The sequence below is a fragment of the Lygodium microphyllum genome, chromosome 10, assembly GCF_053477565.2.
Source record: "Lygodium microphyllum isolate KBCC chromosome 10, Lygodium_microphyllum_v1.1.10, whole genome shotgun sequence".
Taxonomy (NCBI): domain Eukaryota; kingdom Viridiplantae; phylum Streptophyta; class Polypodiopsida; order Schizaeales; family Lygodiaceae; genus Lygodium; species Lygodium microphyllum.
The window spans coordinates 62,752,863-62,824,951 of NC_141144.1; the positions used below are offsets into that span (position 1 = coordinate 62,752,863).

At 41.8% G+C, this 72,089-nt stretch overlaps 1 protein-coding gene across 7 annotated transcripts; it reads left to right on the forward strand.

Annotated features, from left to right (window-relative positions):
- Positions 1 to 12,875: 12,875 nt before the first annotated feature.
- LOC148030079 (synaptonemal complex protein ZEP1-like) lies at positions 12,876 to 19,255 on the forward strand. Of its 7 annotated transcripts, XR_015692129.1 has the most exons (24): positions 12,876 to 13,349; positions 13,451 to 13,500; positions 13,598 to 13,805; positions 13,935 to 14,060; positions 14,153 to 14,251; positions 14,447 to 14,592; positions 14,677 to 14,986; positions 15,064 to 15,281; positions 15,479 to 15,727; positions 15,826 to 15,909; positions 16,005 to 16,133; positions 16,262 to 16,330; positions 16,436 to 16,546; positions 16,634 to 16,738; positions 16,827 to 16,937; positions 17,074 to 17,181; positions 17,272 to 17,352; positions 17,461 to 17,559; positions 17,707 to 17,784; positions 17,966 to 18,022; positions 18,196 to 18,285; positions 18,378 to 18,452; positions 18,598 to 18,756; positions 18,899 to 19,254. XR_015692129.1 is itself a non-coding variant. In XM_087686353.1 (23 exons), exons 1-23 carry the CDS (start codon positions 13,172 to 13,174, stop codon positions 18,691 to 18,693), a joined length of 2,877 nt encoding a protein of 958 aa, XP_087542479.1. In that variant the 5' UTR covers positions 12,876 to 13,171; the 3' UTR covers positions 18,694 to 19,255. The 7 variants fall into 7 exon arrangements, 6 of the variants coding, with proteins under 6 accessions (XP_087542479.1, XP_087542480.1, XP_087542481.1 ...); XM_087686353.1 differs by having other exon boundaries at positions 18,598 to 19,255; XM_087686354.1 differs by having other exon boundaries at positions 13,598 to 13,685; positions 18,598 to 19,255.
- The last annotated feature ends 52,834 nt before the right edge of the window (positions 19,256 to 72,089 follow it).

Consider the following 72,089-nt stretch of genomic DNA (forward strand, 5'->3'; position numbering starts at 1 on the left):
GTCTGCGGACAATCGGCCTGTGATACCTTCACATAAGAAGGTAATGGACAGCCAATAGGCTTTACGTCCTGCATGCGGAAGCGCTCAAGGACTTTATGAATGTACTCCCGCTGTGAGAGATACAAAAGTCCCTGATGCCTATCGCGCTTAATGCGCATCCCAAGTATATGTGAGGCCTGTCCCAAATCCTTCATCTCAAAGCTCTTCTTTAGCTGAGATTTAAGAGCATCTAGCTCATCATGAGCTTTTCTACTATCAGCATATCATCAACATAGAGTACCAAGATAAGCAAATTGCCATCACGGGCTTTCTTCGTGTAAAGACACGGATCCATAGCACTCCTGCTGTAGCCCTGTGACTGCATAAAGGCATCAAACTTATGATACCATTCCCTAGGTGCCTGCTTCAAGCCATACAAGCTCTTCTTCAACTTGCACACTAGGTGCTCCCTGCCAGGTTCTGCAAAGCCCTTAGGCTGATCCATATAGATCTCATCATGCAAGTCCCCATGTAGAAAAGCCGTCTTGACATCCATCTGATATAGATCTAAGTCAAGCTGTGCAACCAAAGCCAAGACTAAGCGCAGGGTGGTCATCTTAACCACAGGAGAGAAGACCTCATCAAAGTCCACACCATGTTCCTGCTTAAAACCCTTTGCTACCAATCTAGCCTTGTATGCCGGCTTGGGGTGTCCAGGGGTACTTTTCAGCTTGTACACCCACTTGCATGGCAAAGCCTTCTTGCCCTTAGGCAAGGCAACCAAATCCCAAGTCTCATTCTTATGCAGGGAGTCTATCTCAGACTACATAGCCCTCTCCCAGGAGTGACTGTCACCCCTGCGCATAGCCTCATCATAAGTGAAAGGCTCTCCTGCATCTGTAACCAAAACATAATGCATAGAGGGCTGAAATCTGTCAGGTGGACGTCTATCTCTAGCAGACCGTCTCACCGCAGGCTCTGCTGCCTGTCTAACTACCTGTCCAACATCCTGGCCCTGTGGAGGAACTGCTGCAGGCTGTACTACTGGCTGTGCTGGAGCTTTAGGCTCCTCCTGAAAGATCACTCTGCGGATCTCAACCACCTTCTCAGGCTGCCTGTGCATCTTGTCTTCATGGAAGACGACATCATGGCTGCGTACTATTTTCCGCGCCTGCGGATCCCATAGGCGATAGCCCATCTCTCCTGACTCACCATAGCCAAGGAATATGCATTTAATGCTCTTTGGATCCAATTTACTCCTCTTGTCCTTGGGCACATGGCAGAATGCCTCACATCCAAAGACATGAAGATGCGCATAAGAGGGTGGCTTGCCAGCCCAAACTTCCTCTGCAACCTGGAAATCCAATCCACTGGAAGGCGATCGGTTTATGACATGCACTGACGTACTAACTGCCTCAGCCCAAAAACTCGGGGGTAGGCCTGCATGGCTAAGCATAGAGCGCACACGCTCCTGAATAGTCCTGTTCATGCGCTCAGCCAAACCATTCTAGGGTGGGGTGTAAGGGGCGGTCAACTGACGCTTAATACCCCTGTCATCACAAAACTGCTCAAAAGCATGCGAGACATATTCTCCCCCATTATCTGTCCTAAGGCATTTCAGCCTATACCCAGTCTGGTTCTCAACAAGAGCAAGCCATCTCTAAAAAACTGCCAAGACATCGGACTTCTGCTTTATGGGATAAGCCCACACTTTCCTAGAAAAATCATCAATGAAGGTAACGAAGTACTTCGCGCCACCCATAGACATGCAAGGCATAGGGCCATAAACATCGGAATGCACCAATGCCAAGGGCTCACTCATGCGTGGCCTACCCGATTTCTTATGCGTAGACCTATTCTGCTTACCATAAAGACAATGATCACACGAGTCAAAACATGCATAATCCAAAGGCGGAAGATACTGCAAACCAGATAACATTTTCATTCCTTTCAAAGACATATGCCCCAAACGGGCATGCCAAAGTGATACATGTGGGATAGAGCCCACTGCCAAAACATGGTCTACAGAAGACCCAGATACAACAAGAGGATAGAGGCTGCCAGCCTTGGCGCCTCTAGTAAGCACAAGTCTGCCTTTGGTAATCTTCCAGGCAGAATCCCCAAAACAGACATGAAATCCTGCATCATCCAACTGTCCTGCAGACATAAGACTACGCGTAAGCGCAGGTACATGACGTACATCCCTGAGCAAAAAGGAACTGCCAGTGGAAAACTGCAACTGAATATCTCCACAGCCCACAATATCAAGAGACCTGTCATCTCCAAGTCTGACTGATCCAGATACAGTACGGTAAGAGTGAAACCACTCACGGTAAGGCGTCACATGGAAGGACGCACCTGAATCCAATAACCAGCACTGTGCATACATACTAGGTGTCTCAGTCAAGTGTGAAGCATCAGAAGAACTAGCTGCAAGTATAAACTCATCACCACCATCGGACTCTTCAGTCTGCGTGACATTAATTTCCTCAATCTTGACGTTGGACTTCGTAGGTACTATGCTGCGATCAGAGGACTTCTCCTGCACTTTATCTTTCCCCTTATCCTTGCGCTTCTCATTGCGCAACTCATGACACTGTGGTCTAATATGGCCCTTTTTCCCACAATGATGACAAGTGACATTTGCATTGCGTCCACGCGACTTACTACGCGACTTGCCACCACGAGATTTAGACCGACCCTTCTGCGAGTCACGGCCTCGGCCATTACCACGGTCATACCTGTCATTCCTGCCTCTAACTGTCAAAGCATGACTACCACGAGAGGCATCCAAGTTTTTGCGATTCACCTCTTCCTGAAGAAGAGCACTCTCAACATCTGCCAATTTTAGAGTAGCACTAGAGGCACAAAGAGCAGTGCGGAATACATCCCATGACTCATTCAGAGTTCCAAGCAAGAAAAGAGGAGTTACTTCCTCTCCAAAGGTGATATCCTGCGAAGTCAGGTTCTTCAGTATAGCATGGAACTGGCTCAAGTGAGGAGACATAGTCGCATTATCCTTCATGCGCAGATCCATAAGCTGCTTCAACCAGTACATCTGACTCGCTGGACTTTTCTTATCATAAAGATTCTTGATCTTATTCCATAGATCCCATGCACTCTGTGCTTCCTCAAATACATTATAATGTACCTGTTCAGTGAGAGACAATACAATCGTGGACTTGCATAGCTCATCAAGTTCAAGCCAGTCGTCATTGTCCATAGTTTCAGGCTGCTCCCCACTCAACCGAAGTGGCTTAATCTGAGATTTCTGCACCAAAACCTGCCATATTTGACTCTTCCAGTAAGAGTAGTTGGTACCATCCAACTTTGTAATGTTAAAGATGGCACTATCATGCGAAGATGACGCCATTATGCAGGCTGGAAATGCCCAAACAGTCCAAAACTGCTTGCTGTTTTACTGCAGAAACTGCCCAAAAATGACCAAAACGGGGTCCAAAGGGCGAGCAAAGTGTGCCAAAAGTGGCTGCCCACTTAGTACTAGGTGCGGTACACCAAATCACGATATTTCAGCATGAAAAGTACACCTCAGTCCACCAATAACTGCTTGCTGTAATAAATTGCAGGTATGCAGTCTAGAGAGCAAACTGTCCCAAAATAGGATCCAATGTCAAGCAAACAATGCTAGGTCCAAAGCCGGCATGAAATGGACATAAGCAAGGCCAATGACAGTGAAAAGAACATGAGCTCAACACCAAGCATGTCAAAATAACATCTGCCAGTGAAAGGCACACCCCCAGACACTCTAGGCAAAGTGTTCCTGTAACTGCCAAAACCTGACACAAATAGGTATCTGCTCAAAGAGAAAGATCCAAATATGAGACTCAGCTCATAAGCATCCTGTGAACCAAGAGTACATCAATGCATATCCATAAAGATCGGAGTATGATCCCAAAGTCTCAATGTGTATGTAGCTGCTCAAGACATAAACTGCTCCAAATACATGTAAGTGCTCCAATAGCATGCAACTATCAAAGGTCAAGAAAGCATGTAAAATGCTCCCACTGGCACAAAAGGCGTACAAAGCGAGCTCAGAAGCTCAAACAACCCAAGAGAAAGCACCAGTGATAAGTGACCCTGTCAATGCATCAAGCGCATCTGAGAGAGCATGACATACATGAAGCACCGGTCGTATTAACCATGAAGCAATACATAAGCCCAAATAAGCTCTCGGTCAACTCAATGACATCCAAATAGCAACCAAGATCAGTGATCAAGTAAGCCGAGAATGCTCAAATACATCCAAATCCAAGCTCCAAATGTCGGTATGGCATACACGAACCAAATAGCATATGTCACGAACCAAAGCATGTAATGCAAAAGCCTAACTGTCAAGCAGAGACATGAGGCATAGGCGGTCCACGAGCATGCCGAGTCGGTCCAAATGCCAGTGAAGACGGAGCTAATGCGAAGCTCAAAAGCATCCCATAATCTCATACATATGCTCCAAGTCGTCCCCAAATGTCAGAGATATCATGCCAAAGCTCAAAGCATACATCCGGTATCGGTAGGTAAGTGCCAAAGCATGTAAAGTACCTTCAGCCCACTGTTATTCCAGCATGTATTTACTGTTCTAAACAGTAGATTTCAGCCCCAAATTCAAGCCAAAATCATGGTCAAACCAAATGCATACATCCCCAATACATCCGGGTAGGAAGTAGACCGCATACGGGCATCAAACAAGGTAACCGGAGTAGAGTATAAGCATTAAATGCCAATGCCAAGTGTGGCTGCCCTGTTTCCAGCACTATATAACAGTAAATAACAGTCCCAAATCAACCAATATTTCAAGCCAAAATCATGGCATAATCATGTGCATACATTCCCAAGGCACTAGGCATCATGCAGACCGCATACGGGCATCAAATAGCACAACCGGAATGGAGTATAAGCAACAAATGCTAATGCCAATGGTGCTGCCCTGTTTTCAGCCTGTTATGACAGTTTATGACAGTCCCAAATCTGAAGAAATCAGCCCCGAAAGATCAAGACCAATACCCAAAGCTTGAATGACATCAATCATGAAGTCTATAGCCCTCTTGATCAAGGTAGAGAGCAAGAAGCAATGGCCAAGTGTGGAGCTGAAGTAGATGAGTGCTCACAGCCTGGAAAAAATGATGCAATCTACCCTGTTGGTGCTGAACTTGCTGTTGCTCCACATGGGCTGAAAAGGGGGTAATGGGGGGCTCAATGATGGCCCAAGGTAGGCACATACCAAGCCATGAAGGCCCAATGCAAAGGGGAGGGAAGATATGAGCTATGGAGCTGAAGAAGAGTGGCTGCCCTTTGTTCCTGCCCTGTTTCAATCTGAGAATACACTCAAATGCCTGCAAATGCTGAAGCAATACCTCAAGGGCAAGGCCCTCATGAAGCTCAAGAAGGCCAGGTTGGAGCTCGGGAAGCCGGGGAGAGTCGGGAGCTCAAGAGGTCGGCTATGGCTGCCGGGATGGAGACCCAATGCGTGAAGCGAGTCGATGCGAAGGTCGGGAAGCACCGAGTCGAGCTCGAGCAAGAGAATGCCAAGCTCTGATACCAGTTGAAAGGTGAGAAGGATCGAAGCTTGCACGCGAGCTATGGCGGGAGAGCAAGAGCAAGAAAGAGAGAGACAAGAAATGGGAACTCCAACAGTCACAATGTGTGACCGGGCCTTCCTTTATTCAAACTGTCACTAAAAGAATAAAGAATAAAGTGACGTGACGGGCGCCCGCCACCTGCAGTGTGCAGTGGCGGGTACTGTCAGTGTAGTAATACACGGGGCGGCACGGCGGAGGCGCCTTTACCCCCAACAATCTGGGGGTAAACCCTATAGTTCATCTTGAAGAGGGCTTTGTCCCCTCCGGTTTGAATAAAAAATCTCCCCAATTAGACTTACGGTGTGAAAGCTATGCCCATTTTTGTGCACTAGGGTCACTGTGGACAGGTTGCAGACCACTCTAGGATAGGCACTGTAAAACCCCTACAAAAAATTCTGATCATTTTTTGTCATAAAGATTAACATCTCATCTCGAAGAGGCCATTTTCCCCTCCAACTTGAGCCCAAAACCTTAGCAATCGGAGTTTCCTACTAAGAGTTACGCCCTTTTTACTGACAGCGGGTCTTGTGGATTCCATCCAGATGGTTGGCCAGAAAGGCAAAAGCAAGGCCCAAGAGGAACTCCAGAGGGAGATTAGAGACTCCCAGACCTCCATGAATGAGGAACCAAGCTCAGTGCAAGATTACCATGGTGACATACAGGAGGAAATGCTTGAAAGGGACCCATATGCCCTTCTTAATCACACTCTCTGTCAACATGAGCTCCGTCATGTGGAATGCCACAATGATATGGTCACCAACCATTGCCAGATGATGTCTAAGTTTGATGAAGTGATCGAGCACATGGCTATCTCAAACTCAAAGACCCAACAAACTTGGAACAACTCACTGCTCTTGTTGCTTAGTTAGCGACTGCTTTATCCCAAGAGAAGACCAATGTCTCTAGACATGAGTCTAGACGCCCTCCACATCAGGAACCGTCGCATGGACCACAGGGTATACTTGGCGCTAAGGGAATTTCCCCTTCTACTTATGAGATCGGGGAACCCTCTCATATGCATGATGAGCCCCTATTGAATTCCCCTATCCACCATGCCGGTAACATTCACTTGAGGCCTTCTCCCACCTTGGGTCGAATTTCACCCACTCTACCTAGGAGCCCCCATGCACCACATATGAATTAGTCCCATCAAGGACAATTTGGTACAAATAGCCAGCGTGGCAATCATGGACAACATGGCTATAATGGACAACATGGGCTAAATGCACCACAAGGGATGTATGGACAGCAGGGCATGTATGGCCACCACGGGATGCATGGACGGCAAGGATTTCATGGGCAGCATGGCCCCTATGATTTGCGTGACAAGGTCATCCTCACAAAGTACAATGGGAAATCCCCCTCACCATCAGACATGGAAGAATGGACATCCAAGTTGGAGTCCTACTTCAACATCTATCCCCGCACTGATGATCAGAAAATACTTTTTGCTTCTCTCCACTTGGAAGGTTTTGCCCACACTTGGTGGTGCTATATCAATCTAGAGAATCAACAGTTCATTGATTGGGAAGATTTCAAAATGCATATGGTCCAAGTTTTTGTGTCCCCTGTGGAAAAAGAACAGTTGGCAAGAATATGGTACACTCTTGACCAACGTAACCTCACTGTACGTGACTACACCAATCAATTCATGAACTTGACTATGTATGTAGAAAGCATCAGTGACGATGCTAAATTACACAAGTACATCTATGGGTTGGAACCGAGTCTATCGGTTGATGTCATGGCCCAAAAATCCACTACACTGTTTGATGCAATCGAACTGGCTGAGAGATATGCAAGAAAGTACCGTAAGAATGAGCATTTTCAGCAAGGTGTTGGACCTCCCCGCATCCCTTCACGAGATCAGCCCTATACAGAGGTGGTTTTCAAGGCTCTTCTATGCCTAATAACAGCCCCAAAGTACCCACTTACCCCGCCTTCCATGCTGAAAGAAAAATGGGCACTTTTGGGACAACATGGGGTTCTATTGCTGAAAATCAGTATGCTGAAAATAAATAGTTCACTGCATCACCTTCCCATGGATCCAGTAGTCAATGGTTCATCTCCCCAGATGTTGTCAAGGAACGGAAAGAAAAGGGCCTATGCTTTAAATGTGGAGATAAGTACATTGCTCATCATGCCTCCAAATGCCCGTACAAGACAGCTAAGGTCAAAGTTCATAGCATGTATGCCATGGAAGATTGGCACAATAATGAGGAGGATGACTTGGCCATTGACTAGGCTGAGCCCACGGAGGATGTTGATCATGAGTAGTTCTATGACCTGGAGGATGGGTTTCCCTTTGACCCGGGCGGTGCGCCCTCACAGATACTTGATTTAACATCCCACCCACCTCCCACTTCCCTTTGCTCGATCTCCTTGGATGCTTGGATGGGTTTGCATAGCCTAGTACCCTTCGCATTCAAGGCAGTATCAATGGGAAGCATGTTTTTATCCTTATGGATAGTGGAAGCACTCGCAATTTTGTCAATAAATCAGCCATTGACCGGTTGAAATGTATTCCTATGGCATTACACCACCCCTTGAAGGTCCAAGTAGCAAACGGAGAAGAAGAAATTAGCACACATGTATGTCCTGCAGTTCCCTTATGCTTGGCTGAAAATTATGTGGCACTGGTTGATCTGATTGCCCTAGATATGGGCCCCATTGATGTTGTCTTGGGCTGTGATTGGCTAAAACAATTGGGAAAAATTGCTATGGACTTCTCTCAGCTTTACATGGAGTTTATGATGCATGGATAGCCTATCCACCTAGAGGGAGTTCGAGATCATGCTGATTTTTAGCTCATTACAGCAAAGCAACTCAAACGGGAGTTTAAGAAATGCTCACAGATCTTTGTTTTGCAATTAAATAAGGATAATTCTGATAAGCTCTCCACAGTATCATATGATTCTACCTTGCAGGCCTTACTTGAGGAATACAATGGCTTATTTTAGATGCCTACATCCCTCCCTCCCAAGAGACAAGTGGACCACCCACTTGACCTAGAGCCCCATTCCAAGCCAGTGATGAACAAACCCCCCTATAGACTCTCCAAGTGTGAGCGTGAAGAGGTTACAAAGCAAATCAAGGAGTTGCTGGAGATGGGTTTCATTGAATCGAGTTCTTCCCCCTATGCATCCCCTGTCCTCTTAGTCAAAAAGAAAGATGGCTCCTTTCGCGTGTGTATTGAATACATAGATTTGAACAAAATTACAGTGAAGAACCGCTACCCCATCCCATGGATTGATGATTTGCTGGATGAGTTAAAAGGGGCATGCTTTTTCATAAGATTGACTTGCACTTTGGCTACCATCAAATTCGTATGCGGGCACAAGATGAGGTCAAAATGGCCTTCAGGACTGATCGTGGACTTTACCATTTTCTTGTGATGCCTTTTGGGTTGACTAACGCCCTTACCACCTTTCAAAGCCTCATGAACAAAATCCTATAGCCCTTTTTGTTCAAGTTCGTGCTTGTTTTCTTTGATGAAATCCTCATTTACAGCAAGTCATCTATGGAGCACTTGACACACATTCGGAGGGTGTTTGACATATTGAGAGAGCATCGACTCTTTGCTAAGGAGAGCCAATGTATATTCATGTAGACATCTGTGGAGTACTTGGGACACATTGTGAGCAAAAATAGTATATAGGCTGACCCCAAAAAGGTGCAATATGTTAAGGATTGGCCCACTCCTTTCACCACCACCTCCTTGCATGGCTTCCTTGGTCTCTCTTCATTCTACAGACGCTTCATTAAGCACTATGCCACCATTGCAGCACCTTTGACTGCTCGCTTAAAAAAAGAGTCATTCTTTTGGGATGCCACTGCAGATCATAGCTTCAAATAGTTAAAGGACACACTTACTTCAGCCCCCATCCTTGTTTGCCCTGACTTCTCTAAGCTCTTTACCATTCATTGTGATGCTAGTGGCTGGGGTATTGGTGCAGTATTGTTGGAAGAGCATGGTGTAATTGCATTTGAAAGCCGCAAGCTTGATGAGAAGGAGATGCAAATGAATGTATACGACCAAGAGATGTTGGCCATCCTCCATGCCATCAAGAAATGGGACCACTATTTGTATGGCAGCCGCTTCCAAGTGAAAAGCGATCACCCAATCCTCCAATACTTCTTGACTCAGTCTACTTTGACTCCTAAGCAAAGGCAATTGGTGGCAACCTTACATAACTATGACTTTGACATTTCACACACGTGGGGCAAGGATAATATTGTGGTTGATTCTCTCTCTCGAATGTGGCCATGCAAAGTGTCATCTATCTCATAATTGCACAGTGATTGGGTTGAAGAGCTCAAGGAGGCTTACTTGTTAGATGATCATTTCAGCCACATATTTCAGAAATTATAGCATGGGGTTATGGCTGAAAACTCCCAATGTTAGCTCAAGCATGGCCTTATTTGGTCCCATGGCAAGATTGTCATCCCACACACTTCCCCCTTCACGTAGAAGATCATGGAAGAAATGCATTCTTGCCCCATTGCCGGTCACTTGGGTGTTTTCAAAACATATGACAGGATTGCCAAGAGCTTTCATTGGAAAGGCTTATGGAGGGACGTCAAGGACTTTGCGACCAAATGTGTTCCATGCCAACAGCACAAGGATAGTACACTCAGGCCCGCTGGCCTCTTGCAGCCTCTCCCTATCCCTGAAGGGAAATGGACTCACATCACAATGGACTTTATCACTGGCCTTCGCGTGACTAAGAAAGGGTGGAACAATATCTATGTGGTAGTTGATCGCCTCACCAAAGCTGCCCACTTTATCCCCATTAAGGTCCAATATACTGCCTCTCAGGTGGCCACTCAGTTCATTACAATGTCACTTAGTAGTCTCACATGAATATTTTGATCTATTTGTAATCTAATCAAGTCCCATCAAGTTCATGAGTCCAACTTGAGCAATATGATGTACCACAAGCAAGACACAAAGGTCTATGGAATAGGCAAATGGACTAGATAAGAGAGAGAAAAGTACTAATGCTACTCATCCATAAAGCTATGCATGTTTGAAACCCAAAATCAAGATTCTCTCATTATTGTGTTCACAAACTTGAGAGCCATTACTTCTTTATCCTCTTCCTCTCCTTGCTTCATCTTATCATGTGCTTGACATTATAATGAGAGCTATACATGTTTTAGAGAGAGAAAGTTGCTTAACCAATAGAGGAGACACATTATAATGATAAAATTAAAGTTTTTCATGTTTTAATTTATTTGTTAAAATTGTTAACTTAAAGCATTTTAAATATATTTCGGGAAAAAATTGTTGAGGCAAAAAAGCAAGAGACTCTTGGATAATGACAAATGATGAATGGATAATGACATTTTTGGCTAGCCATAACACCTTTGTAGTCTCCCTATTGTTTTTCTCAAAATCCGTAAATAATGCATCAAAATGCTTTCCCTCCATTGGAGTATCCTTGTCCTACTCTTAAAGATCTTCAATACTTCAACACACAAAGAGAGAGAGAGGGAGAGGAGAGGGGAAAGAGACACAGAGAGGGTGAGCAAAATCTCTTGTTTGCTTGGGTTTATTTTGCACAAAGGTTTATGGACAAATGAGAGGGCCTTTGAATTGAACATAGAAAATGGCATTTGTCCAAGAAGTAAAACGTTATTGGAAGTTGTTTCCCACTTGTTCATTAATTCCAATGAACTTGCATGGAATCTCTTGCACAAACGTATCTACAAAGGGCACCAATATTAAATTTCTTGGAAAGAATTGCTTCTAGGGGAAGTTGATGGCACTTCCCCACTTATACATAATCGATTGAGAGGCATTTTTTTTGGAACATATGGAAAAATAGGAAAGACTTTGTGTTCAATAATCATAAATCTAATCTTCTGTCAAATCTAAGAGCCATGTCACATGCAAGCCAAATCGACTTGTGTGAATTCATGGAGTGAAATTTACACTCACGAGGCTAGGTTCATCAACTTGGACCCTAGAAAAAAGGGTACTCTGGCTAGTCAACTAAGTGCTTACTAAAGGGACCCATGTTGATGTGTTCAATGAACATTGGTAGCTCCTTCATTCTCAACCTTGAAATATATTCTCTCTCCTCTTTTTGTCTATTTTAGGCAGGGCTCTAATTGGAGATTTACTTTTTCAGGCCTTTGGACAAGAGAATGAATTTGAGGCAGAAGTAGAGAATGTTGAAAGGAAAAGAGTCAAATCGAGGACTCAAAATGCTCCACTGGAACTCAAAAGCACAGATGAGGAAAGCATGAAGTATCTCTTGGTGTTGAAAGCTCAACTCATTGCAAAAATGAAGCTATTTGATGCTTGTGCTCAGTGGGATAGTTACACTCTTGATACCAAAAGCTAGCTTTTGTAAATAAGAGATGCGCCCTGCGCAAGTCTATTAACGTGCATGGAGGAGGGATAATAACTTTGGTGTAGTAGCCTTGTGCAAGTCAATATTGAGGTGGGACCGTCATGGTAGAGGACAGCCACTACAATGATAAAGAATCATGCGTTACAATTGGAGCTCAAGAGAGGTGGGATTGTCATGGTAGAGGATAGATCTTGCAATTATAGAGAATCACTCGTTAAGAGAGAGAATGACTCAAGGAAGAGAGAGAATCTTGTGTTGTGAATGCTCTTCTGCCACATAATGTGGATTTTAATTGGTTTATAAAGTATCTCTAATTTTAGTTGTACTAGCTCAACCGATTGGAGTACCAAATTTTCCATAGTGCAAGTTATTGTTACCCATCCACACGTTGTTGACTTAAATTATGACAACATCGACAAGTCGAATCGACTTGCGCATGGGTTGGGTTTGAGCTTGTTCTTATAGGCTATTGACTTTCACTTTAATACAATTACCTTAAAAGGAAAAAGGTTTAAGTTCGGATTTAGATGGCATTGATGTACATTGATGCATGGTGTCAAATAGCACACGCTTGACTTTAGGGTAGAACCTTGGGTTGGTTACACATCGATGTCCAACCCTTGTTGAGAGTGTGGACATACAATTTTTGAAATTTGGCACAAACACGTACAGAAAACCTTTACACACCAATTTTTTTTGGTAAAAAAGTAAAAATTAATATATTTATAATTTTTTAAATTAATTATAAATATAAAAATATAACTTGAAAAAACCACTTATTCAAAAGCGAATTTTTTTAAACTTGTTTAATAGATAAACAACAAGTCATATCCTCTCTAATGTGTAAAAGATTTTTGATTGGTTGATACCTCCAAAGTGGCTTCCTCCATTTCCTAACCAACCCAAGCTTACATTTTCTAGTAATCTAGGTAGAGTTTGATTCTATGCGTTTCAACATCTCTCTTCATCCCGGTCCTGTCTTCATTCCCGGTTGAACGGTTCCATTCTCTTCCGGGGTATGGAGGCGACTGAGCTATGAAGCACCAGCATTCCTATTCCTGTCACTATTCCAGAAGACAAATGCATTTGTTTCGCATTTGCAAAGAGCTCGAAAGCTAACCTGCCTCTTCCATCGAGGCTGATCTTGCTTCGCGGGAGAACCAGTATCCAATTAAGAGAGCGCCTTACTCTCGAGGCTGAATATCTCGCGCATTCGCGAGAGAATCAGCATCCAAAATGCAGCCTTCCCTGCAGAAATCCGCATGCGCCATGAGATTTCTAGATAGCCAGAGACAGTCCGGTAGGCCTCCGCTTGGATTCAAAATGACTAATAGCCACTCTAGGTCGGAAACTCCGAGCAAGTCCACCGATTTCAAAGTAAGCGAAAGCTTGACTCAATTGAAGCTTACAGCAGGTAAACATTCTGACCTAGTACTAGTGTAGTATGACGATGTTTTATCTTTTTCTGGTCGTTTTTCGTTTCCTTGCATTGGATTACATATGTCTACCTTGCAGAGAAGATGATGCAGGAACAAGCTTGCGTCAAAGCCGACCTACAAGTTGCGGTAAGGGCATTTCCCCTTCATGTTGTTCGATAATGTTCTTTCACGTCTAAATTTGTATGTAGTCTGTCTTTATCCAACAATATCATGAGCATTACAGCATTCCAAGCTTGAGAAATCAGAAAGGGATGTCCGTGAGCTAGAGAGCAAGCTTCAAGAGACCAGGAATGAAAATGCTTTCCTGAAAGGTAAGCAGCAGGAAGCCCTTAAGCTATGGGGAGGCCTTGAATCCAAGTTCTCTTCAACCAAAACTTTCTGCGATCAACTGACTGAAAGTCTTCAGCAGCTCTCAGTGGAAGTGAAAGAAGGTTTTCCCGCGAGATCTTCACTTACCGCATCTTTGATGCTATGGTTACTACTAGAAAAGGCATTAAAGATTCTTCTTTAGGTGTTCTTAAGCCGAGTTCACATTTTACTAATTTTGAATCTGGATATAGCTGAGCAAGCCAGGCAAACGCTCGAAGAAAAGCTAGCTGAGAGGCTGAAATTTTATCAGGATACGAAGCTGCAGATTGACGACTTGTTGTTGAAAAAGGAGCACGCTGAAACGACCGCTGAGAATTGTATGGCTTAGATATTTTACCTCAGAAGGGTGTGACTTTCTAAGCACATTAGCCGTGTACCGCATGTATGAATGACACCGATAATTTATCAGGGAGGAAAGAGTACGTAGAACTGAAGCAACAGCACGAGCATTTGAATCTTACTCTGGCACAACATACGGAGAGAATCCACGCGCTAGAGCTTGAAAAAGGTCTCTTTATTGGAAGCTACATATTGCAAGATTGATAATGCCGTATTGAATGCTAGAGCTCAGCCAAGGTCTCTGTTTATGTGGAGTTCTGTGTGCTACAGTTTACGAAGTGCAATGTATTCTTTTTTTCCTTCTATTGATTGCTAGTGTTCTATCTTGTTGCAATACCGTCTGGCAACTTGTGTGCTCGTGCAGTGGAGATATTGCGGTCATCAGATGAATCTCTGCGTGAAGAACATGCCAGATTGGAAGCTGTTCAGAGGGATTTAGACCAGCTACAGTCCGAACTGTCAATGAAGGTTGAAGAGTTGACACTATTGCATGGGATGCACACTCAGTTGGTAATGACCCTAATCCAAGCGATTGGACAAGAAGTATATCAACTGATAAGACTGTACTGATTGACCGGAACTTGCTGCCCACAGGTTAAGATGAAAGATGAGGTCGACATTCAAACAGAAGATCTTAGAACTAAACTCGCCTTTGAGACAGAGAAGAACATTAACCTGAAGGATGAGATAGAACAGCTGATCACAAGAGTGAAGTTACTTGACGATGCAAATACTGTGGCTTCAGAAACCGTAAACAAACTCTTGGCGGAGATAGCAAGACTCACAGAATTGACTCGTGAGGAACGTCGCCTCAAGGAAGAAAAGTCTAAGGAGCTGGAAGTTCTTAGTTCCCAGCATGAAGAACTGGTCCATCTTAAAGATGCACAGAATGGACAGCTTGAAGGCAAATAGTTTTCATAGACTCGCAATCAATCCGCATTTGCTAATTGAATCTATCTAATTTGCATCTTTTTCTATTAGATTTGAGGGCAAAACTGCTGGATCTCAATCAACGGCATGAGGTGGCTTTTAAGGAAAGAGCAGAGGAAGTACGCTCACTACAGGAAGAAGTTGAAGTGGCCCAGCGTAAGTTTGAAGGGGTTTTAAATGAGAAACTTGAATTAATGAACCAAGCTCGGTGTCTGCAAGAGCACATTGCATCAATAACGAAGACAATGGAGGAGTTGACGACCAAACAGGTATGATCTTGGTCAAAATTTTTTTCTCGGTTGCATTTGGACAGCTAAAATGTCTTCATGGGCTTGCAAGTCTTCATTCAGTTTGTATGGAAGAAGGGGATCAATAGCCTTGCTTTTTTTTTTTTTTTGGCAGTGCGTTTCACCAATTATTTAAAATATGGTTATTAGTGCAGGAATTGAGGTTTTGTTCTTTGCAGGATCATCTGCTGACAGAAAACGTAAATCTGAAAGCTGAGATTGATACCACAAATGTTAATGCGAATCAAAAACTACAAGAAAAGGTTGATGAATTGGAAATGCTGAGAACTAGGCTCACGAAGACTGCTGAAGCTCTCAGTGCCCATGAAAGTGAAGTGTTCCAGCTCCGTCAAAGTTGTTTAGACAAAGAAAGAGCTTTAGATGAACTCCAGGAGCAGCATAAGTGTCTAAGAGACCAACATGAAGAGGTATTAAGGGCAAAATCTCAACCACTCTAAACACTGGGCAAATAAGTAATTTAGAAAATAATCCACTGACGAAACATGAGATGTAAATGCTGTTCCAGCTCCGTCAAAGTTTTTTAGGCAAAGAAACATCTTTAGATGAACTCCAGGAGGAGCATAAGTGCCTAAAAGACCAACATGCAGAGGTATTAAGGACAAAATCTCAACCAGGCTAAAGACTGGGCAAACAATTGATTTAGAACATAATCCACTGACGAAACATGAGATGTAAATACTGAAGGTTCTCAATCAAAAGATGTCTGCTGAAAGACATGGTCAAGAAGTTCGAAGGCAGGCAGAGATTGAGCTGGAAGCAAAGCAGATAGAGCTTAGTAAACACCTCAAAGAAATTTCTGAGAGAAATGATCAGGTATGCTCGAATGGCCTTTATACTTAGAGCATCTGCTTTTGTATTGTTTTCCTGAAGAAAACTGATAGATCTGGGCTGAATAACAGCATTCCACCTTGTATCAAGCTTTCTCCATATTATTTCTGCAGGAAATGATGGACATTAGAAGGAAGTATGAAGCTGAAACAAAGGAAGCTATCCTAATAGAAGAACAAAAGGTCTTCATAATATAGACTTAAAGTATCAGTCTTGTGCATACCATATTTTCTCGAAGAAACTGGCCGCTTTCAATTATCCACCCCAATTGTGCTGCTTTGTGCCAGGCAAAGTCAATGCTTGAGAAAATGCAGAAAGATTGCGAACTTCAAGTTGCTAAAGCCCAGAGAGACTCTCTTGAACAGAGGAAGGCCTGCGAGGAAGCCTTTCAAGCTCAAGTAATCTCGACGTGTTTGGAATGTGTAAATTCAAATAATGGCTGGGCCAATTGTACCGACACACGTCTCTATGGCTGTTTGCTGCAGTTAAAAGATGTGATCCAACTTCAGGAGAAAGAGAAAAGCTTGGCATTGGCTCAGCACAACGAAGAGGTGAAGAGAAACCGGGACTTCATTCAGCGATTAGAAAGTGTAAGCAGGCATTTGCCTCAGCTGAGCACATAGTTTGGTGTCTGCTCTGATGCCCACTTACTGTCGTTGTAACTTGCGATATGAGCAGGAGAAACGACAGTTGGCACAAGCATGGGAGTCCAAGATAGGAGAATTGAGAAAGAAGCACGAGGAAGAGATCAAGAAATGCAGTGCTGATAAGTCATTGCAATACTCCAAGGTACTGATTAAGCTGCATTCGGATTGAGAAAGAAAGCTTTTAACTTAAGTTATAAACCAGGAGCTTAGTTATAAAACAGAGGTAAGCTCAAACTCTTACACAATAGCCTATGGATGAACGCTATTTCCTAATCCAGGTCGAGGAACGAGCATCCTATCTAGAGCATCAAGTAACCAATTTAAAAGAGCAGCTCAAGGCAGAAAAGGTTAAGAGGGAAGAGGACTCGAAAGCTAGCAGAAAGAAAGTAAGCATTATATGTCAACGCACTTCTATCTACCTTATTTTGGCTATTTGAGGAAGGCCAATGATTTCATGTCGATTGTCTTTTTGTAAGTACGAAGATGCTGTTCGGAAGTTTGAAGCTGATCGTAAAATGCTTGACAATTCCAAAGTTGGGATTCAGACAGTTGATGAGGTAATGTTTGGTGGAAAAATGAACAGGCACTTGCAGGCAGGATAGAATGTTTTGAAACATTAAAAGATGGATTTTGAATTTCATTGTTTGTCGTGCACTGTATATCAGATGAAAAGAAAGGCACTGGTTTGGGAGGTAAAACACCCTTGCTCGGAGAAGAAGGACGCTAAAGTCATGACTGGTGGTGGCAGAGGGGGGGAGCTGCAGGTGAGCATCAGGTTTTAAGAAAGCAGCAGGATAAGTGGGTACTTGCCAGTCATTCCATAATCTATTACCAGTTGTGGGCTTTTTGGGTGCTACAGAATCGACCGGATCAAAGGTATCAGTTCTCATTTTGAACTCACATCTGTGCAGGAACCTGCTACTCCGGCGGCTAACCAGGTCTCGTGTCCCATTACGAAGGGTATTAACAATGATATTAGACAGACTGAGGTGATAGTCCATGTCACGGACATAATATGATAAGCAACTGTACCAGATTGTATTTTTGGGCTTATTTATTGGCCTTCATCAAATCCAATCTCCATGACAGAATTGAACTAAATTGAATTAGGTGTTTGGAATTTTGCTTTAAAGGGGTTTGAAAATTTATTGACTTGTCCTATAAACCCAGAGTGACCAAGAGAAAGGGAAATGCGAAAGTGTCAGCTTGCCAAGGCACAGTAAGACTGTAAGTAGAGACAAACATCTTTATGCTTAGCCAACACTTGTCCAGACTAGACTGTGGATGTAAAGAAGTTCGGATTCACATAGTTCCTAGAGTAAATTATTGAAAGTGAGCGACCGGATAGTACTTCTTCAGTCATGGTATATATCCCCTTCACATAGAAGTTTTTCCTGCAGATCACTCATCATGAATATGAGGTTGCAACAAGTGACGGTAAGAAGACAATTACAAGACGCAAAAGGACAAAGAGCACTGTAATGATTGAGGTATGGAGGAGCTCTAGTCACTTCTATCAATGCCCGCTCGAGCCTTGCTAGCAAATTATATGTCTGCATACGCCAACTTACGTGTTAAGCAGGGTCAGTCATCTCCGTTGGAAATGAAGAAGATAGGGAGTAGGAAGAGTGCCAGGGTTACATCTCAGCAGAGGAAGGTTAGTTTTTTGAGTTTTGGGAGACTTTTCCAACACGTCCATTTCCTATGTTGAGAACGTAAATTGAGTCTCTAGGATAGGCATACTAAAGCATGAAAATGGTCAGCTGGTTACTGATCATGCATGGAAGTTTAATTTTTTACAGGTTAAACCAAAGAAAGTGTATGGTTCTACAATTGGCGATCTATTTGCTGGCAAATCGTTGGATCCCTATGCTGATGATCCATATGCTTTTAATTGAAGTTACCATGCAACGCTACCCCATCTTTTCTTTTAAGACCATATAACGTTCTGACAAGCACAGGTGAAGACTGATTGTACTCGGAAGGGAGTTCTTAAGTTAGATAGACAGTTCAATTGGGAGCCAGTCTCATGTTTACACGAATCACATCGTTTAGGACTGATGAATGCTCACATAAGGAATTTATTGATCAAACGTAATGCAGATTTTCCTATGGGACTATCCTATACTTCTTCAGACTTCTTCTAAGTTGGAAGAAAGTGTGGTATTCTGATTGAAATGGGGCCAACAGTGTTACGCTCACACACGGACTGTATATGGCAAAATTTTGACACTAACACTAAGTATGCCTAGGGTTTACAAACTGGATACGGTTGAGTTTTGACACAAGTCATGATGAACAGCAAAAGAACCACAAAACGTTTGCATATACGAGTCTTGCTCCTCGAAGCTTGGTGGCTGTTGATCTCAGTCGAGGTCGTTCCTAGCTTGTGATGCGCTTAAGTTAGCGCTCCGTGGAAAATATGGTAACTTGTGGAGATTCTTATAGTCCTAGCCTTCTTGGGCACTTACTAATTAGTTCACTACTTAGCTCAAGTGCTATTACTTGGTTTAAGTGTTTTTGATAATAAATCGAGATTCAAATTCCAAATAAAAAGTATGAATCATTGTAGATATCATTGGTTGGTTTAAGAAGAGAGAATGCTTATAAAAAGTGTCAATGTTGAGCACTAATTGAATGACTCCTTGTCATAATTATTAATAGTTCAGGTAATTGGGTCTCTAATTCTTGATCTCTAAAGAAATTGGGTGATTGTCTTGCAAAAGTTCTTCGCATATATTTTCATATGTGTATTGATGATTTAAATAAAATGTAAAATTTACTTGACACAAAACAAGATTTGAGGAAGGAGTAGAGGATACACAACAAATATGAGAAGAATAGAGTGTTTTAATTTGAAACGAACTGATACAAAGATGACTTGGTTCAATCATATGTTTTCATTGTGAAGCTTAGATGGCGATTTAAATAGAAGATAGACAAAGAGCTCAAGGGTAGTTAGAAGAACTCGGACTAGGTGAAAGATAGATTGACAATGGCTTTAGAGGAGTTTTCCTTTTATAGCTTGGGAAGGTAGTGTGGTTAGCATGCTTGATTATATTATGAATCTTTTCTAGTCTGTCAGTGAATATTTCTTTTACCGTCAGGTGGGGGCATTGCCCTCGGATTCTCGTCAGGGGGTCACTAGCCTTCCCAAGTCTCCTCCCAGTCAGAGCGTGCTTTTGCGAAAGTGGCCCTTGGATCTCAAAATAGGGTTCTTGATAACTCCCACATCTCGTGACTCAATGCATTATGCCTCGAGTTGCTACTAGTATAACTACTCTATCTAAACCAAAGGTTAGATCCACAAAGGTTACATTTTTGCCATCCGGATCTTATTTGACATACAAGTTAGGACTCATTCAATGTTTGTGCTCACACACGACTTCTCATAATGGGAACTTTATAACTTAGAGCATCATGGATCATTGGTGGCATCTTACTAATATGGAGCATTGAGTACATCTAACACTTCCCTTAATGTCCACTCTCACAGGTGAATTATATTCTCAGCCTAATGTTGAGTCTTTGATGATGAATTCGAAGGAGATCCTTGTAAGAGTTTTGGTGAAGGTACTTGCTTTATTCTCCCTTGTTGGACAATAGATCAATTCTATTATCCCATCCTCGATTAAGTCATGCACATTGTGATATTGGATCTCAATGTGTTTAGTATACGTATAAAAACTTGGATTTTTGGCAATGGCAATTTTGATTGTCACATGTTAGCACTCTTGGATTTTCATCCTATACTTTCATATGCAATAGGCTTCTTAACCATACTACTTCATGTGCAGTAAATCAAGCTTCATTGTACTTTTCTTCGGTAGAGGATAATGCCACAGTTGGTTGCTTTCTACTACTGATCCAAGAGAAGATTCTTGGACTTAAAGAAAAACAATATCCAGAAACTGATTTCTTGGAATCACTTACCTATCCAATTTGAGTCAGTTTTTCTTAAGGGTACTTTCAAAATTGTATGTAATATTATAGTTGAGAGTTTTCTTTAAGTATTTGAGCACTCATTGTTGGAGGGGTTTTAGTCAAGAGGTTATATCCATTGGGAATCAGAGAGAGAATGAAGTAGAGAATATGAGATAGAAGAGAAGAAAAAGAATATGCATGAGATTTAAATGAACTTGAAGAATGTTGAAAATAAAGTTTTTCGTAAAATCTTTTGCCAAGTTTACCAAAGCCTTTACACAATATAAAGATAAAGCTTAATGATTCAAAGCACTATGCATTAATAGAACTTGAAAAGGTAAACAAAATCCTTGTAACTTCAAATATATTTTAGTATTGTGTATTCTTGATTATTATAGCAATCATAAGTTGATTGTTTAATGGCTAAACTTTAAGACAAATGGTTCTTGGGTTATCTAGACAATGTTTATTACAACTTGAAAGCAATGTTCAAGCATTAGATCTCATAGAGCTCATTGTTATACCAAAAATGCGCACCAAATACTAGATTCTTCTTTGTTCCTTAGATGGCAAATTTGATGGTCTTGTTGGCTCTCAAAGGGGGCTAAAACTTCAAGACACCTGTTTAGAATTCTCTCGGATTGCTTCTCTCGTCTCGTTTTGGAGTATTGTTTTGCTGTCTAAAAACTATGATCGTACGTTATGCGAATTTGGGAGCCCTGTTTTGCATGAGATCTCTCAAACTAGTTGAAAAGCAACTTACTTTTTTGCATGTCATTTTATTCTAGAAGTTTTTTACACATTTTTATAATATTTATGGAAAATAATAACAAAAATAGAAAAAATAGGCTAAAATTATTCAAAAAACTTGTATTTTTGAACCATTTATACTATGGACACTAATACTAATGGTTAATATGACATTGACTCTCTAGATTTATAAGAAAGTCAAATGATAATACACATCGAGGTTTTTTACATTGTGTTTGAGTAACAGCACGACATCCACCCCCTCTGAACTTGCACATTCTCCAGTACGTGTCAAAGTCCTAATTGTTACTAGATTCGGAGTTCTTCTCATCCTTTGCAACCATATCCTTTGTTTCTTTACCTTTCATATCTTCTTGGCTAGCCCTATTATGGCTACTATTTTCATCTAGTTTTGGCAACTCATAGTAGTAGATTCTTGCCTCTTGAATAATTTAATTATATTCCCTACTATTGGAATTCTTATGCATGTTCCATCGAGTTCATTTAATGCATAAGTAGTATCATCAAACACTTATCTCACCATATAGAGTCTGAACCATAGTTCGAAGACTTTAGATATGGCATTATTTTGGTTTTCCAAAGTGTTATCATAAACCAATACCCAATCCCCATCTTGTATGGTTCTTGGACTCACTATGTCTTTTGTCAAATAGTTTATTGTTCTGTATCATCCTTGTTGCCCTTAACTTTGCAACTACTATCTTTATGCCTTCCGACTTCCTTTCTAACTATCTAATACATAAGGCCAAAAACTCCTCTCGATTCAACTCGTCATTCTTCCAAGGTAGCACACTCCACATGACTGCCATCTCTTCTATTAGCATGATAGGTTTTTGACCATACATCAATTCAGGAGGTATATATCCTGTAATAGCACTATGAGTTGTTTTATCAGTCTACAAGGTATAAGGGAGCAATTGTAGCCATTGTTTTACCTTTTTTCCATATGTTTTTGTTAATGCCTTTACAATAGGCGGGTGATCTCTTTCACTTTTGCCATTTCCTTCAGGGTTATAAGCTAAAGTTAAAGCAAGCTTTGTCCCCAACCGTGCAAATAAATCATGGGCTTCATCCGCATCCTGTTCACCCATATCTACTATTGTAGTATTTCCCACATAGCCATACCAATTAAATATCTCCTCTAAGAGAAAAGTACATGCTGCATTTGTTGTCTTGATACATAGAGCTCTCCCTTCTACTTGATTAGTCAAGTCTTTACGGGCAAGTACAAGATACCTCATTCACCAAAGACCTATAAGCATTGTAACTAAATCCACCACCCACTTAACATGAAGAGACAAGAGATATGTGGGCTGCAATCCATCTCGATGTCTCACAGATGAGTACATTTAACATGTCATAACATCCTTATACATGCCTTGCAACCAATATTCTGCTTTGATCTTTGCAAAAGTTCCCCAAACACCTCTATGGCCAATCGATAAGCTTTCATGAAACTCTTGTATAACGTTTACTTGTGAAGATCTGTCACCTAGAACTTGCAATGGGATACCTTGTTTCTTCTTAGCATGTTTTCACAAGTACCCATCTTTTAAGAAAAACACATAGACTTTTCTCTTGATCTTCTTAAACTCCTCATCTAACCACTCGTTTCTCTTTGTTAACGTGCTAAGGTATTGACCACTTCTCAACCACTCTTGCATATTTGTCTTCTAGAAACACTTCTACACAAGATGCATAGCATCTAGAGTGTTTTCTCTTTGTTGTCAAAGTTTCTGTTAGTGCTATAACAACTCCTTACATTATTGAATTTACTCTTACAACACTTGCACTTGACAAACCGGTTGTTGTATTTAATGCATTTAATGTTGTCCTTACATTCATGAGAGTTGTATCTGTAGTTACAATGATTGTCAATTCAGTTGCACCAATCAAAACATCATTTTCAGTAGCAAGAAAGTCATATTTTTCCTCCTAATCCATCATCCCATCTTCATTCTCATAGTGTGCTGCCCGAGATAACATGTCTACCATTAGGTTATCTCTTTCTTCAATATGTTGAAATTCAGGGTTCAAAGATTTGATGTATGCAATGCACCAAAGCATAGCAATGTTGGGGGTAGCACATATGTAAGTGCTAGTAAAAATATTAATTTGTAGAATGATTTGCTATTTAACACCTTTAATTTGTGTTTGCTTCATTGTAGTGTTAGTTCTACGTTGATGGACAAAATTGTGACTTAGATTTCAAACATGGTTTTGTCTTTTGTTCTTTTGATGTCAGCAATAGTACATGTTGCACCTTTCACAATGCTTATGGTGAGGTTGATGTTTTCGCTTATCATTGCGGTTGCTTGCTATATGATCAAAGGGTTGTCACAATTCCCCATAATTCTCTTTTTACATGTGGATACTTTCTTTGTTGTTCAATTAATACTCTAGTACCAAACCGAATTGCATATCTTTGCCCTTTCTCATCATATTGCCCGATTGCCATCCAGTCCCGATTGGGCTCGTATCAATAGTAATAATTATAGGCTTTCCATGTTGTGAATAATCAATCTTTCTCAATGTAGGAGTAGATTTCAAGAGCCACTTCAATTTCTTCATTGCTTTCTAATACTTCCTTTCCTAGTGAAACCTTTGACCTTTCCTCAAGAGTTGATATAGACCATAATCTACATGTACAAAGTGATGTATCCATATAAAATAAAACCCATATGCACACAAGAATCTACGCACCCCATATACATTCATGTGCACATCTTGCATTCTATCAATCCTATCTATTTTCAGTGGTGATGGTCTTTGCCCATAGGGTCCACACATATGCCTACCAATCAAAACCTCTTGAACTCCAAAGATTGACTTTTGTCTAGAAAGAGTTAAATGCACCTATTCTAGATGCATTATAATTCTTTCATAATCAACCATATGATCTGCAACAAACTATTTGCACCCATGAGTATCCATCTCTTCATTCTTTTCATCCATTATACACCCTTTGATCGGAACATCATCCAAGAAGAGCATTGTCAACCTAAGTACCCTATTCATAGCATTTCTCATGTGTGTCATTGAGTTCGTTGCACCCTGTGGGAGAGTACACATCTGTACTAATCCCAAAGAGGTCTTCATGGTTGTGATATCCTTACTCTTAATTGCAAGCTAAAGTTGATCATACCCCAAGTAAAGATCACCCAAAGAATAAATCACTTTGCCTGCAAAAGTCTTTGCAAATTCAACAACCATAGGACTTACACCCACATTTCTTATGGTCTTTTATTGACTGGCTGCATGTCTTGAATAAATCTCAAAGCCCCATTCTTTTTGCGCACATTAAACCAGTGATTTGAGTATGGAGCTAAAGAGGGCTCCAAGATATCCATGGGTATCTTTTTATTTAGCAAATCTAGTAGGTTTGGTGAGTAAGCTTTAGGCATTAGAATAGGCCTCACGTTCCATGGTACATATGGCACAATAAATATTACAATAGGACAGACAACATTTGCATCCACACAACCTATTTTAGCTAGTTGAAATGCAAATGCTTTTCCATGCCTAGCCAACATTTGTATAAAATACTCTTTTACTGGGCAAAAGAAATCCTTCTGCACCAACTTTCAGTTCTTGTAATGTTTCAATTGCTGTAAACTGATGATCTATATCTTTAGGATCTCGTAAACTTGGCTGCCTTGAAACTTTCTTGTATAGACTATCACTATCTGGTGGAAGCAGAAAAACGGTCCGGTTTCACATTTTTGTCAACCATCTTATATTTTATCTCAACTGCTTTAGCCCATTGTAATCCTTCTTGTTGAGAAAACAAAGCTATAACATCATACATGTCCAAAGAACATATTGACATCACTCTATTTTCAATCTCTTTTTTTGCATATATGATTGTTGAAATTGTTGAGAATCAGAGTTTGCAGCATTAGAATGTGTGCACAAGAGGGAGAAGGGAGCTCAAAGTACAAGAATGAAATCTTGCTTACTAAGTTGCTAAGAGTACAACTTGGGTACACTCTCTCACAAATGATAGTGACCCATAGGCTGTTTATATAGTCCTTGCTAGCTAGGGTTAGGGTTTCCCCTGCCCCTAGGGCTATTCACACTCATCTGCCCTTATACGCCCTTGCTTACAGTGGGTTTCTATGCCCGTCTTCTAACACCCCCCCTCAATGCCAGGGTGGCATTGGATTACAAGGCACGTAAGAGATTCCCCCCCTTTTTGGGATGCCTTTATAAATCAGGCTTACAAGGTTGTTTTAGGTAGATAATTTTAAATAGTCAAAACAGTCGATCTTCAGATGAATTGGAGACATAGTTGGCCACCAATTCTTTGGGTATTTCAGGAGTGTTGGGGCATTTACTAGTGATATACCCTGTCTTCTTACATTTGTTACATTTCATCTTCTCGGGATACTTCTTCCAGCAGTTGTTTACAAGATGTCATTTTTTCTTACAGAAATAATATTTAGTAAGAACTGTATGAACCAATACTTGTTCACGGGAATTTGAAGTTGCCTGACTGTTGCTGCTTTCTTTGTGGTTCCTCTTTTCTTCATCCAAACAGGATTGAATGGTACTTACCAAATTAGGATCTGGAATGTTGGTGAGAGTGGTTACAAGAGTAGGAAACACCTGTTTTACAGCTTTTAGGAGAATAGCAATAGCATTTTCTTCATGTATTGGAGCTTGTACAGAAGCAAGCTGTGCCATAAGTCCCTTCATATGAGAGATGAATTTTCCCAAATCTTCTCTTGAACAATATTCCAAGCTAAAGAATTCAATTTTAAGAAAGATTTTAGTATTTTTTCCAGTGGCTCCATAGAGCTTTTCAAGCTCATCCCATTTTTCTTTAGCAGTGTTTAGTTGATCAACATGATGAATCAAGGATTCATCTAAGTGTAGCATGATGATTGCTTGAGCACATTGGTCATCCTCTATATCAATCATATTTGCAAAGTTTACAGCTCTACTGCCTTGAATAAAAGGCCAATACCCTCTCTCCATCATTTTGTATTTTATAAGTACCTGCCATGGGTGGAAATCCTTACCATCAAACTTTCGAATTTGAGGTCGGACATCAGCATATGTTGTGGTCATTGGGAAGTTCTTACCACTTGTTAGGACAAGGGCAGTGTCTAGTCCCTTACAAAATTTTCACTGAATGTGGAAGCAAATTAGACAATGTGAAATCAAAGTTGCAATGAAGAGAAGGGCTGAAAATCATATAAGTGTAATATTTCAAAGTATGACTTTGGTGGTCCTTTCTTATGAGCAAGCTTCTTCCGAGGTTTAATAGTCTTGTTAGGTTTTAATGAAGTAAACCTAGACTGGACTTCAGGCTCCTCCTTGTGGTATGGCTTAGTGGATGAAGCTTGTGTTGGACACGGTTTGTCTATGATCTCAATGCTTGTGCTGATGATTTCGAGGAGAGTATGATGACACTCATGCTATTGATTTCACTGACCAATGTACTTGAGACAAAGTCACTCACGGTATGCAATACACTTCTTGTGCATGATGGTCTATGTGTTAATTTTACACATAACCTTACAACAATATATGAAGAGGAATAAAAAACTCACTGGGTTTTAGTGAATGCCGAGCAAGCAATTAACTTGATGATTCATGATTAGTGTTAAAAAAAAATACTATTGTCAATCTTAGTGAAGTGCTTGAATGGACCCCGGTTGGAAGTTGGCTTCGCGGTGCTTGGTGATGTCCATTGAGCATGCCCAAGAGCTTTAGAATCTGGAATAGGGTTCAGAGACTCTGCTTCAGTGATTAGAATCACTGTTAATGAAGCTCAGAGTCTAAAAATGACAAAATGTCAAGCTTGGAGCTTGTTGGCTATGGCTGCCACAAAATACACAGTTAGGGTTTGGCTTGTAGCAGCCAGCAGAGGTTGAATTTCTCAGAGCCCTCTTAGGGGTAGATGGCCCATTAGGGGGGCTACAAAACCCCTATGGTAGCCACCATTAATGCACCTTCTATAGCTCGCGTTTCAGCACGAGGTAGTTGCCTACCCAGAACTGCGCCGTTCTGACTCAGAACGTAATGCCGTCCTTCTACGCGCCTTATTTCACGGTCTATGGTAATAGGCAGCTGCGCCCTGAGATGTGGAAGAGTTCCTCAGAAGGAACCAAGAGCTGATATGGCCTCCTTTGTCCTCCCCAAGTCCTCCAATGGAGGTAGGTTGCAGACAGCAATGGAGGAAAGAAGGATAAGATGAAGAAAATGATAGCTCATGTGCACTTAGTGATAACTGATGATGAGGGAAGCTGAGGAGATCAGAGATGGCTTTGATATCATGTTGAGAATCAGAGTTTGCAGCATTAGAATGTGTGCACAAGAGGGAGAAGGGAGCTCAAAGTACAAGAAATCTTGCTTACTAAGTTGCTTAGAGTACAACTTGGGTACACTCTCTCACAAATGATAGTGACCCATAGGCTGTTTATATAGCCCTTGCCAGCTAGGGTTAGGGTTTCCCCTGCCCCTAGGGCTATTCACACTCATCTGCCCTTATACTCTCTTGCTTACAGTGGGTTTCTATGCCCGTCTTCTAACAGAAATTCAGTCATAGTATCAGTAATATTTAGCCCATAAAAAAGGCCTAAAATGTCTTTATTTTCATCTAACAATCTCAATGCTCTTAGCTCCTTGGTAGCCTGTTTCATAGATATGCATTACATATCTTCCATAGGCTTAAACCAACATGAATTGTTTCCTATAAATTGAGAATAATTAGCAGCAAATATATGCTTCATTTCATCAGGAGGTGAGTACATTCTCTGAACAACACTATTATAGCCTCACATTACAACATTGCTTTGTGAAATTTGGTTCTTTAAACTCCCTTGCATTTGGAGGCAAATGAGACTGTCGAAGTGTATCCCAATTCCTAGGATGATTAACACAAATGATAATAAATTGGATTGCTTTCCTCCCACCCTTGCTCTTGACTCTTGCATAAGCAGAATCATCGTTACTAACCTTTGTTTCCATATACACTCATGTAATATAGAGTTGTCTCAAAATCACTGCATACAAGGAACTATCTTGCACAAAGAAGTGCTGCTTTTCTTGTATATTACCAATCGTCACTTTTACATTAGGATGACACGCAGTATAGAGCTCCCTCGAATAATTATTTGTAGCTCTCATACGCCAACCATGATTAGTGTCTACAGGCCATGCATCATTTTCATACAATCCATGCTTAATGACATTAAGTAAAGCAACACAAGGAGTTTCACGCTCCTCTATTGGCTTCACTTTCATCCCGTTAGCTAGTGTGATGTTAAACCTGGCCATCTCGACCAGTGGTTTACCCCAAGTCTGGAGCAGTACATGGCTCAGCACATGACTCCCGCTCCCGTGTCTACAATTCATTTCCTTGTTGTATCCTAGAGCTAAGACTAGAAAGACATCATGCATTTCAGTGCCCTCCCAAAAAGCATTGATGTGTAAGGATTTATGCACTAAGTGCAGTTTCAATCTCGGTATCTGCATCTTTGCATCACGTTGGTGCGAGTCAACGGCGGGCAACTTGCTCCATTGACCCTTCAACCCACTGTTTCAGCTCTTGCCACAGCAACAAGTATTGTCTAAGAAGATCTCCTAGGCTTAGCATCATGGGGGTGGTCACCACCAGTATGGTGAGGAGATTGCTAGCTGCTTGCTGCTCTCATGTCCCTATGTTTCCTAGCCAATGTCCTTGACTAATTCATTGGCCCATAGCATTTAGGCTTTGTCTATGTGGCACTGCTTGTGGTACGGTTGCATCTCTCAATTTTGGTCGTGGAGGTGACACTGGTGTGTGCTCATGCTTGAGAGATCATCAATCTCATCCTCCAATATGGGCTCAGTGTATTTTAGGTGTTCCTAGGCTCCTTTTGCCCACTCCTTTACCTTTTTTATGGCTTCAATTTTGGCGCTTTGGGTTGTGGTACTCCCTAACCTTCACATTTCCCTTCTTAGCCATCCTTGGAGCTGACGTTTTTGCTTCTATCGATCACTTTCCAATAGGCAGTGTTCTACACTCTTTGTTTTCAACATGACCTTTGCATCTAGTTTCGTCTTTCTTCTCATGCGGCTCTTCTTTTTGATTGAGGCTGCATCTAAGTTGTTGGGCCCTGGCAATGATATGCCAACCTACTTTGTCTGTGCACCCCATCGATCGTCTCGATACTGAACAACCCCAATGGGACCAATGGCTCATTTGCCGAGTTAGAGGATGGTTTTGGTCTATGGCAATCAATAAAGAGATGTGTGATTCCACATTCAGCATATCTCTAATCGATTTGCTTGCTTCCTTTTAGGGCAGCACGAAGAGATATGTCCTGATGCCGCAAGTCCAACCCGTGATTGGCTCTTGGACTCTTGGATCTGCCCTCCTAAGCATCTACCTCTTTCTCTACCTAATGCCATCACTCATACTGGTCGGTAGTCCATAAGGACTACATTGCCCTCTTTGTCATACGAGACGTAAGGGTGCACGTAAGGCTCTTTGTCATTTGGCTCCTCCACATAGTGGATCGGAGTGTCCCTCGGGGGATGGGTCACATAGGGTCCACATGGTCTTGGGATGCCTGTAGGGTTTATCTCCATTTTAGGAATGGCTAGCTTGGCATCATTGGGCATTGGGAGAGTGAATGGGGCTCCCCTTGCAAAGAAGCTCGGTGGCCTATTCTCTAGGTAAGGTTGATTGTATGGTTGCAGGTATGGGAGTCTCCTCGCTAGTTTGCAATGCGTGGCATCGTGGCCGAACCTACCACAATTGGTGCAAGGTTGGGACCTAAGGTCATGACACTTAGTTGGCATATGGTTTCTATCACAATACATGCATTGGACATGGGGCACGTTGGTGGTCTCATCATCTCTTGTAATCTAGCTAGCTCCATCTTCACCTCCGCTAGCTCCTGGCTTGAGTCTGTGCCCTTTCCTTTATCTTGAGTACTTGGGCCTGATCTTTTGCTTGTCATCAAAGCTCTCTTAGAATTCCAAGAGGTAGAATCCTCTCGATTCGAGCTCCTAGAGCTTCTCTCCTTGAGTTGGTCATCCACTCTAATGGCCTCTTCAAAGACCCTAGCCAGCACGTCTCATTGTAAGCTTGAGTTACTTGCCAAGGCCTTGTAGAGCTCTTTGCTTCGTATTCCATTAATGAATACTGTGGACACCGCTCTCTCGGTTGGTTGCTCGCTCATTGAGATTCTCTTGAAGAGACTCCTCATATGGGCCATGTAATCTCGAATATCTTCCTTATCCCTTTGCTTGACATTCATCAGCCGCACTAGCAGGTTATCGAAGTACCCTGGCTCTCGAAGAATCTCTTAATAAAGAGTTTTTTGAGGCTATTGAAATTGGCTCGCTCAGTAGCAACTAGACTTGTGTACCAAGTCCTTCCCTTATCGTCTAAGCATAGAATAAATGCTTGTGAGCATTAATTAAGGTTGGTAAGGCCGTTGGCTTTGCAAACCTGCTCGAACTACTCCACGAAGTTATATAGGTCGTCATTCAATTGGTATTTATCTAGATGTTTCATAACAATGGGGATTTTTATTGGCTCTTGGAGCCTTGGTTAACTCCTAGTCCTATTAGTAGCGACGTTGCTCGTGCTGCATCACTTTTCTCTGTTGCCGTATTATCTAGCAATCGCTTTATTAGAAGCTCACTTAGCGTGAGGTCTCCTAATAGCACACACACATGCTCTCTCTCTCTCTCACTCTCTCTAACTCAAACTTCAGTTCAAGGATGAAACCCTTAATTCGATGCTTGATTTGAGGCGTGCAATCACTCAAGCTTGAATCCGTTGGTCCTAGCAATAACAGAACCAATATGTAATGGGAGCTCTCACTCAACTACCAAGATCCATGGACCGCTTATTCCTTCAAGCATTTCAAGTGAGCACCTATGGCTATCTCTCACCTAGCCAATGCACCTTAGATCCTATTGAAGGGGATACAATGGTAGTGGAGAAGGAGAAGAGGAAGATACATGAGAGAAGAGCTCACATAATGTAGGTGCTGTCAAGAATGATATTAACAGCCTTATTGCACTTTCATATTATATATGAATAAAGAATGGGCGGTCTATGTACATGGGTAGGCCTAGTGGCCTTTTACCCCAACAACCTCCCACTAAAAGGCCAATGTATCGGGGAGTGAAAAAAAAAGGAAAAAGAAAAAAGATAACAGGTGAGGGATCATGACATCTCACCCAACGCCCAATCAGAAAGTGAGCTTTGCAATAAGCGGGAACCTCTAAGAAAGAAGAGTCAAGCATCCTCGAGTCCATGACATCTAAGAGACAAGCGATCACCTATCTCCATATAGTGGAGCAATCCAAGAATGCTTCTCATGAAGCAAGCACAACTCATGAGTGCAAGGATGTAATGCATAAGCATCAGAGAAGTCATAGCATCAGCGTGGCGCATAGGAGACAATTAGTTGAGAGCACATAGACTCTCCAAAGTCAATCATAGAAGAAGGGCTAGCATCCCGAACACATGTAGACGGGGTCTCAAGATAGTATGCGGCCTCAGCAAAAGCAAAAGATTGACATATGGTTATAGGATCAACCATAAAGCACACTGAATGTGCATCAAGAGGCTTGATAGATGTCTATGTCTCATAAAAGACAGCATGACAACTATGTATAACCTGCTGGGCATCCAAATCCCATAATCTATAGGCCTGAAAGTCACCACCTCCATAACCAAGGAATATGCATATGCATGACATAAGCTCATGTGGCATACTGACAGATGCCTGGTAGCCAAAAATCCCCAAGTAATCATAAGAGAGTTTCATTCCACTCCATGCCTTGTGTGGTGTAATACCATCCAAAGTCAGACACGGTGTCCTATTAAGCAAGTAGACTACTGTCATAAGGGCCTCAGCCCAAAAGCCATAAGATAACCCAATTGTGGTAAGCATAAAAGCAATGTCCTTTGCCTGTAGAGTCAGGCACATGCCATGAGCAATCTTGTAATATTGTGGGCATAGGAAATCAATGCCAGACTGCTGACAATAGGACTGAAAAGCTGGGAGAGATAGCATGACTCTCATAATCCATCTGCAAGCACCTAGGCCTGCAACCAACAGAATCCATAAACCTGCCAAGCATAACTGCGGCATCCTCAATCCATACCAAGGGAAAAGACCAAACACTGTGGGTAGCATGATCCATGATGGTCATAAAGTACAATGCTCCACCAAGTGACTAGGAAGGCATAAGTCCATATACTGCACAATGGACAAGATCTAGAGGATCATGCCTCTCACAATTTCCATGAGCCAAAGGGGCTCTGCATAGACCATAAGACAAATCAGGGCAAGCATCAAGATCTACATGTGACATAGGAGAGGCAACAATGAGTGTAAATGAGACAAGATCTCTATCTCATTGTGGTGCATATGGCCTAGGCGATAATGCCATAACAATGCATGTGGTATCCAAATAATTGCAACCATAGAATCTCCCACATGAGAGACATGCACTAGGTGATGAGAACCAACTCTAGAACCTCTAGCCAAAACCAAACAACCACGATAGATCTTCCATGACCTATCCTGAAGAGAAATAGAGTAACATGCCCTTAGTAAGCATAGGAACATGTAATACATTATGGAGCAAAAGAGAAGTCCCATCAGGCAAAGCTAGGTGTATGTCCCCTGTACCAACAATAGCATAAGTCTACTCAAGGCCCAAATCAATACATTTGTCAACCTCCCTGTAAGAAGAGAACCATGCCCTATGAGGGGTAACATGACAAGAGGCTAAAGAATCCAACAGCCAATCAAAGACATAGACATGATCATTGAGCAAGTAAGCTGTAGGCAAACTAGATGACAGGAGAACATGCTCAACTGCATCATCATGGGTAATTGCATGTACCTCACCACTAGAAAGAGTGGTAACACCTGCTACATCGTTGATTCTCTGCTCATGTCGAGTCCCTCTCTGTCTCTGTTGCTCTCTAATCCATCTAAAATATTTTCTTTTAACAAGCCCAAGCTTTCCATAATGGAAGCATACAACATCTGTAACTGAAGAACCTGTAGAAGATGACAGGGAATCCAAGTCATCATGAATAGGGCTATCCATAGCATCCAAGAAGCTCAAGGAGTTGAGGGTTGTCCCAACAAAGGGAACCTACTCACAAAGACAATCATCTATAAGTACATCAATGGTAGAAGCATGCTGCAAAGGCTCATAAAACCTCAACAGAGGGGAAGCCATAAAGGCATCAGCCACCAAGGATGCAAAAGCTCCCACATGAAGAAGAGTGGTAGCCAATTGCATGACATAACCAAACACAATATGGTAAAGCATAAGACATATGGCATAAGAGCATATGGTATTCAGCCATGAAATCATCCCATAACCATAATGGCAAACATGGCTCTGCAGTACATTAGACCACATAGTAGCAACCAAGTCAATGCAAGACCGGTAAATGGCATAAGATCCTACAATGGTCAAGCTCCAAGAGAAGCCCAAATGCATGTACAACATCATCCATACAAGTGGCTCTATAAGGTATATAACAATAGACCATGTGCATAGAGATGGGTAAGCATACATAGCATCGCAACAGTAGCCCAACTAGCATAGAAGCTAGATAACAAAGGAGCAAGAAAGCCATAATATCAACAGCCCAAGCACTGTAAATTCCACTAATCAACCATGTATCTTGCAACAAATCCAAACACCAACGAGCAATCAAAGCTCAATATCCAACTGCCAAAGAAGAATGGAGCAATCGTTGCTCAACATGTATCTGCATTCACCAAACATCTAAGATCCGAGAAAATCATCAGAAGGCCAAATAGCATCCAAGTTGCATAAGGGATAAACCAACCAAATGTCAAACTACTCAAAGGAATACTGCAATGAAAGTCAAGACAAAGCCCAAACATCTGCCATAGACAAAAAAGCATCCACCTCAGACATCAATCCCAAAGAGGGTCATACAAGAATCACCCAAGTGATATGTAACATGAATTGTCTCAAGTAGCATGTCAGCTGCAAATAAAAAATGACAATGAAACCATAAATTGATCTCTAATCTTGGATCAAAATGATTTTGGGAGTGTAAACATCAATGTGACATCATCCAAATCCATCAAGAGGTCAAGCAAAGTAGCCGAGAGCACCCTGTAAACAATATGCATAACCAAACTAGAAGCAAAATAGCTTCGGCCTTGCTTATTCTAGCAGTAAATAACCTCTATAACCTAGGCAAATCAATGCTCAAATCGATAGGAAAACCATAGGCATACATTCCCTGGAATATAGGCATCATTTGGGGATAATCGGGCATCAAATGACCATCACATGTCCCTGTAAAGATCAATGACAAGGTGCTGCCCTATTCAGTCTTGGGACTATTCAAACAGTCCATGGTTGAGCTAAATCAGCTCGAGCTCAATGCCAACCATAAATATCAGTGCCCAAACCCAAATCCAAGTGTTAGGAGACTTCAACAAGCCATAACCAAGTGCCAGATAAAGTAAATGAGCTAGGAGCTGCTATAAATGTTTAGGACGGGCTGAAATCAAGCATGCTACTATTTATAAAACCAAGAGGAGCTCAAGATCAAAGCCCCAAGTCATGTGCAAGCTTCAATAGGTATCATAAATCATTGTCAAGTGGTCCAAGGTACTCTAGACATCAAGCATGCTATAAATGTTTAGGATGAGCTAAAATCAGGCCTGGTACTATTTATATAGCCAAGAAAAGCTCAAGATCAAAGCCCCAAGTCATGTGCAAGCGTAAATAGGTATCATCAATCATTGTCAAGTGGTCCAAGGTGCTCTAGAGATCAAGCATGATGATCATCTTATAAAAGAGCTACTGCCCATTCAAGCTGTGAACTTGGCGCAAAATCACACTACTTGTACAACAGCATGTGGCTGAGAAAAATGGGGTGGGGAGACCTTAAGCCAAGTGCCAATGATGGAATACACTAGCCCCAAACAAGCCTACAAAGACTCAAGCCAAAGGTGGAGGGGAAGCTTCAAGCTTCACGGGTAAGCTCAACAATGGCTACCCACTTCAACCCTGTTGTGTAAACCCTGAAATGACTAAAATGAGAAGATCTCATACCTTGTAAGGAAGCCAAGAAGAGGCTTGGAAGCACTCGCAAAGGACCCGCTAGCTCTGATACTAGTTGAAGGGGATGCAATGGCAGTGGAGAAGGAGAAGATGAAGATGCAGGAGAGAAAAGCACACACAATGTAGGTGCTGTTGTCAATAATGATATTAACATCCTTATTGCACTTTCATATTATATATGAATAAAGAATGGGTGGTCTATGTACATGGGTAGGCCCAGTGGCCTTTTAGCCCAACACCTACTACCAGGGTGTAGTGATCTTACCTTGATGCCCATACAAGTTGCCTCCTCCCTCAAGCACTCTAGTAGCTGCACGATTCGTGATGCAAGCTCAAGCATTCTCAAGCCTCCTCCTCCAAGCTCCATCCTCCATAGCCACATGCAAGATGAGAGAAGAGAAGAGAAGAGAAGAAGTATAAATGAGATGATGGAGAGCTTTACCTCCAAGATCCCTCACCCTCACACACTCACTCACTCACACTCCCTTCCTCAAGCACTCACAAACAAGCAAAAAGTATTGAGAAATGAAAAATGATGTATGCTCTAGGAAGAGATGTCCTAAATCCCATAAGTACAGTGGTGTAGAATGCTACCTACCCAGCTATTATAAAGCATTGTACTTGACTATCACTTTCATATGGAATGAATACAATATCATAATGCTTTCCTCTTTTAGTTAATGTCATTTGTCATTGTCAGTCCATTACACAAGATTGTCTTTATGAGTCCAAGCTTCCATCTTAGAACCTAATTCACTTGTGTAACAATTGTCTACATTGTCTATGTCAACATGAATCTTGTCTTCATTTTCCATCCTCCATAGCTCCTGCCATGCTCTAGATCCGCACTTTTTACAAAGAGAATAGAAGGAGAGAAAAAGACGAGTCCACTTTTTCCACACACCAAAAGAATGAGCTCTTCATTCACTTTTCAAGTTTATATACAAAACCCTAAAACCCTTTTGGATGGTCATCTCCTTATCCTCTTTTTTGCATGGCTATGGCCTAGGCCCTCTTTCCCATTCTTCTCCTATCTTCCTAACGTCCTTTCTACCGCCCATCTACCTTTACAATTTGCACAGGAGGGAGCCTAGCGCTCTTTTTCAAAAAGTTTTCAGGGTGCCTTGCATTCAAGAACGTGCTTCTGCCTTTGGCTTAGCTTTTGAGGCCGCCTTGCACTTTCGATCATTTCCCTTCTTGCTTCTTCCGTTGTGTCTGATTTCCTCCTCGGCCACCTCTTTTAAATCCCAACTTATGCTTTTTCACTTTCTTCTTGTGCTGAGGTTAACACTAGGACTTTTATGTTAGATATGCTCAATGCCCCACCCTTGTAAGGTGCCACCAATGATCCATGGTGCTCTAAGTTGTAAGACCCCATTATAATAAGGAGAAGCCATGTGACATTGACATTGGGTAGGTCCTGACTTGTATGTTAGATGAGGTCTATGTGATCAGATGGCAAAAAGGTGACCTTTGTGGATCTAGCCTTTACTTTAAATAGAGTAGTTATGTTGGTACAATGCATCAAGGTGTGGGGTGTGGGAGTTGTCAAGGACCCCTTTTTGGGGGTCTAGGGGGCTGTGAAAGAGTGGCCCTTGTGACATCAAGCATTTCTTGTGTTCTAGCATTAAAATTCCTCCTCTTGAGTTCAACCAACTCCCTTCATTTCTTTTTGGCCTCGATCATTCTTTTTGCGCTGGTAGGATCTTCTTCTTCTTGGCCTTCTGCTTCTGTTTTACAGAGGTTGGGGCGGGCTTTACTCACCAATCTATCCCTCAATGTCATCAAATTGCTCAAAATTGGGCCCTTCTTTCCTTGGTGGTTATGCTTGGGCCGTTGGGGTTGGATACTCTCAGTGCTCTTGCTCTCCAATTCCAAGCTACTCTAACTCTTCCCTCAAGAGCCCTACTTACATCAAAATTTGCCTTTGTTACACGAAGCTTGGATTGGTGCTAGTTCTAGGAATGTGCTCTTGGAGCCCATGCCTTCTGGGCTCTCCTTGAGATCTCGAGCTTCCTCTTTAGCCCTTCCATGGAGTCCTCATCTCCAGCCTAAGTTACATGAAGCATTGTATTCACGAAGGTGTGATGTTGGACTTCTATCCCTACCTCCACTACTTTGACCCTTGCTTCTGCCATGATTCTTCCTCTCTCTGCTAGTGTAAGGCATTTGGCCAGGTCTCTAACCCTTCCAAGATTCCTCCCTTCCTAGGCCTTGGCCTTCTCTCCATCTTTTCTTGAGTCTAACTCAGCTCTTGTGATAACATTGACACAACTTCCTCTTGTCCTGTCTACATTGTCAACATCTTCTCATTGTCTTGTTTGCGATGGTTCAGCTCATCTTTCAATTATTCCTACTCTTGGAGGGTCCCAAGGAATCGATTTTCCGCATCTAGTAACCTTTTAGTTGATACCTCGTCTTTCTGTGCCCTAGCCTCTTGCAATTCCTTCAACAGCCATTCCTTTTGCCATCTCTCCTTATGAAACTCTACATGGGCCTATGTCTTCACCCTTTTCAACTCCTCAATGAGCTCATCTTCGAGTTTCTTTAGTTATTCAAGGTCCTCTTCCATGTCCTTTTGCACTCTCTTCTTTCTTCTCCGCCTCCCCTTCCTTTCTTGCTTCTAGTTCCTACTTTAGATCATTCACTTGCCTCTGATAGATGATTATCTGCTTCATCTTCTCTACCTGGTAGGCAAGGAATGCATCCTTATCAATCTCTCTAACTTTGCCATAGCAGCCTTCCTATCTTCCTTCATCCTTTTGAGCTGGCCTAAGAGCTCCTACACATATTCCTTGTAGTTGGTTGTTGTTGGTATGGCTAATGGCATGGACATTGTTAATGCTTTGACCTTGGACTTCTTTGGGTCTTTTTTGGATTCTACATCCACAATAGCAAGTCTTTTTGTCCCTATCACTGATGCTCCACCACTTGGCACTGATCCAAGCTACTTCACTAAGTTTAGCAGGCATTGCATCCATGCCACCACATTGATTTGGTCCACTTCTACTTCTAAATTCTTCTAGGTGGTGGGAGGCATGGCAATCAGGGCTGGTGGTGGTGGATACATGTGGGGGCCTTTCCTTCTTTGTCTCCTTATATTGTGGTTTTCTTCTTCTTCCTGGGATGTTCAACTTGGTTTTTCCTTTTTCTCCTTGGCTCAACAGGACATAGCCCTCCTCCCCTTCCCCATTAACAGTTCTCTCACTCAAAGCCTCTTGTTTCTACTAGACTTGGAGTAGAGATTCCTTCTTCTTTGCGGCTTGCTCCGCTTCTTCCTTTTGCACTCTTGCACCTCTTCATCCCCCAAATTTCCAGTGGAGAAAGAGACTAGGGTGCTCATCTTTATGGGTGACTACATAGGCGATTCATGAGCCAGTGAGCGCTCGAGGGTTTCTTCCACTACTTCTTGTCTTTCTAAGTTTCCAACGGCGTCTTGGATGATGGTGGTGAGCACATCTCCAGACCCTATGTTGGAGACCTTGGCTGCTAGCTTCGTTCTTGCCATCTCTACTGTGGAAGCTAGAGACTCCCCACCTACTGCTCTAGTTTGTGTGGCTAGCACTTTCACTGAAGATTCAATAGTCTTAGACACATAGCCATTCCAATTTATTTCATCTAGAGACTTATCCATGAGGCTCTCAAAAAAGCAATGGCTTCCCAATCCTACTCATCAAGGCATTATACCTTTAACTAGAGAATAGAGCATGGACTATCTTTGTCTGCAGAGCCTAATGTCGAGGTCAAGGATATCGACTAAAAGCTGACTCCATCATTCATGTATACTTGGGGCTTGTCCATCTCTAGCATACCGTAAACATCTCTCTTGGGTCACCTCTTGGGGCTTATTAACTAGCCCTAGAGTTCTTTCCACCGTTTCGAGACTCAAATCAACTTCTACTCTGCGAGTCTCTTCTCCTTGTCTCACTGTTACGGTGCCACAATTCGTGTTAGCATCAAAATTTCACAGGAACTCTATACACTTTCTATATTCAACAGCTTGCCCAACCTTCTCCATACATTTACTAAGATTACACTAGTCGACAAATAGTTTTACTACTTGCTCTTCCATCGCCATGTCTTTTAAATTTTGGATGCTTCTGAACTTAAGCTAATTGACTGTGAGGCCATATATTGGCATGCTCATTTTCTGTGAATGGAAGCTTGCTACCTTTGTCATGCCCTGCCATCTCAGGTTCCATGATGCAACACCTCACTATTAGTTCACTTGAAATGACTTTTTGCAAGAAGATAAGGGGATCATGAATATATGCTATGGAAAGGTGAAATGCTCAAGTATAGAATGAAATTTTTTGCTTCAAGCAGTCCACATAGTCCAAATAAGAATTTGATGAATTTTTTTCTTGAGTATATATTTACTTTTATCTGTCTTTTTTGCTTTTAAATATTGGTTTAAGGTTCAAGTTGTGTCTTCTTTTCCACCTTACCCCCTCCCCCTTAGGAGTGATGAAAATCCTTCCTAGGATTGGGGATTGTGGGGATTGGTCAGTAGGGTGTTTAAGGCCACTTGTGCAATGGGTCGGTCTTGGGACTCAGGTGATGCACTGCTTTCTGCTTGTGAAGAAGTTAGGACATTGGAAGTGTCAGGTTGAGTTGGTCTAGGGATAGTTGATCGTGGTTTTGGTTGATAGACTCATTGAGGTTCTATGGGCTTGGTACTCTTTGATTCACTTGGTTTCTCCTTCCTGTTTGGCTTATGTTTTGTGGAGATAAGCTAGAGGGCTTGGATTGAGGGGCACGCATGCCACTCGTAGTCTTGGGCAACCAAATCCATTTTTTGCCTTCATAGTAGCCTTGAGCATGCAATAGGTCTTAGGCACCCATCACGGCTAACCGTTCATCTACTTTCGTAATGCCAACTTTGTCTCCTAGACCCAAGGTGTGAGGCTCTATGGTTACAGGTTCATGCGGTTTTAGCTTCTAGGCCGGTACAGTTATCACTTGGGCAACCATTTGAGCTGTTGCTTAGTGGTCTTGGGTGTGTGTCCTCCTTTGGGTTGTGGTTGGTAGGGTGGGACAAGTCATGATCCCCTCCTTAAACATTGCATTAAGTTCCTCTATCGGTGGCACTGTAAGCTTTGATGGAGTTGCACTGTCCTTGCTAAAAGCCATCACTATCTAAACATTGCCAATGGCGAGGTGAATGCGCTGCAAGTCATAGTGGACATTGCAGTGTTCTTGTTTCTTGAATGCGTGTCCTAGCAGTGATTCCTTACCGGTGGCCTTAACATTAGGAAACACATACAAGATCATATGTAGGCTTTTAATCTCAATAGAGACCATTATTTTTCACTTTCCCAGTAGCAGTGAGTAGGACTATCCCCAAACGTGTTGAGTTCAGCGTCAGTAGTTGCTGCAATTGGGATTTACCAATGAGGGTCCAATGATCATATGTAAGGATATTAAAGTTAGCTCCCTCATCAATAAGTGCATCAAAGGTGTGTGTCTTTTGAGTAGTTGTTGATATATGTAGGTAGGTAGGTGCTATTGCTTTCTCATCCTTGTCCTCTATCTCGGTGATTGTGGCTACTCTTACGTTCAAAAGTGGTTCTAGGATTGGAGACTCATGCAATGGATGTGTTGGAGGGTAGTACTTCTTGAGGAAATTGCCATTGAAGAATTCTATGCCCTCTCCCTCAAGGGTCTTGAGCTCTACGTTGGCAATTTGATTAATGTTGTAGACTTTGAAAGGCCCTAATCCTCTGAACTTCACCTTCTGCTTATGGCCCTTTACAGAGTATAGTAGCACTAGATCACCTTGCTCAAAGTCACATTGTTTGACATGTTTGTCAAACTTGATCTTGCATCTTGTCTTTTTATAGATCAGAACATGGGTAGCTAGGAGTCGAGTCTCAAAAAGGCGTTTTAGCTCTACTAGGTGTCTTGTCCATGCCTCATTTCCAGCCCATCTCTCTTGCACTGCAACTCACAAGCTTGGAACGAAAAACTCCACTGGTAGGATCATTTTAGTCCCATAGGTTAGCTTAAATGGTGTTTGCTCTATGGCCATCTTGTAGGCTATCATGTAGGCCCATAGCGTTGCCATGAGTTTATTGTCTCAGCCATTGTGCAAGGCAGAGGCTACCTTAGTTAGACATTCACTAGGATCTTCTCCATGGATTCCACTTGACCATTAGCTTGAGGATAGTATGGTAATCATTTCATAAGGATGATCAAGAATGTGGATAGTAAATGGGCAATCACTTCATTGATGAAGTGTGTGTTGTCTTGATCATTAACTAGCCCGATGGGGCAACCGAAATGCAAGATCACTTGCTCCCAAAGGAACTTAGACGTGGTCCTAGTGTCATTCTTCCTGGTGGCCTAAGCTTCGGTCCATTTTGTGAGATAATCTGTCACCACGATGAAACACCATATTGGGGAATATGGGAATTTTCCATAAGTTTGGGACACGTGGTCAAATCTTTGGATTTGTTATAACTTGAACACTATGACTCCAAATTGAGCGCTCTATAGATCAATAGATTCCATTTTTCAAGCGCTTTCCAATGATAGGTCATATCATATGGTTTTGAGAAACATATGGGCATGTTATCCGGGTGCCACCTTTTTAGTATTCACAAAATGGGAATTGGGAGATTCCCAAACTCACTAATATTGCGTTATGATGTACTTCGCTTGTGAGTACTGCACTATGGGGTTTATTGGCCCAATAAAGTCAATCCCCCACTTTTCAAAGGGTTGCCGTACTATTATCGGGGTCAAATCCATCTTGTCCTTATAGATGGATACTTTGATCCTTTGACATTCATCACAATGCTTCACGAACTTAGTAGTATCATAGAATAGGGTGGACCATCACAACTAAGATTGTAACACATTACGTGTTGTAGTGTCTTCCAGCAATTCCACCATGTGCTTCAACAAGCACATCATGCATTTCATGCTCACACATGCATCTTCACAATAACCCATCCTATCCTAGTCTATAGAGCTGGCGACAATTAACTAATAGGGCAAAACCTTAAGGATAAGGCCCTTTAGCCTAGAGTTCTCTATAGATCTCTAAGGAAATCCATGCTTTAGGACTTGGACTATATCGTCTGCCCAGTATGGCGCGTTAGATCGGCCTTGAATAGATCTCTCTCACTAGACATGCAAAACAAGTGCGCATCAGACAAGTCATCCCTATGATGACCTGTCCAGAAGCTTCTCCTATGGGGATGCAAGATATATGGTCTACCATGTAATGCTACTTACCCTTGCATACAATCATAGAAAAGTCAAATTCTAGAAGTAAAAGTAACCATTTAGCTATGCATCCTGTAATGCAAGGTTTGTTTAGTAGATAAAGCAAAGCTTGATGGTCAATAAAGAAGGTAAAGGGCGTAGCCAAAAGATAATGATGAAACTTCTTCACAGCAAATACCATGGCTAGGACTTCCCTTTCCATTGTGGAGTAATTCATCTCCGTATTATCTGTGAGTTGTCTATTAGTAAATCTCACAAGATAATCAAGATTGTGTTCACCAAGTTGACACAAACTAGCTCCCACGATGAACTTTAAGGCATCAATATGCACGTGGAATGTTATGTTCCAATTTGGGACTCCTAGAATCGGTGTGATCATGAGAGCTTTTTTTAGTTCCTCATAGGCGCATTGACATTCCTCAATCCACTCAAATAAGAGCAATTTGTAAAGGGGTCTAGCAATCAATGCATAGCTCAAAATAAATTGCCAATAGTACCATGTGTGTCCTAGGAAGCACTGAACTCCCTTACAGTTTGTGGGTGGTGATAACTCGACAATGACTCTAACTTTGGAGAAGTCGGTGGCTATGTCGTTCTTAGACGCCATGTGCCCTAGGATGCATCCATGTTTTACATAGTACTGGCACTTCAAGGGGTTCAAGGATAGATATTTTTACCTACACTACTCAAAGATTTTGTGAAGTTTATCTAGGTGTTCCCTCCAACTAGAGTGAGCACATAGATCATCAGCAAACACCTCCAATTCTCCCCTAAGCATGTCTTTGAAGGTGGCACACATGAGGCGTTGAAAGGTAGCTGGTGAATTCATAAGCCCAAATGGTATGACTATGTAGACAAACATGCCCCATTCCGTCACAAACGCTGATGGTACCCACAACTTGTTATAACCTGAGAAGCCACCAAGAAACTGTAGATCTCTTTTTCTGCTACTCTTTTGAGCATGTGCTCTATGTAGGATAGTGGATAGTTATCTCTCCTTGTTTCAACATTGACTTTTTTTATGGTTTATGCACACTCGAATTTTCACATTCTTCTTCAGGACATCACTATGAACACCATATTAGAGAATTTGGGAATCTCCCAAGTCCCAGTTTCAAATAAATAAGAGGTAAAGATTTGGCCATGTGGCTAAATCTTAATCCATGCTTCAAAGTGGGACTTGGAAAGACAACCTATATAGTAATTAGGATAGAATTCACTTTCAAGTAAGAGGACAAGATTTTGATCATATGGCCAAATATTAACTATATTAGGAATTCCCAAACTATATGAGAATTTCCAAAATTTTCAATATAGTGTTTACGGGTGATACCCAATCCATGTGCTTGATTTCTTAGATGAATCCAACCTTCAATAGCTTATCTATCTCCTCCTTGATGGTGTGTGTATGCTTTGGATTCATCGGGTATGACTATTATTTAACTAGTGTTGCATTAGAAATTATCAGGGTATTATGGGTTATGGTCGACTTCTTTGAATTCATCTCTAAAGGACCAAGTGAATACATCTATGTACTCTCGCAAGAGAGTGACGAGATCAACCTCCTCTTACTTGGTCAAGTCATCACCTATGAACACATGTTGAGGCTTTTCCCCTTACCCTACCAAGTTGACTTCCTTAACCTTAGTAGGACCTTCTATTGGTTTATTTGCTTGTTCTTACCTTTTAGCTCCTAACAAAATCATTACCTTGTCACCCTGTTTGAACTTCATGAAGTGCTTAGGTAGGTCTTGGTGCTTTTGTTATTCTTCACGGCTTCTGACCCCGTTGGCTACTTTCTCTTTTCCTCCTTCAACCACCATCAAGTGTCTCAACTCCAAGCCCCAATGGTATAGATGGCACGATAGCCAAACTAGTGGAAGGTTTCCACCTAAGACACTTGACGTATAAGTATGTGATCCAACACTCAGGGCATCTCAGATCACGGTCTTGTCTCAATTGGCTTGCTTCCTTTTGGGGCATCGAGATGAAATGTGCTGTGGGTTACCGCAATTTAGCATGCGATGGATTCTTGGTTCTGTCCTCCCAGACCTCTGCATCTTTCCATGCCCAACATCATCATTGACATTGGTCTAAAATCCATCAAGATGGGATTACCCTCTTCATCATACAAGACGTAAGGGTTCACGTATGCTTCATTCTCGTTTGACTTCTCTATGTAGTAATGTATCATAGCATCGCTCGGTGGATGTGTCATAATGGGTCCATGTGATCTAAGTATCCCTATGGGGTTGATATCCATCCTAGGGACAACTGGCTTTGAATCATTGGGTGCTGGGAGAGCTAGTGGAGCTCCCCTTCCAAAATGTGGCCGTCTATTCCCTAGGTAGTAAGGTTGATTATATGGCTATGAGTAGAGCAATCACCTCAGTAATCCACAATGCATTCCATCATGGACCTTCTCATCATCTCTTGAAGCCTCACTAAATCTAGCTTCATGTTTGCCGATTCTTGGCGCTCTGGTCAACACTCTTTTCCTTGTCTTGGGTGCTTTGGCTAAATCTTTCACTAATAATGATCGTAGCTCTTTTTGAGATTCTAGAGACAGTGTTGTCTCAATTTGTGGGTCTTGAGCTTCTCTCCTTGAGCAAGTCATCTACTCATATGACTTTTTCAAAGACCCTAGCTAGCATGTCCCTTTGCAAGTTTGAGTTTCTCACCAAGGCCTTGTAAAACTCTTCACTTCAGATTTCTCTTATGAACACGACCGCTCATTCACTAGGTCACTCTTTGCAGTTGGGATTTTCTTAAAGAGACTCCATACATGGGTGATGTAGTCTTGGATATCCTCCTTGTCCTTTTGATTGACATTCATCAGCTTGACGATGAGGTTGTCAGAGTATCCCACCCAGAGAATCTCCTAATGAAGAGACTCTTGAGGTTATTAAAGTTATTGCATTCGGCATTGTGTAGACTAGTGTACCACATCCGTCCTTTTTCTCCTAGGCAAAGTCCAAAAGTTTGTGTGCATTGAGCAAGGTCCGTGAGCCCATTCGCCTCGCATACTTACTCAAACTGCTCCATAAAGCTATACGGGTCATTGTCGGTGTCAAATTTCTTAGCAACCACATGTATCTTGGTGTAGCTCTTAGAATTCAAGGTGATTTCTAGTATTGCTAGCAACAAAGCTGCTAAGGCTGCTCTGCTCTACTTTTGCAATTGTGTTGTCTAAGTGTCGCTTCATGAGAAACTCGCTCAATGTAAGATTGGCCTCTAGTGCTCTCTCCCTCTCATCATTTGGTCCTATTCTATTTTGGTTGGCAAGTGCTAAGATGTGTTGGACTTCCTGCATTTCTATCTCTTGCCTTAGCTTTTGAGCTCTCTCCTCTTGGTTGCATGCAACTATGCCTTTTAGCACTTTTCTTGCCAACTTTTCCTCTTCCTTGAGATCGGCTATGATGTCCTCAGTTGGTCTACCATGATGTTTCACTTTGGTTTGCAAGTCATACTAGGTTATAATTTGTTGGATGTCGACTAGGAATTCTCCCAATTCAAGCTCATCATTTTCAGGGTTGGTGTTGGCTCTTGAAATGTTACCCATTTCTTGAGAAACTAGGGTGTTAATCAAATTGATCAAGTCGATTAGAAGAGTTGCATCCCTAATTGTGCATGCCGTTGTTACTCCCTAAGCAACTCGACAATTCAAGTCTCTCAGTATTCGGTGATTGGTGTCAGCTTATCCTATCTTATGTGGATTCCTTATTATTCAAAACAATCCTCAATGTTTACATGCACTCAAATGCTAGTGGGGTGCCCCTCAATGTGCCCTATGTGAAATCAAGCTTTTAGCTTTTCTTGTGTACGTCAAATGCTTAATTTATGTAGTGTGTGAATTCAATGAAAACAATATAGTGCAACACACACTTTTCCTAATCCTTTATTGCGAGTGATGACCACTCTAGCTAGATCATTCTGGTCTCTACAGTATTCTAGACATGTGGTGAGGGGTAGGAGGTTTGGTCAGTTAGTCTAGGTCTCTATCGGGACATGCAACTGAGGGTTAATGAGAACATAGTCGTTTTCTAGACCGTTAGGTCGCAATTCATGAGTCTAGTGGCCCTTTGAGTTGTTTTGTGCGCCTGGAGGCCTATGGGGATGTCGTCTAGCTTGGGCTTAGGCTTTGCCTGCAATTTGCCAAAGTCTAGATTCTATATAGTTTGTTCACGTAACAATGTCCGAGTGTCTCTGACTTTGAGCAGTCCGAGTGAATGGGTGCTCGACTGTCCGAGGCCAAATGTTTGCGTGTTGACTGGTATGGTTCGTCGAAGGAGCAAACTAAACTCAGATTGTCTGAGTTGTAGCTGGACTCGGATGACTATGAATCCGTTCTCTGAGCATGGCATCAAAAGTTCCAAAATGACAAAAATCATGATGAATCTCACACTGCCTTGATCAATCTCTCAAATATGATCTTGGAAGCAATTATCCAAGGCACACTTAGAGCTTAATTAGGGCTCAAAGGCATTGTGGTGAAGATCACCAGATGAAATAGTTTCTAGCCCTATAGTTCTCTTTCTCTCTCTCAAGCTCTCTCCCTCAACTCAAAAATAACAAATGAGCTCTCCCCCTACCCTCTTGGCTTCTTAAACCCCTCTTTGCTTAGTCTTTTATCTCCCCCTTCTCTCTCTTTGCTATCTTAATACCTTAAATCTCTCTTTTCTCTCTTTTTTTTCCTGTTTTGAGCCTGCTATTATAGCAGAAACCCTATACTATGTGTTTCTCTTTTTTCCTTGTTTTTCCTTACCTAAATGCATCCAAATCACTAGCAACCACTTATAGTCCCTCGCTTTCTACTTATCTCAAGCACCAGTGTTTGGGAAAAACCCTACTTTAATACTCGATTCAAAGTGCACAAGCACTCAAAGTTTGAATCCATTGGTCCCGACGGCAATGAAACCAAAATGTGGGAACTCATGCTTGACCGCTAAGATCCACATACCACTTATTGTTTCAAGTGTTTCCAGCCAAGTGCAATGGCTATGTCTCACATAGCCGTGTGTACACTTGCATCTACAAGTGTAGTGAGCTTACCTTCATGCTCGATCGAGTCACCTCCCCCTCAAAAACTTTGGTGGCTCCACAATCCAAGATACAAGCTCAAGCAAGCTCGATCTTCAAGCTCTAAGTTACGTGCTCCATTGCCGCACACAAGATACGAGAAGAGAAGAAGAAGAGAGGAGATGATGGAGAGCTTCTCCACCATGGTCCCTCACCCTCGCACACATATTCTATCACTCCCTCACATTCCCTCTCTCCTCACGCACAAGCACAAGCAAGCAAGCAAGAAAAAGAAGAGGAGGAGAGCTATTTTTGGCCACACACAAGAATGAGCTTCTTCATTCACTTTTTTCCTTTTATACAAGCCCTAATCCCCTTTGGACACCCATCCCCTTTTTACATGATTGGCCATTTTAGCCTAGGTCCTCTTTTCCTATTTTCTTTCTATTTGCATTGTGCCTTCAACCATGCACATCTACATTTACAAATTCCACAAGAGGGAGCCTAGCGCTCTCTTACAAAAATTTATGGTGCACCTTTGCATTTAAAATGCGCCTTTCCACTTTTGCACTTGCCTTAAGCTTTCAAGGTTGTTCTTGGGCTTTTGGCATTTTTTCCTCCTATTTCTTCAGTCAGGCGGGTCACCTTTTTTCAAATTACCATGCGTCTTCTTAATTTTCCTTTTGCTTTCTTCGCAGAGGGGTTAATAGTAAGCAACAAAGAAATACATTTCTACAAGAAAGCATAAACAGAATGAAGGGTCCTCTAAAGTTGGTACATGCTTACTTGTGTGGTAAAATATCTACAAAAGCCTTGGGATGATCATTTATTTTTTGTTGATCATCGATGACTACAATAGAAAGATGTGGGTGTGCTTTCTTTGTAATAAGGCTCAAGATTTTGATAAGTTTAAAGAATGACTAAAACTTATTGAGAATGAAATAGGGCGGCAGAGTGTGAAGAAGTTTAGAATAGGTGGTAGTGTTGAGTTCAACTCAAAGGAGTTTGAAGAATTTTACAAAAGCAAGAAATGGCAAGGTGCATGCTTAATGGCAAGGGATTGCCTAACCAGTTTTAGCCATAAGTTGTTAATATACTACAATCTACATTCTCAATCAAACTTACACAAAGGCTCTTAAGGACAAAACTCATCATGAGACATGTTCTTCTAAGAAATCATCTCTCACATTTTAGAACTTTTAAATATGAATGTTATGCACATGTTCCAAAGAATAAGAAAAACAAAAAAAGCACAAAATGTATCTTATTGGGTTATAGTGATGAGCAAGAGACTCACAAATTGTATGACTAAGAGACAAAGATCATATTGAGCTGCCATAATATAGTGTTTTAAGGAGAAACCACATACAGTGGAGAAGGAGAATATAAGTTCTTTCACTTTATCATCTAGCAAAGTACTCCACTGTGAACCTATCACAAGAGCTATCCCTACCCTCAAGAAGAAGAAAGCATAATCTTAGAATCATTAGGAAAAGGTTCACTGACCTACAATCATGCTACCGCCGAAAAAGCCATTACCGCGATGGGTGAAGCAACTCTATGATCACAATAATCCCATGCCTAGCACAATTGAAGAAATAGTAAATGGACTAAGGAGATCTCTAAGAATAGAGGAGCAAAGAAAGACTTCTTCTCACATAGTCAATATGTTCTCAATGGCTAAGATTATGAGAGAAGTAAAAGAGCTAGTAGACTTGAAAGAAGCACATGTAGATCCAACATGGAGAGTAGCTATGCAAGCTGGGTATGACAACATAATGAAAAATGATACTTGTGGGAGATAGTGGATTGGCCAAAAAAGAGGAAGATTATTTGCATAAGTGGGTTTGGAAGGTAAAGTACAAGGTTGATTGTAGCTTGGAAAAGTACAAAGCCAGATTAGTTACACATGGATTTTCACAGGTTGAAGGATTTGAGTTTCAAGAATCCTTTGCTCCATCTATTAGAATGACCACTATTCACACATAGTACTTGCAATGGCCACCCATAAGAAGTGGTTAGTTTACCGAATGGATGTTAAATCAACATTCTTGAATAGTGACCTCAAGGAAGAGGTGTATGTGGCTCAACCACTAGGGTTTGAGACCCCCATTCTGAGAACAAAGTTTGTAAGTTGAAGAAGGCAGTGTATGGACTAAAACAAGCCCCTAGAGCATGGCAGTAATGGATAGATCAATTATTTCCAATTTTCAATTACAAAAGATGTGCCTCAAATGCTAACTTGTATGTTTACAAGGATGGTGAAAAGTCTGTAGTGATTATCCTGTTTGTAGACGACCTTCTTATTACATGTGACTACAAAAATATGATCCATCAAACTTGAAAGGCTTTGAGCTCTGAGTTTGAAATGAGAGACTTGGGCTTGTTGCACTATTATTTGGGAATTGAATTCTAGCAAAATTATCTCTCAAAAGAAGTATTCTACACCTATGGAGGTCAATATGAAGCTATCGATTGAGGATACATCAGCACTAGTAGACATTGGGAGTACAAGAGATTGGTTGTTGGAGCCTCATCTACTTGTGTATTACTAGGCCAAATATTACTTTTGATGTTGGTGTTTTGAGAAGGTTCTCAAAAAACCATGAAAAAGTCATTAGAAAGTCAGAATGCAGTGTCATACCACTACGTGGGCACAGTGTGAAAAACCCTAGAATGCATCATCATCCAGCTTTCTTATGAATCTAGAGATTCGGTGTCATATTAATCATCAATGTTATAATATCCATGCTTCAAAAATACAAAAAATTTGACTATTATTTCTTATAAATATTCTAAAAAGGTGTAGAAAACTTCTAGAATAGGGTGACATACAAAAAATAAGTTGCTTTTCAACCATTTTAGGAGATCTCATTAAAAAAAAGGGCTCTCGAATTTGCTCAGCATCGTGCGATCGTAGTTTTCAAGCAGCAAACAATACTTTGGAATAGGAGGACAGTGTTGAGATATTGAGCTCCACTCGTGATATGCCAGGGTGACCGTTGTGCATTTATGTCACCGACTTGTTAGCTACAGATACGGTTGGTACACCGCCCATGAATAATAGCTAGATGACAGCTATCCTTATCTACTTTAGTTCGTGGCTCAGTTAGTATGCCACCTTAGTTAGTTGAGTTTGGTTTGAGACCCTATATAGGGTTCTTCTATTTCTCTATACTAGAGTTCTTTTTGGCTTACACAACTAAGAAGAGGAAAACTATTTTCAGTCTCCACCTTTGTGTGTATTCCCCCATTGTGTAAGTGAGAAAGCTACAAGTGAGACTCCTTCCTTCTCTCCCACAATCTTGACACGTGGTAAGGAGCTCAAGAAAGCAAACCAAGTTTGCGGTGTTCCGGTAAGAGGACCAGTGCTGCTTTCATTTTTCGAGTTTGGGAGCAAGTCTCTGCAGGTAGCATAACCGGAAACTGCAAGAGTGCATTGTCTCAGATTGAGACACCTTTCGTGGTGTAGCAAGAGGGCAGTATATGTTGCAGTATATGTTTTTTTGATTCGAGGCCATTTCGGGGCCTGTTTTGGAGGTAGAAGTTTTCCGCACGCACTCAGGAAAAGGCCCTGTCTTTTGCTGTGTGACCATTTTTCTATAGGTTAGTGAAAAGTTACTGCAAAAATTGCATCGTATGCTTGTGCGTAAAGACATTGGGAGTTACAAAATCATCATTGTTGCCTGTTGATGCAAAATCATCACTAAGAAGTGATTGTGTGGTCACATACCACTTTCATCAGTTTTGCAGATTTGCCCTTGTGAGGCTAAAGTTGTGTTTTTTTGCAGTGATAGAATATTTTGCAGTGTACTATAATGGCATCTGATTCTCTTTCACAAATTGTCACTGAAAAGCTTGACAAGAACAACTTCCAAGCATGGAAGTTTAGAATGACGAATTTTCTTATGGGAAAAGGATATTGGGAATTTGTTACAGGAAATGAAGAAGAACCAGTTCTTCTTGATGTTCCCAATCAACATCAAATGCAGGCATTTAAAGGATGGCATGAGAGAGCCAGAAAAGTTATGTACTGGCTGTCTATCAGTATTTCAGACCCTATGATTGTGCATATTCAGGATGCAAGTACGCCAAAGGAGGCATGGGATACTTTGTCAAAAATGTATAGCACAAATATGCAAGCCAGGAAAATGCAACTCAAGCAAGAATTGCACAATGTGCAAAGAGAAAGTATGAGCATCAATGACTATCACATTAAGGTGAAGAAGATTGTAGATGCACTTGCTTCCATTGGGTCGCTAGTGAAAGATGATGATTTAGTGTTTGTGACCTTGAATGGTATAGAAAAGGATTATGTACAGTTTCGGACATCCATTTCCGTACGCTAGAGATTTCTTGATTTTGAGGAGTTGATTGCTCTTCTAATTTCTGAGGAGCAGAGAAATGGTGGTGCATCTTCTTTAGGAGGAACTTCAAAAGAAACTGTCTTCTACTCAAATGCTGGAAGAGGTAGAGGCAGAGGTAGAGGAGGCCGATCTGGAGGCCGGATTGTGCAAATTGGAAAAATTCCTTTGTCTATGAAGGATGGGAAAAAGAAATACCTGTCAGATGTATTTCATGTCCCAAATATCACCAAGAATCTGGTTTCTGTTGGTCAAATGGTTGAACAGGGCTTGCAGGTCAGATTTAATCCTCATGGATGCTTTGTTGAGAATATGAAAAATAAAGGTCGCTTGATAGCAAAAGAAAGAAGAAGGGCATAATATTTGCGTTGGATGCAGACATGCCTGAATTGAGTGCAGCAATGTTTGCACATGGAATCGGTGTAGTTGCAGATATTGATATCTGGCATAAAGGCATTGGTCATGTTAATGTACAACAACTTAAATTAATGCAGGCCCAAAATATTATTGCAGGATTGCCTAAATTCAAGGTTGCAGAAATGCATAAGGTATGTGAAGCTTGTCAATTTGGAAAACATGCAAGGAAACCATTTCCTAGACATGTTCAAGAGAGTAAGAAGCCATTGAAATTAATCCACTCTGATGTGTGGACTACTAAAGCTGCATCTATTGGAGGCTGTCATTATTTTGTCATGTTTATTGATGACTATAGTAGAAAAGTTTGGGTGTATTTTATGAAAAAGAAAAGTGAAGTGTTTGGGCATTTCAAAACTCTTAAAGTTATGGTTGAAAAAGAAACAGGCCTGCAAATAAAATGCCTAAGGTCAGATGGAGGGGGAGAGTACCTCTCAAATGAGTTACAAGGTTCCTGCAGGACCATGGCATAAAGCATCAATATTCATGCAGTCATACCCCACAACAAAATGGAATTGCAGAAAGGAAAAACAGGCATATTGGAGAGGTATCTCGTGGCATGCTCAACGAAAAAGACTTGCCAGATTTTTACAGGGCTGAAGTAGTTGCTACAGCAGTCTACATAATGAACAAGACTCCCACTGCATCAATACGTGGGATGACTCCAGAGGAGAGGTATACTGGTAGAAAACTAGATATTTCTCATTTGAATTTTTTTTGTTGCATTGCCTATGTTTATGTGCCAGATGAGTTGAGATCCAAGTTGGATCCAAAAGCTGAGAAGTGCATCTTTATTGGTTACTCTCTGCAGCAGAAAGGGTATAGATGCTATAACCCTTCTACTCGTAAGTTTACAGTGAGCAGAGATGTTTTTTTTAATGAGATGAGTAGCTGGTATAAACTAGTAAATGTGATTGATGATGTAGATGCACAAAATGGTAATGCTGCACAGAATTCATAGCAGCAGTCACAAAATATTAGTAGACCTGGAGTATCGTCTAACAGTGTTTTACATTCTTCGCCATGGATAGGCAGATTGAGATCATGAGAATCTTCTCAAAGCAATGCAGATAGTGGTATGCAGGTTTCACGAAAAGGAAAAGAGAAGGTAGATCAGCCCATGTTTGATGTGAATGTAGGTCACTCTTATGTGGATGGTGAATCCAGTGGCTCAGAATAGAGCATTGATGATGAGTTGGGTATTCCTTCTATTGTTACACCTAGAGTAAGGAAGACCAGGGATGTTTTGAGAGCTCCTGGGAGTGAACCTACTTTGCACAGGTCTACCGGAGCTAGGTATCCTGTGGATAGGCTGAAATATGATGGATTTACAGCCATTCACTATGCCTATATGGTCAAAGTGATACAAGAACCAAAACCCACTTCTTTTGAGCAAGCCATGGGAAAATAAAAATGGGAGAAATCCATGGATGAAGAAATGGATGCCTTGGAAGAAAATGCTACATGGGAATTGACACCTTTGCCTAAAGATAAGAATGCAATTGGTTGTAAGTGGGTTTATAAGGTGAAGCACAATGCAGATGGTTCCGTGAACAGATACAAGGCAAGATTAGTAGTCAAGGGGTATGCACAAACATATGGCATTGATTATGAAGAAACATTCAGTCCGGTTGCAAGGATGGCAACCGTAAGAGTAGTCATTGCTATGGCTACATCAAAGGGATGGTCTTTACATCAGCTGGATGCAAAGAATGCCTTCTTGCATGGTGATTTGCAAGAAGAGGTCTATATGGAGCAGCCACCAGGTTATGTATATGCTATTCATCCTGAGTTTGTTTGCAGGTTGAAGAAAGCCTTGTATGGTTTGAAGCAAGCACCTAGAGCATGGTCTGACAAGATAGGACAGTATCTTGTCACTATTAGCTTTCAGATTTCCAAGGCATATTTCTCACTTTATGTGAGAAAAAAAAAGAAAGATATTATGCTACTTGTCAATTATGTTGATGATTTGATTATGACAGGTGATAGTGATGAAGATATTCTTCATATGACAATGCTATTGAAGCAGAAGTTTGAGATGAAGGATTTGGGAGAGCTGCATTATTTCTTGGGTATTGAGGTGATTAGATCACCAAGTGGGATATGGCTCTTGCAGAGGCAGTATGGATTGGACATGCTGTCCAAATATGGGATGACAGGAAGTAAGCCTATTTCAGTTCCTTTGGAGCAGAATGTGAAGCTGAGCGCAGATGCAAGTGAGCTTTTGGAAGACCCTACTATGTACAGACGCATAGTAGGAAGTTTGATTTATATGACTATTCCTAGGCCAGATTTGAGCTTTGCTGTTGGAATGGTAAGTCAGTTTATGCAGGCTCCATGGAAACCGCATTTGGATGCGGCTAGATGCATACTCAGGTATGTGAAGTCCACATTGCAGTATGGACTATTTTATGAGACTGGGGTTCAGATACAGTTGCATGGATACACTGATGCTGATTGGGTTGGTAGTATTTCTAATAGACCATCTACCAGTGGATATGTGTTCTCTTTTGGGAGTGCTGCAGTCACTTGGAGCAGCAAGAAACAGCCTACAGTTGCCTTGTCGAGCACAGAGCTCAGTACAGGGGTGCAGCAATGGCTGCATGTGAGGTAGCTTGGTTGCATAAGCTACTTTATGATATGCATCAGCCTACAGATGGGCCAGTTGTCATTTATTGTGACAACATGAGTAGTATACACTTGGCAAATAACCCAGTCTATCATGTTAGAACAAAGCACATTGAGCTGCATTATCACTATGTGAGGGAGAGGGTTTTACTAGGTCTTATTGATCTAGTTTATGTCAGCACAGAGGATCAGGTAGCTGACATATTTATGAAGGCATTGGACGCATAGAAGTTACGAAGTTCAGAGACCTGCTTGGTGTGTAGGAATTGGGATTGAGCTCGAGGGGGAGTGTTGAGATATCGAGCTCCACTCGTGATATGCCAGGGTGATCGTTGTGCATTTATGTCACCGACTTGTTAACTGCAGATGCGGTTGGTACACTGCCCATGAATAATAGCTAGATGACAGCTATCCTTATCTACTCTAGTTCGTGGCTCAGTTAGTATGCCACCTTAGTTAGTTGAGTTTGGTTTGAGACCCATATATAGGGTTCTTCTATTTCTCTGTACTAGAGTTCTTTTTGGCTTACACAACTAAGAAGAGAAAAACTATTTTCAGCCTCCACCTTTGTGTGTATTCCCCCATTGTGTAAGTGAGAAAGCTACAAGTGAGACTCCTTCCTTCTCTCCCACAATCTTGACAGGCAGGAGAAGGAGCGATCTCAGAGAATTATAATTCAAGCGTCCTAGAGTTTTACCCCCCTTTTGGAGCCAACGGAACCATCGGATTTACTATTTGAGCAGCAGAAAAGAAGCTAATGTTTGGTGCACATTTTTGTATAACATGAAGCTCCAAGAGATCTAATGCTTAGAGATTACTTGCAAGTTGTAGTAGACATTGTCTAGATAATCTAAGAACCATTCATCTTGGAGTTTAGCCATCAAACAATTAGCTTATGACAATTGTAATAGTCAGGAATACAAATGGATGAATTGTAAAGTTTCATACAAGGATTTTGTTTACCTTCTTAGGTTTTATCAGTACATAGTGCTTCGAATCATTGAGCTTTGTCTTTATATTGTATAAAGGCTTTGGCAAACTTGGCAAAAGATTTTATGATTGATTCATGATGTATGGACATGTCTTGAAGAGAACTTGATTTTCACCATTCTTGGGATTCATTTGAATCTCCTACCTATTATTTTTCTTCTCTTCTATCTCCTATACACTTCCTTCTCTCTCTGATCCTCCCTGATGGATACAATCTTTCGACTAGAACCCCTCCGACATTGGTGAACCTAATGTGAAAGGTCATCAAAAGGAAAGGCAAGATGGGAGAACCTTCAAGTACAATTTCTAGTGATCTTTTGCAATAGTTAGTATAGAATATAAACGTGCTTATGTAGGTACAATAACAACAATAGGGTGATGTAGGCTTTTGCTCAAATAAAAGCTATTGTGATGAATGCTTTGTAGGTAGTAGCATGAGATGAAGTTGTTTAATGGTAGAAAGATATATGCATATTTGTATACCTATGCTCAAAAGATGGAGTCTTTCGGGTGGTTTGACTTACATAGAGTCAGTATTTTGTACGGGTCATTGTACATTAATTGAAAGCTCGAGTTACTGAATTATACATGTAGGATGCTGACTAGGCAGGTTTCAAAAAGACACTGTGAGAATAATTTTAAACTGAAGACACTAGGTTAATTACTTGCAAGACTTTGTAGGAGTGGGTTCTAAAGCCCAATAAGGGTCTTGTTGCCTATAGAGTTATTAAGAGATTTTGAAAGTCAATTTAAGCAGTTAGATCTTGCAAAACAGCAAGCTTTTGTAAGTTAGAAAATTCAATTATTTCTTCAAGCAGCATAACTTGAGCTTCAAGAGAAGCTTGATGATTTATTAGAGAATCAAACTATAGAGACAAGGTTTAAAACAAAGTGGAGGTATCTTAAGAATATTTTTACTGCACTAGTGAAAAAGCATAGAAGAAGAGAAAGATTGCATGTAACTAGCTTGCCCACTGTTACGAGCAAAATAGTTGATGTATCTAGTAAGCTATCTACTTCTATGGCCAACCCTATAGTTACACATGTTGTTCCCATTATTAGGGAAGATGTATTAGATGAATTGGTTAAAGGCATGTGAGATCTTTAGTTGAAGGTCGCAAAATTAAATAAGAAAGGACAAGAGGAAAGGGGACGGTCAGTAGTACCTAAATCAAGGAAAAGATATATGCGGTGTGATAGTTTACATCATGAAAGGAAGGAGTGTACTGCTTATCAGAAGGCCTTGGTATGATAGCTCATCTTTTGGAAAGATAGCAAGATCCATGCATAAAAAATGGGATTGCCTCTTACTTTGAATTTTGGAAAGAGAGATATACAAAAGTTGTTGGAAGACTTAGCTGTTCGAAATGATTATGCGGTTGTACATGTTGCTACTTTTGGTTTACAATTGGATAGAATACATGGCCAAGTGATGGACCGAAGGCTATAATATAGACACATGCTTTGTATGCAACTAAAAAGAGAAAAGCTATTGATAGTGAAATATCTCATGCATGGAAAGACATTCGTAACATGACTGGCTCTAGGAATCACCAATAGATGCATATTTAGTGTATGCATATTTAGCAAAAGTGCAAAACATAAATATACTTGTGGAAGAGAAATGGAGAAGAGATGAAGATAATGCACTGACATCTAATAGAGTGACAAAAAGAAGTGATCGGTCTAAAGCTGCAAATCAACCACCTCCCGAGTATGTTATAGAAGAGGTTAAGTAGGAGCATAAATAGAATAGCAAACAAGAGGGCAAAAAGAAAGTCAAGTAACCGTGATATAAGCTGCAATTTGATATTGAGATAGCCATGGATCTCAAGAAGGTTCTTGAAGAACAGATTTTAAACAGTTGGGTGGAATCCATCTTGGGAGAGGTGCTTGGTATCGCCAAGCAAGAATCTCATGACGAAATCATTGACATAATTAAGAGGAAGCGTCAATTTCTTGGAGTTACCACTAATGGGCTGTTGCAGTTTAAAGAGGAAATTGGTTTTTTTGGCATTCGGACTAAATATGAGCATGATGTAAGTGTTGGTTTATCAATGGAGGATGCTAGTAATCAGTGGGGCAACATATGGAAAAGAAAAAAAAGTGACTAAAAATGCATTGTCTTGTAGCAATATGCATGATGAAATAAGGCTATCTCAAGCTCTAGTTCAAGGATGAAACCCTTACTTTGATGCTTGATTTGAAGTGTGGAAGCACTCAAACTTGAATTCATTGTTTCGGAAACGGAACCAAAATGTAGAGGCGAGCACAAGCTCAACTGCCAAGACCCATGGACCGCTTATTGTTCAAGCGTTTCAAGCGAGCACTAATGACTACCTCTCACATAGATCACATGAGTCCAATTCTCGACACAATGGCTAGGAGCGCGCAGAGAAGACCCAATATTGTCATATTCCAAGTACCAAACAACAAGCAAGAGCTCCATGAGATCTTAAAGCACCTGACCGACAAGTTAGCTTGTAACCCATCAGCAAACCTTAAACCACTTGAAGATCTTTTGAATGAACCTAAGCGGCAATGGACCAAAGTGCATGCCTTAAACTTGATGTACAATTGGGCCTTAGTCACACCAACGAGAAGGACATATCAAGGCTTAGGAGATGATGAGCAGTCAGATGAATATAAATGACAAATATGAGACTAATGTTTAAGTTCAATGAGATGAGAGTAAAGGGAAAATTGACAGATATAATACGACACTGAGGGACAAGTGATAGAGCAAATATGAGAAGACTCCAAACCACTCAAGGGAAATGACCTTATAATCGAAAGAGGATTCATGCACATGGATTGCGATTGCACTTGGTTGGAGCACATAGGTGCAATAGACTTTGAGCAAGGAGGCCTGGGCCATCCGCACCATTGCTTAGGATGGATTCACCATCAAAGCTATGACCATCGGGAGATAGACTTCCTCTTCTAGTGAAGACAGAGAGTTTGATTCTGAATCGGAAGTAAGCTCAGATAGTGATCCCAAAATACCTCGACCTTCTAAGACTAGACACACCAAGGGGGACCTACTCATCCACTTCAGGCGCTGAAGGTTAAAGGAGGAAAGAAGAAAGCAGCCTAAGGACGTGTAGACACAGGAGCAAGGAACACTGCGAGACCTACCAAGGAGATTCACTAAGTTCAAGAAAGGCAATAGGGTAGGAGGTTTGGGGTCTTTAATCCATGCTACAAGTAAGTATTTTTGGTCTTTGATGGTTAGTTTAGTAGGAAAAATTAGTTTAGTACTTTGCTTTCGATTCTTTTGCATTTAGGATAGGTTAAGGTTAGAAAATTGATTGGAAAAGTGTAGGGTTTGCTGCTATAAAACAAGCCAAACAGAACACAAATATGGGAAAAATAGGAGGAAGGAGAGTTGAAGGGGGTTGAGGTTGACAAGTGAGGGGGTAGGAGTGGCAAGAACATTGTGAAGGAGGGGTTTAATAGCCAGGAGACCAAGGGGAGCTCATTTGAAACCCTGGTTATTTTTGAGAGAGAGAGAGAGAGAGCTCCATTGTGTGGACCTGCTTTAATCGCATCGTCGGCAAGTTCATTGCCCACTACAGGTATACCCACGCCTTCTCCTTTATGCGTAGGTAGGATCTGGAGGTTCTTGACTAGTGTAAAGGCCACAATCGCTCGACGTGGAGATTTTTGCATTGATTCGAAAAAAAACACATCGCGTTCGGCCTGTCTGAGTGATACGATTCTAGGCCGTCCCAGAATCGGCCCTCGGCCCACTCCCATTCAACCATTCGACCATTCGGACCGCTTGACTTGGACACTCCCATTGGGCCATCCGGCCCACTTGACTCAGACACTTGGATTCTTGGCCCTCAACCCTCAGCCCACTCGACTTAAACGCCCACTGTTCAACCCATCTGAATGAAACACTCGGACCAGTCCAAATCAGCCACTCAGCCCTTGCAATTTGAACCTGTTGGGCTAAGTTTGATTTTTCCAAAAAATTTTGAAAATTGGCCTAGACCACCTAGACACTGGCCATCCGAACATTTGAAGACCATATAGATGCTCGGGGAGCATTTCTGGCACAAGGAACGAAGGGATCACAGTGAGACTCGAACATAGAGGCGACACTAGTCGACCATCTAGCAATCCAGTTAGACAACAACATCAAGTGGAGTCTTAGAATACTAACGAATTATGATTGAGTTGAGGGAATAGCAATGAACCCTATAAACTAGTGGGGATGGCCAAAAATCGAGCGTACAAGCCTATCAGGCTAAACCCACGACAAGAGTGCTAGAATCATCTAGGCACTTGCTTTCTCACTTACTTTGATTACCAGCCCATAAATCACAATTGAGAAGAGCTAAAATCCTAATTTCGCACAGTACACAGAAAAGAGAACACACACGCACACATGCACGACGTGAGGGTAAGTTGAGGACTAGTTGTAATTAACAAGGAACACACCCAAACTTAAGAACTAAGGAACACACCCAAACTTAAGAACTTGAAGGAACCCACCAGTAAGAGACCCATAGACATAGAAGGGTGAGCGAATCCCCAAAAGTAGGACCAAATCAAAAAATATAGCCAAAAATCCGAACGCAACAAGGATAAAAAATATCGTGGAAGTTGTTGAGAATCAGCAATCACACTCACTAAACAATCTCTTTGTATGAAGCTTCAGGGCCAAGGACATGCAGGCTAACCTATCCCATATGCACAATGGTGCCTACTGCAATTTCCTACTTTCCTATAAAGCATTGTACTTGCTTTCTTTTCTTAATGCGATGATAGTACTCTTTTCTTTTCAGTGAAGTGTCAATGTCATTGTCCACATACACAAGATTGTGTTTATGAGTCCAAGTCTCAATCTTGGAACCTAATTTACTTGTGTAACAAACAATGTCTTTATCTTCTTCATCATGAGTCCACACTTCTCCTTTCATCCACCATAACTCACTGCCATGCTCTAGATCTCGCATTTCTCACATGGTATCAGAGCCCAGTCGGGCATGGCTCAGCTCAGCTTAGCTCTCCTCTGCTCTCTCTCAGCTAATGTTAATCTCTGGTTAGCTTAGTTCCATCCCATGACTTCATCTCCCAACTCTATCCTCACTAAAGCTTCCATGGCAGCCATAGCCAGCAGCACCCTATCAGATTGAGCTGCTTATATCGCACTCCACAAGTCAAATCTCTTGGAGCTTCCTTCTGGAAAAGTATTTTCCAACTCACAAAGCTTCCCTGTATCACATCAATCCATGACATTTGGCTATCTGAAGCTCAGCATTGTGAAAATTCCCAGTCACTGCCATAGTCTTCAACTGTGACCTGCAGGACATACCCTCCATGGAGCCTTCATATCTCTCTCTGTAGAGCATATCTTCAGGAACTTTTTTCTAGACATATCTTCCTTCACTCAAGGCGCTCCCTCCTGGCACAACAAACAACCACATTGGTGATCTATAGCCCTGGCATTGCACAAATTCGACGTCGCTGCCCCAAACTGCGCCGTGGCTATTCGCGCCCTCTGCCTGCATCGTGCTGTCCACGATCTGGATGATTTCCATAGGGCTTTGATAGCCCTTGACATAAGCTTCCTAGACATGTAAATTTTTTTGAAAATGATCAAGTATAGCTCCTGCAATCTGAGAAAAACCAGGCCCCTATCTCAAAAACCCTAATTCCACCATAGCCAAAATCTCTCAAGCTTTTTTTTCCTCAGTTTTTCTCACTCCTGACACTAAACCAAGCTAAAGCCCACTCTAATCCATTGATCCAGCATCAAATCAAGGAGGGGAAGGACCTGAGAAGATTGAAGAACGACTGAACGATCCCGAACAAGAAGAATCAAGCTCAACATCAACACTGACATAGTGTGTTTTCACACTGTCACTAATTGTGTCTCTTGACACACTGCATTATGCTCTTCTACTGATAAAATCTCAGAATTCTAGTGTTGATTTGCTACTGATCTTGAAACCTCAACATGGGAAAAGACTCTCCAAATGCTCGATTCAAAGGAGTCGGGTTTCACACTTGGCAAACCCGCATCAAGCTCATCTTGATGAAAAAGGGTCTCTGGGCCATCACAAATGGCAAAGAGAAGAAACCTCGGGACGCGGACCTTGCAACTACTTGGCAAAAGAATGATGACAGAGCCCAGGCCATTATCAAACTGGAGCTAGACGACAGTTATATCCACCATGTGGATAACTGTGAGACCTCACATGATACATGGAAGAGACTTGACACCCTGTTCGGTGCACAATCTAAATCATCAAAGTATGGTCTCCTGATTGAGTTCTTCAGGCTTGAAATGAAGTCCAGCACATCACTTGCCACACATCTCAATTACATGGAAGGACTCCTAACCCAACTTGCAGGAATCAACATTAAAATGGATGAAGATGTTTGCATCGGTGTTTTACTTAAGAGTTTGCCTCCTGAATATAATAATGTATCAACAACTTTAATCAACATGCCAAATCCCGAACTTGTTGATATCTAGGCATCACTGTTAGAAGAGAAAAAGAAGCTAAAAACTAAGGAAGAACCAAGTACCTCTAGAGATGAGCATGTATTATATGTTGGCAACATGTACAAAGGCAAGAAGGATCAGCTCTTCTGTGACTTCTGCAAAAGGACCGGACACACCGAGAAGTTCTGTCACGCAAGAAAGAGATCCCAAAAGGCCGCAAAGGAAGAAGAAGATGAAGATGAAGACCACCAGGATCGGAAGGACAAGACTCATCAGTCCTTCTACTCTCATAACTCTGATAGACTGTTTTAAAAGCCTTGTACTTCCTTGCCCTAATGCTTCCTGCCATAAGCTTTGTAAACTCCTTATGTAACTTGGCATTACAGTCCTTGTACACTTTGTGAGGCCCCTGTTACAGCCTCTGGATGTCCATCATGTTTTGGTGCCCACACTTAGCCTTTTCTGCAACAGCCTCTGGTGTCTACCATGTTTGTAGTGTGCCCACACTTTGCAGGTGGTTCTCATTACAGCCTCTACACACTTTGTGCCTTTCTAGTTGTGATTGAGGAGGGGTGTTGAGAATCAGCAATCACACTCACTAAACAGTCTCTTTGTATGGAGCTTCAGGGCCAAAGACATGCAGGCTAACCTATCCCATATGCACAATGGTGCCTACTGTAGTTTCCTACTTTCCTATAAAGCATTGTACTTGCTTTCTTTTCTTAATGCAATGATAGTACTCTTTTCTTTTCAGTGAAGTGTCAATGTCATTGTCCACATACACAAGATTGTGTTTATGAGTCCAAGTCTCAATATTGGAACCTAATTCACTTGTGTAACAAACAGTGTCTTTATCTTCTTCATCATGAGTCCACACTTCTCCTTTCATCCACCATAACTCACTGCTATGCTCTAGATCCCGCATTTCTCATAGAAGTGGATCTACCTGGCCTTATCAACTTGATTGACAACTTGGCAGAATAGGAAGTCTTAGACATGGAAGAGGGTAGCTTAGGCTGTAGAAGCAATGAGGAAATTAACCTAGGAGACTTTTTTGAGGGTGTTCAGAAGTTAGTGAACAAATATGACACTGAAACCCGACTAGAACACCGTAGTAGACCAGTAGAGGACATCATAGTAGACCTTGAGGAAGAAAGGAAGCTATCCCATAGGGCTCTGCAAGGCCTAGCAATGTACAACCAGGATTAGCAAACTAGAAGCTTATGCAAGAGCTTAGAAATGCAAGAGATCCAGAGAGTGCTAGCCTTGGTAGGCATAGATCGATCAGAGATCCAGAGAGCACTAGAAGAAGACCTCACACTGAGCGAGCTCCTGACAAAGCAATTGCTAGATAGTACGGTTGCAAAACAAAGCGTTGCAGCATTGGCAACATCGCTACTGATAGGGTTGGGAGTCAACCAAGGCTCTAAGAGCCAATAAAAAATCCCCATGGTATCAAAGCAGCTGGACAAACACCAAGTAACCGACGACTCATACAGCTTTGTGGAGCAATTTGAGCAGGTTTGTGAGGCCAACTGCCTTGTTGATCCTACTCAATGTTCCCAAGCCTTTGGATTGTGCTTAGGCAATAAGGCTCGGACGTGGTACACAAGTCTAGATGCTGCGAAGCGTGCCGATTTCAATGGATTGAGAAATATCTTCATTAAGAGATTTTTCGAACTTGGATACTCTGATAACTTGATAGTGCGGCTCATGAATGTCAAACAGACACAAAAAGAGGATATTCGAGATTATGTGACCCATGTGAGGAGCCTCTTCAAGAGAATTCCCATGGGCAAGAGACCAACTGAAAGGGAGGTATCCACGGTACTCATCCACACAATACGAAGCGAAGAGCTCTACAAAAGCCTTGGCCGGCAACTCAAGCTTGCAGTGAGATGCACTAGCAAGGGTCTTTAAAGAAGCTATTAGAGTGGATGACCAGCTCAAGGAAAAAGGTTGCAAAGGCTTGAATGAAGAAGAGCCTAGTGCCAAGAGTTTTGAGAGAGCCTCAACGCGGAGTGAGAGAGTAGATCCAAGCACTCAGGACAAAGTGATGGGCATTGAGTCGGGATAGGAACTAGCTGAGATCTTGCTGAGATTAGGATGTGTTGAGATATCGAGCTCCACTCGTGATACGCCAGGGTGACCGTTGTGTATTTATGTCACCGACTTGTCAGTTGCAGACGCAGTTGGTACACCATCCATGAATAATAGCTACATGATAGCTATTCTTATCTACTCTAGTTCGTGGCTCAGTTAGTATGCCATCTTAGTTAGTTGAGTTTGGTTTGAGACCCATATATAGGGTTCTTCTATTTCTTTGTACTAGAGTTCTTTTGGCTTACACAACTAAGAAGAGGAAAACTGTTTTCAGCCTCCACCTTTGTGTGTATTCCCCCATTGTGCAAGCAAGAAAGCTAGAAGTGAGACTCCTTCCTTCTCTCCCACAATCTTGACATGGTATCAGAGCCTTGTTCATGGTAAGGAGCTCAAGAAAGCAAGCCAAGCTCACGGTGTTCTGGTAAGAGGAGCAGTGTTGCTTTCATTTTCTATTTTGGGAGCAAATCTCTACAGGTAGCACAGCCGAAAAGTGTAGGAGTGCATTGTCTCAGGTTGAGACACCCTTTGCGGTGAAGCAAGAGGGCAGTATATGCTGCGGGGGAAGGCTTTAGCCCTTGGCGACCTTGTTGTTTTGATTTGAGGCCATTTCGGGGCCTGTTTTGGAGGCAGACGTTTTCTGCACGCACTCAGGAAAAAGCCCAGTTTTATGCTGTGCAGCCACTGTTCTACAGGTCGGTGAAAAGTTACTGTAAAAATTGCATCGTATGCTTGTGCGCAGAGACATTGGGAGTCACAGAATCATCCCTGTTGCCTGTTGATGCAAAATCGTCACTAGGAAGTGACTGTGTGGTCAAATACCACATTCGCCAGTTTTGCAGATTTTCCCTTGTGAGGGTGAAGCTGTGGTTTTTGCAGTGACAGAATTTTTTTGCAGTCTTCTGTAATGGCATCTGATTCTCTTTCACAGATTGTCACTGAAAAGCTTGACAAGAACAACTTCCAAGCATGGAAGTTTAGAATGACGAATTTCCTTATGGGAAAAGGATATTGGGAATTTGTTGCAGGAAATGAAGAAGAACCAGTTCTTCCTAATGTTCCCAATCAACAGCAAATGCAGGCATTTAAAGCATGGCATGAGAGAGCCAGGAAAGTTATGTATTGGTTGTCTATCAGCATTTCAGACTCTATGATTGTGCATATTCAGGATGCAAGTACGCCAAAGGAGGCATGGGATACTTTGTCAAAAATGTATAGCACAAATACGCAAGCCAGGAAAATGCAACTCAAGCAAGAGTTGCACAATGTGCAAAGAGAAAATATGAGCATCAACGACTACCACATGAAGGTGAAGAAGATTGTAGATGCACTTGCTTCCATTGGGTCACCAGTGGAAGATGATGATTTAGTTTTTGTGACCTTGAATGGTCTAGGAAAGGATTATGCACAGTTTCGGGCATCCATTTCAGTTCGTGAAAGATTTCCTGATTTTGAGGAGCTGATTGCTATTCTAATTTCTAAGGAGCAGAGAAATGGTGGTGCATCTTGTTCAGGAGGAACTTCAAAAGAAGCTGTCTTCTACTCAAATGCTGGAAGAGGTAGAGGCAGAGGTAGAGGAGGCCGATATGGAGGCCGTGGTAGAAATCAGAATATGCAGCAAACTCAAGAAAACCAGTCCTATGGAGGAGGATGTGGTAACTCTAGAGGCAGGGGGAGCCAAAGAGGTCGTGGTGGATGGCAAAGAGGCCAAAATGCAAACAGTAATGTTGAATGCTACTACTGTGGTAAAATGGATCATATGGCTAAAGACTTCTATAAAAAGCAGAATGACATCATGAATGGGAAATTGCAACAAGGAAATTATGCATCTTCTAGTAGACAGGGTGATGACAGAAATGAGCATCTGTTTATGGTGTAGCACATGAACAATTATGTGACAAGTGCAGAAGAAAGCAACGATGTATGGTATGTTGACTAAGGTGCATCAAACCACATGACAGGTCATGCAGAATGGATGGAGGATGCAAGAAAAATGGAAAAACCAGGATTTGTGGAGACTGGTGATGATACTGCATATCCTATTGTGTAGATTGGAAAAATTCCTTTGTCTATGTAGGATGGGAAAAAGAAATACCTATCTGATGTATTTCATGTCCCGAATATCACCAAGAATCTGGTTTCTGTTGGTCAAATGGTTGAGCAGGGCTTGCAGGTCAGATTTAATCCTCATGGATGCTTTGCTGAGGATATGAAAAATAAAGGTCACTTGATAGCAAAAGGAAAGAAGAAGGGCAGAATGTTTACATTGGATGCAGACATGTCTGAATTGAGTGCATCAATGTTTGCACATGGGACCGGTGTAGTTGCAGATATTGATATCTGGCATAAACGCATTGGTCATGTTAATGTACAGCGACTTAAATCAATGCAGGCCAAAAATATTGTTGCAGGATTGCCCAAATTCAAGGTTGCAGAAATGTATAAGGTATGTGAAGCCTGTCAGTTTGGAAAACAGGCAAGGAAACCATTTCCTAGACATGTTCAAGAGAGTAAGAAGCCATTGGAATTAATCCACTCTGATGTGTGGACTACTAAAGCTGCATCTCTTGGAGGTTGTCATTATTTTGTCACTTTTATTGATGACTATAGTAGAAAAGTTTGGGTGTATTTTATGAAAAAGAAAAGTGAAGTTTTTGGGCATTTCAAAACTCTTAAAGCTATGGTTGAAAAAGAAACAGGCCTGCAAATAAAATGCCTAAGGTCAGATGGAGGGGGAGAGTACCTCTCAAATGAGTTTGCAAGGTTCCTGCAGGAGCATGGCATAAAGCAGCAATATTCATGCAGTCATACCCCACAACAAAATGGAGTTGCAAAAAGAAAAAACAGGCATATTGGAGAGGTATCTCGTGCCATGCTCAACGAAAAAGACTTGCCAAATTTTTATTGGGCTGAAGCAATTGCTACAGCAGTCTACATAATGAACAGGACTTCCACTGCAGCAATACATGGGATGACTCCAGAGGAGAGGTATACTGGTAGGAAACCAGATATTTCTCATTTGAAAAATTTTGGTTGCATTGCCTATGTACATGTGCCAGATGAGTTGAGATCCAAGTTGGATCCAAAAGCTGAGAAGTGCATCTTTATTGGTTACTCTCTGCAGCAAAAAGGGTATAGATGCTATAACCCTTCTACTCGTAAGTTTACAGTGAGCAGGGATGTTGTTTTTGATGAGATGAGTAGCTGGTATAAACCAGTAAATGTGATTGATGATGTAGATGCACAAAATGGTAATGCTGCACAGAATTCACAGCAGCAGTCACAAAATATTAGTGGACCTGGAGCGTCCTCTAGCAGTGGTTCACATTCTTCGCCATGGACAGGCAGATTGAGATCAGGAGAATCTTCTCAAAGTAATGCAGATAGTGGTATGCAGGTATCACAAAAAGGAAAAGAGAAGGTTGATCAGCCTATGTTTGATGTGAATGCAGGTCACTCTTATGTGGATGGTGAATCCAGTGGCTCAGAACAGAGCATTGATGATGAGTTGGGTATTCCTTCTATTGTTACACCTGGAGTAAGGAAGACCAGGGATGTTTTGAGAGCACATGGGAGTGAACCTACTTTGCGCAGGTCTACGAGAGCTAGGTATCCTGTGGATAGGCTGAAATATGATGGATTTACAGCCATTCACTATGCATATATGGTCAAAGTGATACATGAACGAGAACCCACTTCTTTTGAGCAAGCCATGGGAAAAGAAAAATGGGAGAAAGCCATGGATGAAGAAATGGATGCCTTGGAAGCAAATGCTACATGGGAATTGGTACCTTTGCCTAAAGGTAAAAATGCAATTGGCTGTAAGTGGGTTTATAAGGTGAAGCACAATGCAGATGGTTCTGTGAACAGATACAAAGCAAGATTAGTAGTCAAGGGGTATGCACAAACATATGGCATTGACTATGAAGAAACATTCAGTCCGGTTGCAAGGATGGCAACCGTAAGAGCAGTCATTGCTATGGCTGCATCAAAGGGATGGTCTTTACATCAGATGGATGTAAAGAATGCCTTCTTGCATGGTGATTTGCAAGAAGAGGTCTATATGGAGCAGCCACCAGGTTATGTGCATGCTGTTCATCCTGAGTTTGTTTGCAGGTTGAAGAAAGCCTTGTATGGCTTGAAGCAAGCACCTAGAGCATGGTCTGACAAGATAGGACAATATCTTGTCACTATTGGATTTCAGATTTCCAAGGCAGATTTCTCACTTTATGTGAGAAAAACAGAGAAAGGTATTATGCTGCTTGTCATTTATGTTGATGATTTGATTATGACAGGTGACAGTGATGAAGATATCCTTCATGTGAAAATGCTATTGAAGTAGAAGTTTGAGATGAAGGATTTGGGAGAGTTGCGTTATTTCTTGGGCATTGAGGTGATTAGATCACCAAGTGGGATACAGCTCTTGCAGAGGCAGTATGGATTGGACATGCTGTCCAAATATGGGATGACAGGAAGTAAGCCTATTTCAGTTCCTTTGGAGCAGAATGTGAAGCTGAGCACAGATGCAGGTGAGCTTCTAGAAGACCCTACTATGTACAGACGCATAGTAGGAAGTTTGATTTATATGACTATTACCAAGCCAGATTTGAGCTATGCTGTTGGATTGGTAAGTCAATTTATGCAGGCTCCAAGGAAACCACATTTGGATGTGGCTAGATGCATACTCTGGTATGTGAAGTCCACATTGCAGTATGGACTATTTTATGAGACTGGGGTTCAGATACAGTTGCATGGATACACTGATGCTGATTGGGCTGGTAGTATTTCTGATATACGATCTACCAGTGGATATGTGTTCTCTTTTGGGAGTGCTGCAGTCACTTGGAGCAGCAAGAAACAGCCTACAGTTGCCTTGTCGAGTACAGAGGCTGAGTACAGGGGTGCAGCAATGGCTGCATGTGAGGTAGCTTGGTTGCATAAGCTACTTTATGATATGCATCAGTCTACAGAAGGACCAGTTGTCATTTATTGTGACAACATGAGTAGTATACACTTGGCAAATAACCCAGTCTATCATGCTAGAACAAAGCACATTGAGGTGCATTATCTCTATGTGCGAGAGAGGGTTTTACTAGGTCTTATTGATCTAGTTTATGTCAGCACAGAGGATCAGGTAGCTGACATATTCACAAAGGCATTGGGCGCGCAGAGAAGCTGCGCAAGTTCAGAGACCTACTTGGTGTGCAGGAATTGGGATTGAGCTCGAGGGGGAGTGTTGAGATATCGAGCTCCACTCGTGATACGCCAAGGTGACCGTTGTGTATTTATGTCACCGACTTGTCAGTTGCAGACGCGGTTGGTACACCACCCATGAATAATAGCTACATTATAGCTATCCTTATCTACTCTAGTTCGTGGCTCAGTTAGTATGCCATCTTAGTTAGTTGAGTTTGGTTTGAGACCCATATATAGGGTTCTTCTATTTCTTTGTACTAGAGTTCTTTTGGCTTACACAACTAAGAAGAGGAAAACTATTTTCAGCCTCCACCTCTGTGTGTATTCCCCCATTGTGCAAGCAAGAAAGCTACAAGTGAGACTCCTTCCTTCTCTCCCACAATCTTGACAGGATGGACATAGCCAAAACTATAAGGGAGATGATGAGAGGACCAACACACCCACATGTCCAATGTGTGCATTGCAATGGAAACTACTTGCCAGGTTGAGTGTCAGTTCTTAGGTCATGTTGGTGTGCTAATTGTGGTAGGTTTGGCCATGACACTATGTATTGTCAATTGCCCTAGAGGCTCCCATACCAACAGTCTTATGGTCAACCCTACCTTGTGAACAAGCCACCAAACTTCTTTGGAAGGGGAGATCCATTGGCTCTCCCAGTGCCTAATGACGCTATACTGACTATCCCTAGGATTGAAATAAATCCTACAAGTATCCCTAGGCTGCTCGGACTCTACGTGACCCATCCACCTAGTGATACTCTAGTCCACTATGTGGACGAGCTGAGCAATGACGAGCCTTATGTAAACCCATACTGTCATACGATGAGGAAGGCAATGCTAACCTCATGGGCTATCGACCAATACTGGTGATGGTTTTAGGTAGAGGGAGAGGCAGAGGCCTAGGAGGGCAAACCCAAGAACTAGTCGTGTGTTGGACTTGTGGACATCCCAAACATATTTCTTCGCATTGCCTCGAGAGGGAGCAAGCAAATAGAGATAAGGCGGACCTGAGATGCGCTGAGTGTGGAATCACTCATCTCTTTGTCGATTGCCCTAGGCAAAGGCCATCCTCTAGTTTGGAAAATGAGCCATATATTCCATTGGGATTGTTTGGTGTCGAGACACTCGACAGGGAGGCCACACCTATCCCACTACATGTCATGACCTGCGTGCAGACAAAGCAGGTCGACATATCATTGCCAAGGCCTAGCAACCTTGATGCAACCTCAGTTGGAAAGAAGAATCAAAGAGACGAAGGAAGAAGAGACTCGACACTAATGTCACCCTCAAAATTGAAAGTGCCACGACACTGCCAGTTGGAGGGAAAGTCATTGATGCAAAAGAAGAAATGTCTGCTCCTCGGACGATCGAAAAGGAAAGTGCTAAGGTCAAGGAGTGTCCCAGCCTAAAGCGCCAATTCAAAGCCATTAAGAAGGTGAAAGAATGGGTGAAGGAGGCCCAAGAGCACCTGAAGGAAGATGAGCCCATGCTGGAAGAGGAGACCGATGATCTCTCAAGCATAAGCATGCCAATCTCTCTCCCCTGACCAAGATCAAGGGAGGCGACATCACCACAAGTTGGGCTGCCTAGGCAAAGTCTAAATGCTCTGGGCCACCAAACTAGTCAAGGCCATTAGCTAAGAACCACAGACTTAGGAGAGAGGCAAGCAACTAGCAACCTCCTCAATACACTAGTGACTACCCTTATAACTCTATGCTTAGGCAACCTGCTTAGGTAGCATCCAACGCTATGGCTAGAGTTGAAACAATGGGTCAAAGAACCAAACGAGCCAATTTCCACAGACTTGCTTGAGCACAATGTGAAAACTCAAATACCGAGTCCGATGCTACATTCCATGCCTAAATCCTTGCACGTCAATGTCTTTTAGGAGGGCACAGAAATGCATGCAATCCTACTAGTCTTGACATTGGGGGATGTCACTAGAAAGGGGATCATGGACATAGGGGCAGGAGCAAGTGTGCTAAGCCATGCGGTACTCCAAACTTGGGGTAACCCACTAGTCGAGACTACTAGGTTTAACGTCACACTGGAAAATGGAATGAGGGTGAAACCATTTGAAGTGTTGAAAAATTGGCTAG

What these genes read in the sequence shown, in the direction of transcription:
- LOC148030079 (XM_087686353.1), top strand. Translation starts at nt 13,172, where the DNA reads ATGCAGCCTTCCCTGCAGAAATCCGCATGCGCCATGAGATTTCTAGAT. An exon ending in AAGCCGACCTACAAGTTGCG is followed by an intron (nt 13,501 to 13,597) that starts GTAAGGGCATTT and finishes TGAGCATTACAG; the next exon opens with CATTCCAAGCTTGAGAAATC. An exon ending in ATGGGATGCACACTCAGTTG is followed by an intron (nt 14,593 to 14,676) that starts GTAATGACCCTA and finishes TGCTGCCCACAG; the next exon opens with GTTAAGATGAAAGATGAGGT.